The sequence below is a fragment of the Silene latifolia genome, chromosome 6 (assembly GCF_048544455.1).
Source record: "Silene latifolia isolate original U9 population chromosome 6, ASM4854445v1, whole genome shotgun sequence".
NCBI classification, from domain to species: Eukaryota; Viridiplantae; Streptophyta; class Magnoliopsida; order Caryophyllales; family Caryophyllaceae; genus Silene; species Silene latifolia.
The window spans coordinates 128,059,568-128,131,656 of NC_133531.1; the positions used below are offsets into that span (position 1 = coordinate 128,059,568).

Consider the following 72,089-nt stretch of genomic DNA (forward strand, 5'->3'; position numbering starts at 1 on the left):
GTGTTGTTATATTGTTGTTCACATGATAAGCACGATTGTCTAGCATCTATATGCTAAGGCTATGTGTTATTCATATTCATATTCTTATGTTTACATGTTATATTAATTATGACATTTCGTGGCTGGGAGAACTCGGAGTTACTCCCCACTGACTGTGTCTTTCGTATTTGTATAAAATGCGATTGACAGGTAGGTGATGCATATATGAGGTACATGGACGAGCTAGCGAGCAAAGTAACCTTGGGACCTAGATTGGCTTTATTTTATTGTAACCCTTAAACATTTTTTATGTTATATACTTTTAGGTACATATGTCTCCCTTTATCATATTTGGGTTGTATAACTTTGTTTCGCGACTTTAGCGATATTTTATTATGAGATTTATTTTAGACCTTGCATGTTTGACACCTTCCCATTTGGATACTTTTATAACAGGTTCAGGTTTAAAAAAAATTACAGGTTTTTATCCAAATGAACCTATTACAAACATATTCATGCAGTTTTATTCAAGAATTACGTGTTTATTTTTCCGCAATGAATGAGGGTGTCACAATTAAGGTGAACAAAGTGGGTACTGCTGATAACCCAGCTGACATGTTCACGAAGCCAGTGTAACACCCCCATACTCCAAGTGCCTTACCAGGACCACTTAAGGCATGGAAGTGCTACCATCTCGATTACCCGAGGCAATGATAATCATAAGACAATAACGAAACGTACTTTATTAAATAAGTTTAAGTGATTACATAACAAAACCAACTGTAAAGTAAAATTACAACTGTTCTCAAACTATAAACCAACTAAATAAAACTGTCTTAACAACCACAGCGGAAGACTAAAGACTCTGACATGTGATGACTCCATCCCCAGTTAGATCCCCCGCGTATCCAAGATATACCTGTCAAACAACTGCTCACCATCCCCGAATGGATCACCACAGTTTTTAAAACATTTAAACGGGGTCAGTACTAATCACACAATTATATAATCACAATCAGACAGAAATCAACACAGCTCAATTGTCACATCATCCCGAACTCCATCACCAACTCCTCAATACCGACTACACACTAAAGTGTGTAGCCCTGCCAGAGTACCCATCGCAACAGGTTACTCCTCGCCGCCAGTGGGGACCGCAACCGTTCCCACCTAAGCCTCGCTCATCTCCGTCGAGCGATAAACCCAAATTCATTAATGTGCACATCCCTTCTGTGGCGGGTTCCACATAAGGCGAATAATGGGCGTGAAGCCACTCCCGCAAGTGACTCCACTCAGCCAGGGACGCACCCCGAAGAACACAGACAGATACAATCAATCACAATCATCAACAGTAACCAATTCCAACAACCGTCACAATACTCGTATGATAATATTCAACAATACAATATCACAACCATCTGAAACAATCAACAACACAATATCACAACCGTCTGAAACAACCAACAATTACTATCTACATCACAATCACCACACACATCATGTAACTAATACTGAGTAGGGAAACCCTACCTGGAAATCAATACAGTCAGACGATCTCAACAGCTGTTATCAAAAAGCCTCCTCTACGAATCCACCTCCTAACATAACATCACATATATCACTAACCACACAAAATTAACACAAATCCCCAATTCCCAAAATTAGGGTTTAACAAAACTTAATTAAATATAACACATTCGGTACGTAGATCTTACCCTCGACGCAAGGATCACAAAGATGTAAAGAAAGATGAATTCCGACCTTCCAAGCTCCGGGATTTGTCAATAATGCGATGAATGTGAAGTACGTAGGTTGAAATCTCTTTTTCAAAGTAATCAGTTTTGTAAAGCGTATTATGAAAGTGACGGAAGTATTTATATATTAATTCGCATTATTAACAAAACCCGACAAAACATTACCCGTAAACCGGGCTACTCGATTGAGTAACTGACGTACTCGATCGAGTGCCGCATACTCGATCGAGTACCAATGCTACTCGATCGAGTACCCTACAGTTCAGAAACTATTTTAAATCGCAAAACACCCTTACTAGACAGAGTAAGGCCCACTCGATAGAGTACCCAGAGACTCATAAAACCGTAATATTACAGTCTTCCCTCCTTAAAAAGAACTTCGTCCCCGAAGTTCAACACATACTCAAAAACAAACATGCTAACTCGATCAAGACACAACAACGTAACTAAAAACTCAAAACAAAACTCCAACCAAACATGAACTTGTAACGCCAACTCCACTAACTATTCCTACCTCCACAACATGGCTCACGATATCGTATCAACTCCATTATATCTCTCTCAACACTAACTCCATACCCTACCAACTACCGTCCACAAACGCTGCTAGCTCCGTAATATATCATCCACTAGCAATCCAATATCAAGACACCCTTAGACATCAAACGGAATGTTACATTCTACTACCCTTAAAAGGAACTTCGTCCTCGAAGTTTACTCACACTCATAACATCCTCTTCCAACTGTCAAAACTATCGAACGCATAATCATCATCATACAACTGTCAACACTATTGAAATATTCTCTCATTCCTAAACATCGAACTACTACAAGCACGATCATGACCTTTAATAAAATCAAAACAAATATCCGTCCTTTATGCTACACCAACACTCTACTTCCAATTATACTACCAAATGCACAACCATCAAAATCTCTTTTATCGCATCCTACTCCTCTTAAGATAACCATTACGTCCTCGTAACTCACTAACTCTAAATCCTAGCTATATCTTCTCATTATCCTCATCACCACCGCATGTCAAAGATAACCACCTATAATCTTAACACTCGCCATGCATAAATCTAAGGCTCTCTTACTTAAACAATTCTCATACTTCAATTCACTCGTCACGCCACCTAACCTATACCTCAAAATCTTTAGCTTAACCAAAACTTCAATTGTTCCCTATTACTGTCAAAACGAGATAATCCTCTATACCTACACCTATCTCCATACTCATAGTTCACGATCCACAATTATTACATACACTCACACTAGATCCTCAAGTTCTTTTCTTTCATCACCGCAAAACTCATACACAACTTAACATGACACTAATACCCAACACCCTACACTCACTGTCTCAACGAACGATTATGAACCACCTGCAGCTTTCAGATCATTACCACACATGTTCTACGAATCACTTGCCATGACTATGTACACCAATGCGTCATCTACAACAAGATCAAAAATACTGCAACAACTTCTGACAACTGTGTCCCATCAACAGAATATCACTATATCATGACAACAACGAAAACATATACAACTCTCTTTCATAACATAATCTACCCTCATTCCCAAACTTAACTGGTAAGAAGCATCAATAAACAAAACAACTGTCTATCTGTACAAACTGAAACTCACAGGAAGCAACATCAAACAAAACAACAATTTATGTATAACTGGTATGTACTTTTGAAACACGAATCATAATCATCCCGCCTACTCCACCACAACCGATGACGGCATCGCAACACCGCCACCAACAGCCACACCGCAGCATGAAAATACCCGCATCACAACACTAAATACCATGCCCGGATCACCACCCGAGGCACTACAACCACACCGATAGGCATCACAATATACACAATCCCATAAACACTGACGCAGAAATAACTTCCCGGACAAGAAAACTTACTCAAGACTGCTTTACTAGATCACAATACCATATATCATGCGGAATAAACAGACAAGAATCTCATGCATACCATCCACACCTTTTCACGGAATAAACATATATCATGAATACACATGCAAGTATAACCAGTCATGTCAGTCCACCTAAACTATCACTTTTGATCATCATTCCATTAAATTACCGTATCCAACATATATTATAGAACATTCAGATAAAAAAATTATAACTATCACACCACACCGCTTCTCGTGAGGTCACAACCTCACACAAACATTTATATACATCTTTGACCCATAATCACATTCAACTAGTCAATCCTGATCACGTAAGTTACCACTCAACAAAGGTTACCTGTCGCCCGAGCTTAACTCATATGCCCCTCATAACATATTCCCCCATTCGCACAACCATCACCTCTTGCCAAGTATAACCATACCATTACTATTCAACTATTAGCATCCGCCTCATCTAACCACATCTTATACCCTCTCACAATCATACACAACAATCAGGTCCCTACCAAATCAACCTCTTTAGAATTGCTACCTTTCTAATATACCATCACTCTTAACCACTAGTCACAAACCATAACACTACCACGGTCCGGACATGAAACCTCTTACACTCATCTCTAAACATCACGATTTCTTTCCTATCTTTGGTTAACATCCCAAATAACGAACATCAAATTCACCAACAAAATTTACCTCAACATTCTTCCCAACACTATCCTTAACTGTATCGTCATCTACCTCTCCACCAATATCTCATATCGTGCAGATACTCTATCAACCTCTTACTCCCTTAATTCCTCAAAACCCATGAATAATCATGTTGTCCCAAAACTCCTAAGTAACCGTTAACTCAAATCCTCATGATAGTATCATACATCTTGACGATTCCTTACTTTTATATCACATAACTCCGGTCAACATTTTCCTAGGTTTACTCCCCTCATTCTTTTCTTTTACACTCGACAAAATCAATTAACCATAAAAATCCGTATTACTTCTTCCTAACTCTTTAGTGCTCCGATTATCTTTTCATTACTCCAAAACTCAAATCCCATTATTTCTTATCGATATTATCTCGCTCTTTCTTACCATGGATCTTCTCTTATCATGCTATCACTCTCACTTATCACCAATCAATCTACACGGTCAGTCCACTCCACCTCGTTTTTTTTTTTTTCAATCCCAAACTCATTTCATACTGTTAACTGTCCAAGAAAATCACACATTAGTTCCACTTCTTGAAAAACCAAATTCCCAAACTTACTCGCTATCTGCATACCCACATCGCTGCATAACTCAATCTAAGCTCTTTATACCCCATTTCTTTCCATTTACCTATAACGACCTTTCCATTACATATATTCTTAACCAACTGAGTGATAACTACCTCCCTTCATAATCCTTAAACATCCAAAGTTACCACCATATGCGTTTCTCATTTCAATCTTTCATTCCCACGTTCCATAAACTTACATCACCCTTTGCCCACATTCACTTACTTTTACATTACTCAACACACAATCATATCACTCATCCCGTCTCACAAAACATGCTCTATGCCTCAATTAAGCCTTGCCAATCTTCCTTTTCTTTTTCCTCTATCTATCACAACCACATATAACTCATGTCCTCTCCACCGAACTCATACTCACCATAGGTGCCACTCACTACACCATAAGATTGGGTAACTTACGCATCAGGATCAACATACATATAAAACAATGCATAAAGAAGCAAAATAATACCTTTGAATCAAACATAATATGCAACGAAGTCAAAATTTAAGCATATGACCCAAAATAGGGGTCACTAGATCGAGTACAGGCCACTCGATTGAGTAAGTGACTTACTCGATCGAGTAGGTGAAAGTCAGAGACACGTATATAAAAATTACCAGGGCTACCCGATCGAGTAAGGGGTACTCGATCGACTACCAAGGTGCACTCGATCGAGTAAGGGCCACTCGATCGAGTACCCTATGCATTTCTCAGCACTGTCCAGTTTTCGTAAAACGGTCATAACTCACTCATTTCTTGGTCGTTTTGGGCGTGTGACCTATCGTTAGAATTGTAAAAGAACAAGCTATCACCTCCAATTGGAATCACATTAAAATCATTTATGCATATCAAGTTATAACAGTTTAAAGACAACCTCTCTATAATCGAAAACACAACTACTTGATTTTACTTTCAAACAACTTAAACGACAACAAGGTAAACAAAAACAACTCGATGCTCATAATACCAGTATCCCTAACCACATATTACTATCTTCAAAAGCCAGACATTAACATCTATCATGCTCATATAACATTCAACTTATCAATCATGTACTACCCGCATGCTTTAATTTTATAACTTTTCGTAACACAAAACATACTCATACATTACAAATCCTATTTCCATGTTACTAATACAACAATATTACAAATACACTTTGTCACCTAAACATATTCATAATCACAAAATTTATATTCTCATGCAATTGACACTCCATCTTTTCCAATCACTTCATCCATTTCTACCACATTCTTCATACAACATATACATATGAACAATAGTAGGCATGTATATGAAATCATTATATAAAATTACACAAACAAAATTATGTATAATCATATCACATCCCCTAATCACATGTTACTAATATAGTCGCATTGCAGATCATCCATCCTGAAACATCATTATTCATCACATGTTATCACATATGAACTACTTCCTTTTTCCACCACATTACTCATCATTCTCATACACTTTTCTAACAATTCCAACCAACTATCATTCAACATGCTTTCAACCAACAACATACAAAATCACACCGCTTCATGCCACACATCACTATATTGGTACACAAATCACAAAATAAACACATAGCGATCCCGACTCATATCCCATGGTGACCGGTTCAAAATTGTAGGGCGAGTTCACGACTTTAGGACGTATCCCAAGCCTTTGCATTAGCTCCTACAACTTATACCCCGAGTTCATTTTAATTTGACTCCCTATGTTCATTAGGTTCATTGGTTACAGGTTTCAGGATTGTCGCTCTGATACCATTTTGTAACACCCCCATACTCCAAGTGCCTTACCAGGACCACTTAAGGCATGAAAGTGCTACCATCTCGGTTACCCGAAGCAATGATAATCATAAGACAATAAAGAAACGTACTTTATTAAATAAGTTTAAGTGATTACATAACAAAACCAACTGTAAAGTAAAATTACAATTGTTCTCAAACTATAAACCAACTAAATAAAACTGTCTTAACAACCACAGCGGAAGACTAAAGACTCTGACATGTGATGACTCCATCCCCAGCTAGATCCCCCGCGTATCTGATGTGGGTGATGTCGTCGGGTCCCCCAATCAAACACATTTATAATACTCAACAAACTACTAATTAGTGGTAAGTCGAGGTCGATCAATGGGACGGTGTGCTTTGGGTTCTAAGTCTATCTATCTCAATTTATGCTAGTGTCACAATTTGTTTGGGTTTGTAGTTGTGTTTTTAGACTAATAAAAGCAATAATGTATAACAAACAATAAAGGAAGGATGTAAACAAATGGCTAAAAGTGCTAGGATATCATGGGGTCATAGGGGATTCATGGTGTTGATCATACAAACATGTTTACAAAGTTGCAAGCAATTAATGTTGTGGAGGAACCGAGTTGGTTTATGTCTTACGGTTCATAGGAAGAGTTGGGTCCCGGAGCCGAATCGATTAGATTGTACAACACCTACAAGTCGATTACTTTCCTCCTATTCAACTTCTATGCATGGTCTAACAAGACTCGAGTTGGTTTATATCTTACAAGTCAATTTGAGTAGATAAGAGATGGTTGTAAATGCAAGGATTCATAGGCTTAGCATTTCATCAAACATAACATGTGCATAAAGTTGACATCACAACAAGCAAGCAATTTGATTATGAAAACATATTAGATTAAGCATGAATCAATCCCATGTTGGTTTTCCCTAATTACCCATTAATCCTAACTAAAGAAACTACTCACTCATTATCATGGGAAACATGTCATTAATGGTGTCAATCAACACAACAAGTATAAACATGATAATAGAATAAAGAAATGAACAATAAAGATTAAAGAGTAAAGGAATTATACCAAACTTGAGATGATCCAAATGATAAAGCAAAGAATAATAGAAGAAACTTGATTGATTGATGAAGGGTTGTCAATCCTCAAATAATAACCCAATAATCTTCAATTACCCAAAAGTGATGAACTTGAAATAATAAATTTGAACAATAATTAAGGAGAGATTAATGTGAGATTTGTGGAAAGATTGAGATTAATTTATTCTAATCTACTCCTAATCTAATCTAAGAAAGCTTGATTTAATCTAAGGAAACTTGATTCTATTCTAAAAACTTGATGGTTTGATTATTACAAATGGGGTATATATAGTGGGGATTAGGTGTAAGAATTAGGGTTAACTAAGGGTAAATTAGTAATTACACTTTTGAGTTTTAAGCAGGGAAACGCTAGTCTTTTTAGAAGGATGGGCATCTTTCTTGAAGCTTGAAGAAATGAAATTGGTCTGCCTTGGAATCCGGGCGTCTTTAGCACGGGACGGGCGGATTCGGTGGTCTGTGCCCGGGCGTCTTGGGGTGAAGACGGGCGTCTTCTGAGTCTTTGCTCGGGCGTCTTCAGGGGAAGACGAGCGTCTTGTGGTTCACGTAGCAAGGGAAGACTTTCTGTCCAGGAATACGCTCGTCCCGAGCGAAATATGGGCGTCCTGGGCTTCAACCCGAGCGGGTTGAGCTGTATCCTGCTTCACTTGAGCTCGGATTGTAAAACGGACGTCATTTTCTCATCCGGACTCCTATTGGAGTGATTCAAAAGCCTAGATCACTTTATTTTTCGACGCCGTTCCATCTAACATATTTTCAGAGCCAAAGGATCAACTCTTGATTTGGGTTCCGAGCAATTTCTTCTTGTAATGTCTCCCCTCTCGTCATTCTTACTTTTAAACCTTATGACCCTTCTATATACTCTTTATTCCTACATCATTGGTCATCATTCTTGCCTTCTCTTCATACTAATCCATCTAATATCATCAATAAGCTTCCAAATATGCACTAAAGACGGGAATTTCCGCCTAATTACCTTCTTTCCTACAAAACATACGAAATGCACTAGGAAAGCAAAATAGGAAGCATTTGACGGATAAAATGGCTAAGGAATGTTATAATAGTATGCAAAATAGGCTCAATTAGGGGACTAAATGTGCGCAAATAATGATCACATCAAATATCCCCAAACCGAACCTTTACTCGTCCCGAGTAAAGAGGTGACAAAAACTAGACCTTTATTTAAACTATCCTAATAATATAGCCGATATGAGACAATTAGCGGGTCTCACTCCGCCCCTTCAACTCACAACAAGACAACCATGAGGTAGGATACCTTCTTGCAAGGCAAGGTGGGTCTTGCCAAAATGGCGACACATCCAATCATTAAAGCACACAAAATCAAGTAATGGATGCATCTACAAAAGAATAGCCACTTTCCTCATCTAAGTGGCGGAAATTATCTACAAGGGAAGCAATTCAAGGGTACACACTCCTTCATAGATATGGTTTCTTCAAACTACTAGGCCTAGAAGGATACCAATAAATCACCTCCAAGTTGTGTCAAGCTAGGGTACATTTGTCATCAATCGTTAAATGCTTTTGTCAAGAGTAGACTCCCTATGGTGTTAGAAACACTGGAGGATCGCGGAATTCCCCTTATTGCCTAGACAAGAAGAAGGGCCGTCCCCTCTCTACCATACACAAAATGGATACGATGGATAAAGGGATCGATAGAATTTGAGTTTCATTTGGGAGTTTGCTTTTGTTGTTTTTCCCCCCAATTTCTTGTGGCATATAACATTTGAGAACACTTTCTTGCCATTTCTTTTTGATTTTTGGCATTTCAACACTTGACAACTTTCAACTTTTCTTTACATTTCTTTTGAACATTTTCAAAGTCACCCCATATGTAGTGAGGGTGCTTTATATTTGAAGCATTATGAGTCTATTTTTGCTCCTCTTTTCATTTGATGCATTTTGCAAACTTTCTTTCACTTTTCATTTCATTTAACTCAAATCAATTTCTTTTTGTGCCCATTTCCTTTGATGACAAAATGTATGGTAGAACATGGATGAATGATGGTTGCATGGTTTCAAGTGTCACCTTGGAATAAACGGTAGCCAAGGAGTTATCACACCATAAGGTACTCTTGACTAGGCCTTAATCCATGGGTCAAAGGATACTAGCATGACACATCCTAGGGTGTTTTACAAGTATTCTAACAAGCAAAGTCTTAAGAAGAAAAAGCATCTACTAGGGCCTATATACACTTTTCAAGCTTCCCAAGTAGACGGTTTCGCAAAACATTTCTAACATGCAACTACATGCCATGATGCAACTAGCATATATACATCCTAATGCAAATGATTCTACCAACTAATATATCATATAAACTAAATGCAAATCCTAAATTCACATTGTTTATACCGCATCAATCAAAATAAAGCCACATAGTCATTAACATAAAGAGAAAAAAGGAGATTGGAAAGATCATACCATGCGGTCTTCGATATTCTCATGTCTCGGATGTGGCGTAGTCAATCAATGTGAAAAAGGATGGACAAACATAATATATACAAGACAATATATACAAGACTACACTACAAAGGAAATGAACATGTTTTTGATTTTTCAAATTTTCAAATTTTTATGGATTTTGTTTTTATGAAATTAAAAGACATAATTTTGTGATTTTTTGAAATTTTTCAATTTTTATGCATTTTTGGAATATTAATTCCCATCCCCCACTTTATTTTGGACATTATCCTCAATGTACATGTAGGAGTAGGAATAAAAAGAAAAACTTGTTTTTGGATTTTTGATTTTATGGAAATTGAAGTACAAATGCAATGATATGATATGGATGAATGCATGCTCTAACTAAATGCAATTCTATATGACATATATAACAAATGAATGCAATCTAAACTATACTATATGATGTATGTTTTCTATAAGACTTTGATCACCTATGATCAAACCTCCCCAAACCGATTTAAACACTATCTCTAGTGTAGTAAAGAAATAGGATTGGTTGTTAGTGACTATGCATGAATTCTAGTCTATGTGCAACTATCTACATGAATCATGTGAGATATAATACAATGCAAACTATACTATATGAACTAACTAATGTAAATGAAATATGAAATATAATACAAATGCAAGTGGAATGTATATGTATGCAAGTGTAAATGTAATGCAAAGTTAAAGGAAATGATATCTTACAAATGGTGGTCTGAGGTAGAACTCCACCAAACTAGTTCAAATTGTAGAAATTCTTGACCATAGAGCTCAAGGCTCTTAATAGAAGATCAAAAGCTTGTGAATAAGCACAAGTATGGTTTGCTTAACTTCAAGACGAAGTTTGGCCAAAGGAATTTGTCATTCATTGTTGTTTTCTTCCTCTTCTTGGCACTTGGATATTCACGATATTTCAAACCAATTAGTCCATGATTCCTTTCATCACTAGGTATGAAGTATGGTTTATTTTCGTCCGGAGACTTCCACTTACCACCTTCTCTTTCACTTTCGGTGATGATGATAGCATATGAATTTATCAATCCTTCATGAGTAGAAGGAGAATCCTTATGACCTTGATGACCGAGTTCCTTGGAAGTGGACATTGTAGGTGCCAAATTTCCACAAGTAGCTTCACGTGCAAGTTTCTCTTTGAGCTTTGCCACCAAGTAGCTTTTGTATGATGTCTTGACCTTTTGAAGAAGGTCCATCATATCCTCTCCAACAATCATTGGCTCCATGGTAGGGGCCAAGTAGTCTTCATGGGAAATGGTGGAAAGGAATTCATCTTCTTCATGGAAGCATACCTCAAACTTCTCAAGGATGGGCTCCTCAAGTAAGGCAATCTCACAACTCCATTCCTCTTCTTCATTGCAAGACACATATCCCGCATAAGCTTCTTCCATAGGCTTGTCATCATCGCTATCTCCATATGAATCATAGATGGGGGCTTCACTCCTCTTCATTAATTCTTCCTCCACCATCTCAACATTCACATCAAATGATACACCCTCATACTCACAAAGGCTAAGAGTATTTGGCTTACTCAACCTCATGTATTCCTCATAAAATACCACACTTTCATACTCACAAGAGCTTGCGGAGATTGGCTCTTCCCATTCTTCATTTTTCATGTCAAAAGTTACCACTTCAAATTCACATTCATGATCAATGTCCAAGGAGTGGTGGGGAGTAGTTAGTTGGGTTTCTTTTATTTGGGCAATTTGAATTTCCAACTCTTCACCTTTGGTGGCAATGCCTTGAAGAACATTGTCCCTCTTTTGGCTCTCCTCTAGCATTTGTTTGAAGAAGTTTTGTTGGTCTCCCATCATTTGGAGAATCACATTTTGAATGGGTTCATCTTCTTGTTGTGGGTAGGTGTGAAAGTGGTTGTATTGTGGCAATTGAAATTCATTGTGAAGTGGGTATTGGGTGGGTGGTTGTTGTAGATGTTGGATGTGGTGATTTTGGTGGGAAAATTTGGGGTAGTAGTTAGGATTTTCATTGTATGAATAGTAAGGTAGGTTTGTGTTGACTTGCTCCTCAAACTCCCCATACCCATAGTCATACTCAAAAGATCCACCACATACTCCATATGTCAAGTCTTGCATCATCATGGTTAAGATAAAGATACAACTACAAACATGGAAACTACAAGAAAACGGTAAGAACAATCCTTGAGGAACAAGTTCCTCAAGGTGAAAGCACAATTAAAATAGACAAACAAGTAAGAACTTAATCACATAGCACCATCCCCGGCAACGGCGCCATTTTGATGTGGACGCGATGTCGTCGGGTCCCCCAATCAAACACATTTATAATACTCAACAAACTACTAGTTAGTGGTAAGTCGAGGTCGATCCATGGGACGGCGTGCTTTGGGTTCTAAGTCTATTTATCTCAATTTATGCTAGTGTCACAATTTATTTGGGTTTGTAGTTGTGTTTTTAGACTAATAAAAACAATAAAGTATAACAAACAATAAAGGAAGGATGTAAACAAAAGGCTAAAAGTGCTAGGATATCATGGGGTCATAGGGGATTCATGGTGTTGATCATACAAACATGTTTACAAAGTTGCAAACAATTAATGTTGTGGAGGAACCGAGTTGGTTTATGTCTTACAGTTCATAGGAAGAGTTGGGTCCCGGAGCCGAATCGATTAGATTGTACAACACCTACAAGTCGACTTACTTTCCTCCTATTCAACTTCTATGCATGGTCTAACAAGACTCGAGTTGGTTTATATCTTCAAGTCAATTTGAGTAGATAAGAGATGGTTGTAAATGCAAGGATTCATAGGCTTAGCATTTCATCAAACATAACATGTGCATAAAGTTGACATCACAACAAGCAAGTAATTTGATTATGAAAACATATTAGATTAAACATGAATCAATCACATGTTGGTTTTCCCTAATTACCTATTAATCCTAGCTAAAGAAACTACTCACTCATTATCATGGGAAACATGTCATTAATGGTGTCAATCAACACAACAAGTATAAACATGATAATTAAATAAAGAAATGAACAATAAAGATTAAAGAGTAAAGGAATTATACCAAACTTGAGATGATCCAAATGACAAAGCAAAGAATAATAGAAGAAACTTGATTGATTGATGAAGGGTTGTCAATCCTCCAATAATAACCCAATAATCTTCAATTACCCAAAAGTGATGAACTTGAAATAATAAATTTGAACAATAATTAAGGAGAGATTAATGTGAGATTTGTGGAAAGATTGAGATTAATTTATTCTAATCTACTCCTAATCTAATCTAAGAAAGCTTGATTTAATCTAAGGAAACTTGATTCTATTCTAAAAACTTGATGGTTTGATTATTACAAATGGGGTATATATAGTGGGGATTAGGTGTAAGAATTAGGGTTAACTAAGGGTAAATTAGTAATTACACTTTTGAGTTTTAAGCAGGGAAACGCTAGTCTTTTTAGAAGGATGGGCATCTTTCTTGAAGCTTGAAGAAACGAAATTGGTCTGCCTTGAAATCCGGGCGTCTTTAGCACGGGACGGGCGGATTCGGTGGTCTGTGCCCGGGCGTCTTGGGGTGAAGACGGGCGTTTTCTGGAGCTGCTGCCCGGGCGTCTTCAGGGGAAGACGAGCGTCTTGTGGTTCACGTAGCAAGGGAAAACTTTCTGTCCAGGAATACGCTCGTCCCGAGCGAAATATGGGCGTCCTGGGCTTCAACCCGAGCGGGTTGAGCTGTATCCTGCTTCACTTGAGCTCGGATTGTAAAACGGACGTCATTTTCTCATCCAGACTCCTATTGGAGTGATTCAAAAGCCTAGATCACTTTATTTTTCGACGCCGTTCCATCTAACATATTTTCAGAGCGAAAGGAGCAACTCTTGATTTGGGTTCCGAGCAATTTTTTCTTGTAATGCCTCCCCTCTCGTCATTCTTACTTTTAAACCTTATGACCCTTCTATATACTCTTTATTCCTACATCATTGGTCATCATTCTTACCTTCTCTTCATACTAGTCCATCTAATATCATCAATAAGCTTCCAAATATGCACTAAAGACGGGAATTTCCGCCTAATTACCTTCTTTCCTACAAAACATACGAAATGCACTAGGAAAGCAAAATAGGAAGCATTTGACGGATAAAATGGCTAAGGAATGTTATAATAGTATGCAAAATAGGCTCAATTAGGGGACTAAATGTGCACAAATAATGATCACATCAGTATCCAAGATATACCTGTCAAACAACTCCTCACCACCCCCGAATGGATCACCACAGTTTTTAAAATATTTAAACGGGGTCAGTACTAATCACACAATTATATAATCACAATCAGACAGTAAATCAACATGCCTCAATTGTCACATCATCCCGAACTCCATCACCAACTCCTCAATACTGACTACACACTAAAGTGTGTAGCCCTGCCAGAGTACCCATCGCAACAGGTTACTCATCGCCGCCAGTGGTGGACCGCAGTCGTTCCCACCTAAGCCTCGCTCATCTCCGTCGAGCGATAAACCCAAATTCATTAATGTGCACATCCCTTCTGTGGCGGGTTCCACAGAAGGCGAATAATGGGCGTGAAGCCACTCCCGCAAGTGACCCCACTCAGCCAGGGACGCACCCAAGAAACAGATGATACAATCAATCACAATCATCAACAAGTAACCAATTCCAACAACCGTCACAATACTCGTATGATAATATTCAACAATACAATATCACAACCATCCAAACAATCAACAACACAATATCACAACCGTCCGAAACAACCAACAATTACTATCTACAGCACAATCACCACACACATCATGTAACTAATACTGAGTAGGGAAACCCTACCTGGAAAGCAATACAGTCAGACGATCTCAACAGCTGTTATCAAAAAGCCTCCTCTACGAATCCTCCTCCTAACATAATATCACATATATCACTAACCACACAAAACTAACACAAATCTCCAATTCCCAAAATTAGGGTTTAACAAAACTTAATTAAATATAACAAATTCGGTACGTAGATCTTACCCTCGACGCAAGGATCACAAATATGTAAAGAAAGATGAATTCCGACCTTCCAAGCTCCGGGATTTGTCAATAATGCGATGAATGTGAAGTACGTAGGTTGAAATCTCTTTTTCAAAATAATCAGGTTTGTAAAGCGTATTATGAAAGTGACAGAAGTGTTTATATATTAATTCGCATTATTAACAAAACCCGACAAAACATTACCCGTAAACCGGGCTACTCGATTGATTAACTGACGTACTCGATCGAGTGCCGCCTACTCGATCGAGTACCAAGGCTACTCGATCGAGTACCCTACAGGTCAGAAACTATTTTAAATCGCAAAACACCCTTACTCGACAGAGTAAGGCCCACTCGATAGAGTACCCAGAGACTCATAAAACCGTAGTATTACAGCCAGTTCCGCATAGCAAGTTCCAACATTGTTTGGACTTGCTAAATATCCGTAATCTGTAATTGCCCTCTTGGGGCAATATCGAGGAAGGAGAAGAGCTTTTCGGTACATCGACATTTATGGGAATGCATCGGTACATGTCTGTTTGTGAGAGAATTCAAGTCAAGGTGGAGATTTGTTGGGTTTGTGCCTTGATTTCGTTAACCGCCCGTTTCGAACGACTATGCGGGGGTGCGTTATTGGGCCAGGTGCATCTTGGGCCTTTATTAGGTCATTGTGACAGTCTTGAGATTATTATATAAACTCTCTAAGCCTTTACCTAAAGAATGATCATACCGTCCAATCAGAATCAAAACTCCTCACATATCAATAAAACTCTCTCCCTTCTGCCCTGTGGACGTAGCTAACACACGTTAGTGAACCACGTAAATCTGTGCGTTTGTCTCTTTATTGTTCTTTTATTAGTTCTTTCTTGCTTCTGTTATAACATACCCAAACAAATCCAAAACCCAAAATAATCCAACCCGCGGAACTAACCCTTCGAACTGTCCCGACACGAATCGGCCTAACCCGAATCCGGCGATTCAATAAACCGTTTGCATGGTCCTTGACAAATTGACATGCTCCAGTAGTTCACTTTCACAAACCCTCAAACCGTAAACCCAAAAATTAGGGTTTATCAGACAAACATCTCTCCATTCTCCAGTAAAGTAAAGCAACACATCATCCTCTTCCTCCATTCAATCAAAAATGGAACCCCAATCCGAAAACCCTAATCCCCAATCATGTTGGTCCAACATAGTGAAGCAAAACCCATCTAAACCTCCCATAAATCCATCATCAACAACCTCAAAACTCCTCGAATCATGCAATTCTTCAAAGGGTATAGCTGTTGCAATTGTTGATGCAAATGCAATTATTCAAGGAGGAGAAAAACTTCATACTTTTGCTGATAAATTTGTGTCTGTTAATGAAGTTCTTAGTGAAATTCGTGATCCTACTTCTCGCCATCGAATGTCTTTCCTCCCTTTTTCTATTCAAACCATGGAACCTTCACCTGAATCCCTTAAAAAAGGTTTTCATTTCTGCATTTTTGTTGTTTTTTAGGTTAAATTAGGGTTTTTAAGCTAGTATTATCTATTCTGAAGGAGAAATGTGTAATCTTTAGCTGAATCCCTTTAAAAAAAGGCCTGATTGTGTGTATGTTATGTTTGATTTCTGCATTTTTTGTTGTTATGATTGATTTTAAGCTATTATTTATGGTGGGTTTTTGTTATTTTAATGTTTTTGGCCTATTTTGTATGCATTTGATTGATAAATGTGGAGCTTTTTGTTGAATGTTGGTGTTTGGTAGTTTTAATGCCTGTCTAGTGTTTAGTTATATGCTTGAATATGGAAGCATTGAGGTGGAATTGTATGATTTAATGTGGAGGATAAACTCTAGTTCATTTGAGATACGGAACTGTGGGTATGGGTGTGGCTGGAGCTGGCAATAGGTGTTATGCAGCTTTTTTTCAGGTCTGGTTAACCGGGGTCGTTTTCGAGTTGTGTTAGGTGAATATCATCCTGTTGGTCTTTTGGGTTTGGGTGGATCAGAGCATTGGGTCATTATTGGACGACCTATGTATTCATTTGAGATTACTAGTAGACATTTAATTGTGGTTTTTCAAGTTTAGATAGATGATTTCATGTTTATGCTATCTCTCGGAGCATTTATTTTGCTCTTTAGTTAAAAGTCAAGTGGACTTCATTGGATAATTATTAAGCTAATTCATTGCCAGGTCATCTATCAGGCCGGGTTATTATTGAGTCACAATTTGACAGGTGGTCTCCAGTTGATCACTGTTTAAGTTTGGTTGAGACAGATCGGGTTGTATTTGTCATCGATCAGCCTCGCCTCGGTTTAAGTTCACAAGATCTTAGGGTTCTACTAGTCTGGGTTTCACATGGTTTAGGTTGAATAAAGTTTTGTTAGCTCTACGCATGCCATCTTGATAACACTAATGTTGTATATATTTAGTCAGAGTAAGTAGAAGATAACACATTATGATTTGTTAACTGACAGTTTATATAATTTTGGACAGTTATCAGCTTTGCGAGGGCTACTGGTGATTTGCAGACTCTGTCCGATGTTGATCTTAAGCTCATTGCTCTTACATACACATTAGAGGCTCAATTTCATGGTACTACTCATCTTAGAGACAGCCCTCCCCCTGTCCATATGCTGAATGTGAGGAGGTTGCCGGAGAAGGATTTACCAGGCTGGGGTGACAATGTTCCCAACCTTGAGGAGTGGGAGGCTTTGGAAGGTCTTGCAGAGAGCGTCCCTAATTCTAACTCTAGAATTCTTCCTTTGAAGGATCTGAACTTGAATACCCTTGCTGATGACCGTGCTAGTATGCATGATGGTTCTATTGGAAACAATAGCGAGATTTCCGTGGATCATAATGATCTTGATGAGACTAGAAGGCACAAGAGGTATCAATCGAAAAAGAGAGAGGTGAAAATTGATGGTAAAAAGATGGTGGCAGATGGGATTGATGCATCTCAAGGACAATGCGATGATGATGCCGGTGAATTTCGGCCTGCTGTCAGTCGAAGCACCCATAGAAGATTTCTTAGAAGGCAGGCTCGCCGTGAAATTTCTGAGGCATCAATGAAAGACGATGGTGATCAGGATAACAGTGAGATTGCAGAAGGAGAAGTTATCATGGAGGCTGAGTGTATTAATCGTGCCTTGGAGGATATGCATCTTTCTCAGGAGGTGCCTGTTGAGAAGAGCAACACTGTTCAGACAACGGGAAGTGAAGAGATCTCATCAATTTTGGAACAAATGAGACTTGAAGAAGATGCGTTGGTGGCTAATGAAAAACAGGACGAGCTTACTAGTTCTGACACCCAAGGCGTTGAAGTACATTCAGGGATTGATGAAGCTAATAATGAATTGGGGAATGGTACTGAAGAATTAGATCACTTAGAGAATGGAAGTGTTGATACCTCATATGCGGAGGATGATGGAAGTGAACAGAGTTGGATGCTGAGATCATTATCTGATTCAAGCGTTGCTTGTGTCACTGGCGATTTTGCTATGCAAAATGTTATCCTACAGATGGGTCTACGTTTGCTGGCTCCAGGTGGAATGCAGATACGTGAGTTACACAGGTAATACTGCCAAATTCCATTCTACAATGTTGTTTCCCATTGTAAGTTTTCTAAAGTTCGTGATTAGTCTCTTTTTCAAGATAAACAAGTCTTTCTCCTGTTGGCTCTGAAAGTTCCCATGGAACTTGGTAGTTGTTAATTACTATGTTACTCCAACTCTTCAAATTATATCGCGGATGCGCGATACTTAAACACTTAGACATGATTTTTCTTTGGTATAAAATAACCGAGCTAGACATTTGGATATGCACTCGTGTTAGATATTTCTAACCGAGTCTCAGGAACATAAACTTTATTGTATTAGTATCTTTTTATTCTCAAGCTTGTTGTTTGGGTACAAGTTTTCCCTGATTCTGTTTACTTAAATAGGTGGGTACTCAAATGTCATGCTTGCCATCATGTAACTGCTGAAGTTGGTCGGATATTTTGTCCGAGGTGTGGCAATGGTGGTACCTTAAGGAAGGTCTCTGCTACAGTGGGTGAGAATGGGGTCGTACTTGCAGGTCGTAGGCCAAGAATTTCATTAAGAGGCACAAAGGTACATTGAGTTTTGATTGAGCTTTCTCTCAAGTCTCAAAATTTACTTCCGTTGCTGTATTCATTTCTTCTTTAGCTCTCTTTGAAGAATATATTTGTCCCAGTAATAAATTACAATATTACTAACTATTATCTGTAGTCAATCATGCATTCTGAATAAAGACATGTTCAAAGGCCAGGCTAGTCACAACTAGGGATGACCGTGGTTTCAGATTTAAATCCATGAGGTCTAACCTAAATCAATATTCAGCCCAAATCCGTATGGGCCACAATGTTCAGACCCAGATCGGGACCCATTAGTGAAGAGTCCAATGAATTAGACCCAGATCAGTGAAATTTTGCCTATTTTTGTCTGTGGATCTCATCTAGATCCAATTTCCAAAAATATCGCATATTTTATCTTCTATCGGTTCATAATAATAGAGTTCTTTCAAGATATATTTTCTTGACTTTTCAACTTGAAGTACAAGGTGATGTTTTCTGTGCTATTGCCGACAATATGTGAAGCATTAATTAAAAAAAAAAAAAAAAAACACGCTTGTGTTCTTGCTAACACGGCTAATTGTTGAGTACAGTTTTCACTGCCTTTGCCCCAAGGCGGAAGAGATTCTATGTCTAAGAACCCCATTTTACGTGAAGATCAGATACCAAAGAAGTACCTCAATCAGAAGACCAAGAAGAAATCTAATAAGGTGAGTCTTTAATTTAACATCGTTGAATTTTACTGCTTCTGTTGTTTTTTCTGAAGATAATATTAACTGTTTTCTTTGAAAATACTAGGATGATGATGATCATTTCTTCGCAAGCAGCAACATCTTCACTCACCACACCGATAAGAAAAACTCTAACAGGCCACCAGTCAGAGAAGCCCTTGCTGTTTTCAGTGGGAAAAGAAACCCCAATGACAACCATTACTCTCGCTCAAAGCATTGAAGTTGTGTGTTGCCTTGAAATTTTGTCGAATATCTATATTCTTTTCCTTTGTCCATGACGGTGTAATCTATGCACGTTTTTTTTTGTCTAAATTGTTGATTTTATTTTGTGAGACTGACTAAACTTTTATGTAATTTCATATGGAAAGTATTTCCTGGTTTCAATTATAGTGAATCAATCATACAGAAGTTTTGTTCCGTGGATCTAAATGTTATGCAGATTATTCCTTGCAGTTAGTTTTTGGGTATAAAGGCGGGTTAACACATCTTCGCATGCTTAACTACCCGTCTTAGCCAAATTCTGCTTAACGCTTCTCAGTTCACTAGTTTAGACCTAAGCATACAGGTTGGGCATTGGTTGGCTTCAGAATAGGTTATTTTTGTGTATATTTTATGCCTGATAATAACTGTCTTGGTCAAATTCCTTGGACACCTAATTCATGCTAGACCTAGCATATGGGTCAGGCATAGGTTGATCGGGTCAAAATAGGTCATTTAGGGTATCAGTAGGGGCATTTTCGGGGTGTGGTCATTTTCCGAGTCCCCTATTTCAACCTATGCATTTTAAGGTCTATTATTTGTTACATTGATTGACTTCGGTATAGTTTTATTTTCACCATTTCGGATGGAGTTACTATCAGGATGGTTATCAAGTTCTACTCTCTAATTCAACTCCTGGGTCAGGTTATTGTGTTGATCAGTTAAGTCGTATACTCTTATCAGTAATACTACATTATACTATTTCCTCCCATCCAGACCAAAGGTTACAGTTGAATATAGTCATGTGAGATCTTGTTTGATTTATCGTCATGAATGCTATAAGAATATCAAATTTTTATAATTTTTAATAATGTGTAACTAAAGATATGCACGTTACAAAACGTGCCTCGACAAGTGTGATAAAACAATTGTAACCTTTGGTCTGGATGGGAGTATATGTTTAGGTTCAGTAACTATTCATCAAATAGGGATAAAAAAGACGTATTCTCTTGTTGAAAAAAAAAAAAAAGGGAAACTCAAACCAGTAATTACAACGAAAATGTGCACTTGTAAACTGCGCACAAAATTCTTCATTAACTGCAAACAGCGGTAACTCCTATAGTACAATGAGAGAAGCACTCTTTCCATCTGCTGATATTTCTATATTTTGTCCAAAGTGGTAAGTAGAAAACCTTTACATATCTTCACCGACAAGAACACGCCAAAAAAAGAAAAAAAAAAGGGTATCAGAACTATATAAAAGTTGATTTACACTATGTTAGCTTCAAATGTTACGTAGAGAGAGCTAGTTCTGCCCATGCCAAAGAAGACGATCTGAGCTCAGACGACATCGAGAGATCAATGTTAGTTTCTAGCAATGTGCACAATTCAGGCATTGACGGCCTCTTGTGAGGATCAGCAACAAGGCATTGACTTGCTGCCTCGCAAACAACTTTAAGGTCCTCCCGTTCAAAATGCTTCAATTGTGGATCTACTATTCGAGGCATCTCATCTGGTACCTGAATGAATTCCTTAGCCTGAAACCACAAACCATGAAAGTTCAATAGAAGGCAAATGATCCCCTACTTGATACTCCATAAGATACAGGGAGGTCTCCGATGATCTCAGAGACCTAACTTTAATTTACTTATGCTTTCCAGACTTTAATTTTGTCTAAGTAGTCATTTAGTACATCTGATGCAGATTGGTATCTGATAGGATAGCTAGTCTCGAAGAACCAAAATGGTGAAGCGACATACCCACTCGACTAAGCTTCCAGTGTCTTTACAGAAGGGTGGCCTGCCACTGACTATCTCCAGCAGAAGAACTCCAAATGCATAAACATTGCCATTTATGTCAAGATGACGTGCCTCGATCGAATTTGGAAGGACACAAATAGCACCATTGCTATCAATGGCACATGAGTTTTTCTCTGATCTTGCTAGAATCGTCTTCCAGCTTTCGAAATCAATCAACTGAACAAAACTCGGGTAATTAGACCACCAACAAAATCAATCAGAAGAAAAACCTAAATATAATTCAGATTCAATGCATACCTTGGGGGAATAATCTTCATTAAGATATACTGCATTAGAATTGAGCTCGGACATTGTAAACGGAGGGTCAAGCTCTGTCTGAAGATACTTCAATCCACGGGCAATTCCAATTATGATTTTCATACGTCGTCTCCACGATAGCTGGCTTCCTTCTCCATCTGCAAACATGGCTGCAATTTCTTGCACTTGAGTAGTGTGTTTTGCACATTATTTCAATTTGTTTATTCATTTAATTAGATAAGGAGTTTATTAAAGGCTTTGGAAACCGATGTAATTCTAGGGGCACATTATTTTTTTTTTCATCTTGGGTCATTCGGAAACAGCCTCTTTGTGTTTCTAACACAAGGGTAAGGCTGCGTACATCCGACCCCCCCTTACCCCGCAATTTGCGGGAGCCATTGAGGCACTGGGGTAATGTTGTTGTTGTTAAGCGAAGTAGGACTCTTTAGTTGAAATTTGCGACACAATTTTCATCATGGATCATCTTGAAATAGTCTTTTTGTGCTACTAAGAGCGCGACAAGCATGTGTATATCTTACCTGCTTTTTACTAGAGCCCATGAAGCATTGGTACCATTAGTTTAGTTGATAATTACTCTTCATTCATCAAATATTTATGGTTCAGGTATTAAAACTTTGATCGAATAAAGTGAATGAGAAGTTTAAACCAAGCAAGAGGGAGTATAATTTTACTTACAATGCAAATGTTCGTACAATGTTCCGTTAGAAGCATATTCAAAAACTAGCATCCTTGAAAAGGGAGGCGCCTCTCGACAGTAACCCAACAGTTTAGCAGCATTCTCGTGATTTAATCTTGCTAAATCAGCCACCTAAAGCATGAGCCAGACAAACCCAATTACTCAAGTTATTCTTTTACGAGTTCTAACTTAACAAAAGGCACAGGCGCACAGCTATTAGTAAAGAAAAATTAATAATAAAATAAAGCAATACCTCTCTCTGAAAATAGAGCTCATGATAGCCAGTCCATTGCTCTTCTTTGATGCAAAATGATATCACTGCAATCTCAGATCCACCTTTCATGGTGCCTTTGTAAATCATACTATCCGAAGACGTTCCAATGATATTACTAAAATCTTCACATGCCACTTCTAGCTCTTGTCTGCTGAATCTTACTATGTCTCTCAACAACTGAGAATCTGTTTGATAGGGAGTTAACAAGTTTTAGGGACGGTCCATAGTAACATGTGACCCCAAATTAACTAAAGAATCTACCCATATACTCATTGACCCGGAAAAATTAACAAAAGGGAAAATAAATGAATGAATAACAAGTTCATTGTATGGGTCAGGCTCGTGAAAATTTTCCATGAGACAGTCTCATACAAATATTTGTACATCGACAAATGCTTGATCAGCATTAGCCAAAAATAAACAGCAAAAATAGTACCTATATAAACTGCCAAACGATCCTTGTCACTTCCTGATTTCTTCCAAGGAATAATAACAGATGATTTACTGTTGCATCTTTTAAGCGCGGTTACTAGTGCTGTAATAAACAGCACACCGACCATGGTTCCAGTCACGATTTCTACAGCTAAAAGCCAAGCGGGTTTTGATGTACTTGAATGCTTGGCTTCGTTATCTGGAGGCTTATGCTTTGTGTTAGCACTGGGGTTTGGATGAGTTTTGGCAGGTACGGCAGCTCCTGTAATCAGTAACACAAGGAAGTGTCAGAAATAAATGATTCATAGAATAAAAGAAAACAAAGAAAGTAATAGTATAAATAAAAGTTGTATTAGTGGCATACCACACTGCACACCGCTGCGCTGTTTAGGATCCTTGTCTTGAAGGCAGTTCCCTTGAAAACTTGATCTACAAATAACAATACATTAATGAAAAACAGTAATCTTCACAAAGGAGTAACATGACATAAGGTATGACTAAGGATGAGAAAGATATCAATCAATCATTACCTTGGTAGATATTGCAAGCATTTTGGGATGCTACCAATAAAAAAATTGTACGAGAAATCAGCAACTTTCAATTGAGGTGAGCGACAAAAGCCTGTAGCATTCCCGTTGCCTGCAAACCTAAAAAACCCAAACAAAGATAAGCAATCTGACCAAAATCACGCCTGAATATGAGTGCACCTTGCAAAATATTAGCAAAAGAGCGAGGCTAATGCCAAAAGTTGAGCATTGCAATAGCAAGAATCTTGTCAAAAGTAAACTATAATAACTTCACAAAATAAATACTCGTAGGTGTTTTATGGGCTAGGCTAGAGTCTAGTTTTGTTAACATGGCCTCACAGAGTAGCGGTGAATGTCTCATGTTTCAATGTTTGGGTTAGTCAATATTTGGACCATATCATCCGTATCAGGGCAGAGAGCGTACGCAAACTACATTGCCAGATATATCTGAAACTTTCTCTGAACAGAAACAACACTGAACCATACAACACTGACACGGTGTAAACCAATTTGTTTGCCAGGACTGATTTCTAAGATAAATTGGTCACACAACCCAAGCTCAACCAAAAAGGCCTCCACAAGATTGCAAAACTAATTTAAGCGAGGCTTATATGAACATTTGTCCAAATAACTTTAGCACGAACTGTTCTCAGAATCTATGAATTACTTATGCGGTGAACATTGAACAGTACTATCTTGCTTACAATCCCACAACAACCAATCAGCAAGGGCCTTTTCTTCTGTTTCATTAGTCCTTGCCCGCGGGAATCAGTAAATGTGAGATACCAAAAGCTAGACCATTCATCCAAAGTCAACATTGTTTGACCACTAAAGTCAAACGGTAATACTGTAAATGCAATGGAGGGAGTAATCCACTGTAGTTCAGCAACCATAAAGATTTGTCGAGCCAAAATGAGAAACTTTTCAGAACAGCCTTTTAATTTAGTTTTTTTTTTGTAACAGGAGCGCTGAAACACCAGAAGCTAAAACTTCTACAGAAGAGATGCTTACATTCCGTGATTATTCGAAGTAAAGCTTGCATTGGAAGCACCGGGTAAAATTCCTTGGAGTTTATTTCTATCCAAGTGAAGCTCCTGAAGATTCTTCAACTCGCTAAGCTCATGAGGTACAATTCCAGTCAACCCATTGGACTGAAGGTTACTGCAATCGAAAGAGCAACAGTAAAGGACTGACCGCAGACAAACAAACTAAAAGACAGAAATATGAACATTCACAATGACCGCATTATTTTCCGTACATTTTCAAAATGCTAGTCAAATTTCCAATCTCACGAGGAATCGGTCCAGCTAGCTGATTATCTCCAAGATCCAACACTTGAAGGCTTCCCAATAGGCCAATTTCTTTAGGAAGAGTCCCAATCAAATCATTCCCATGAAGAATTCTGTTGAATAACCAAACAATTATATCAACATCAACCCTACTATTACCAATTCACCACACAGTTTCTTGCAAATGACTAAAAAATATGAAGGTACTCCTATAACATACAGTTGTTGCAATTTTGTGAGGAGACCCAATTCAGGAGCAAGAAATCCTTTCAAAGATAACCCGGAAATGTTCCTGAAAACAGAATTAACTTCACTAATTACTTTTTTATGCAAAACATACCTTTAACTGCAAAACTTACATGATTATTACTGATTTGAAGTACAAAACAGGTAAATATGCAGTAAAGATCATTTAACTTACAGTTTAGTAACATGATCCCTAGCAATTGAACAAGAAATCCCAGACCATTCACATGGAGTTGGATCCAAACCATTCCAATCAGCCAAAACTAGATATGGGTCTTCATATATAGCTTCTTTGAATGCAGTAAGAGCCCAAACTAATCACCAAATTTCACATTTTTTGCATCAGGGTAAACTTACAAATTCAAAACATAACCAATATGCAAAAAGATCAAATCTTTCCTATAATAAACTCAAGTGGGCAGTAACAATTTACTCGCTCCGCTCCGTCTCAATCATTTGTTTACCTTTTCCATCCGTAACATAACAATAAAAAAAAGATCCGGTCTTTCCTATTGTAACCTTAATTCAGCACTGACAATTTATATCCAACAACAACGATTACTAAAAATATAATAAAAACAAAGCAAGATCTAACAGAAGTTACATACCTTCAGTTGATACAAAAGAGTCACAAGAGATGGTAAAAAATCCAAAAATGGTAAATTGAAGTAAAACCCAATTTAAAACTCCCATTTTCTTGGCTTTTACATCCATTAATTCCTTCAAAATTTACTTGGTTTCACATGAAATCCACCAATCATACGAACTCATCCACACAAAACAAATTTCAAATACCCAAGAAAACTAAAGAATGTTATAAAAATGACAAATTTCACTAACTTGGAGAAGTGGGATTTTCAAGAAAACAAAAAATGGAGAAGCACTTAGTTCAATGTGCAACAAATTTTTAAAAAAATAAAGAAATAAAGTGAGAAAAAATGTGAAAAAGTCGAAGTAAAGTAGTTATTATTAGGGTAACAATAAAAAGAAAAAGGGTAAACTTAGATTGAAAGGGAGGTTATGGTAATTGCAAGTTCGCTAGTAGTAGTAGTTGTTGTTGAAAAATTATGAGAGAAAATGAGAGGAAGATGAAGAGGAAGGTCACACAATGGTGTGTGTATGTGAGTATGTCTACCAAAAAAGCATGTTTTTTTGAGACAACTTACATTAAATTTAATGTTTTATGTATAATGTATACTCCGTATTAATTAATGTATGTAGTGTACTTTGTAACAAAATATGGATGGATTGACTCATTTGTTTATTTATTAAGATTAATTAAGAATTAAATTGATGAGTTTTTGAGTTAGAAAAAAGAGAGTGGAGAAAAGAAAAAGTAAAGAAGTTAAGTGATGGGCCAAAGATTTCAAAGAATGTTTTGGATGATGATGTTAAAGCAACTTCCGCGTTTGCTTTGCTTTTTTTTTTTTTTCATTTTTTTGGTTATTGGTCAAATACAATTTTAAAATACTCCTCACTTTAATCCTATTTTCTCTAGATTTGTTTTCGAGTTGAAGCTACTAAACTTTGACTGTAAATTTTGACTGTAAATATATTGAAGAATGATAATTTTAGGAAGATTTTACGTCCTTTCAATTTCTAAGTTACATACCTGCCATTTTGAAATTTTATCGCTACTAAAATACATGGAAATTACGACAGCTAAAACCGTCGCATTTTCAACAAAATCCTCGTAAAAAAATTTTTTAACGACGGCTAAAACAGTACCATTTTCAATAAAATCATCGCAAAAATCAACTTGTGATGGCTTTACCGTCATATACTGATATACACACTATCGCAAAAATTAACAAATATATTATACTCCTGAATTCTATACATTAGTCAATAAAATAATCTTAATGATTGCCTTCACTAACTTAGACTGTTAGTTGTGTTAGATTTAATCCGAATTGAGACCATAAACTCCATACTAAATTATTCGGTAAATACTAGATGCGGAAGCGTACCTGATTACATGATGAAAGGTTGGGATGAACCATCTGAAGGGACGGTCTTCGGATTAGGTCTTCTAGTAGACACACATACCAATAGGGATCTCTCTACTGATGGGATGCGGGGAGATTAGGTTATTGTGTGCTACCAGGGACCATAACCCTGGTGACTATTTATAGTCTCCTTAGTCTAATGCGCCCATCATGCATTAGAAACCTAATGGGTATCTACACTTAGATAATAGACTGACCCATACTTTTTAAGACGTAAATAAGCCCATATTTAATATACCGCAGTGGATCACTTTATATTTGGGCTTAACTTAATAGATAGCACATAAATACAATTATTACCGAATTAATAATTTGTCCACATAGATCGTATTTAGGCCCATAATTCTTACAATCTCCCACTTGGGCCAAATAGATCCATATATGTGTGACACCTCATAATTGTATTTACAATAACCATAGTGAGCTCAAAAATGCTATCAAACAATCCAACCGTCTTAAGCAATTCGGTCCATCAATCATACCAACATAGGATCAAAGCGGCCTTTGCTCCAGTTTGTCGTAGCAGGACCCTCAATGGTCACATATGTCAATATAACCAACGACATGAATCGATTATGGGAGTGCAGCATGAAAATAGCATCCGAATGTGATCCCTATATGCATATTTTCAACTGGTCCACCTTAGTGAGATCAACCAAAATAAGACAGAGTGAAACTGTAAACCTAAAACTGAAAACCTTATTTCTGCAGAACTTAATAACCGTAAACTTTAATGTGTCTAACATGACAAACTCTCACTTAAATCGAATTTCCTTAAAATGAAACACCCATTTGAGCAATTAGCTCAAGAAAGACCGTGGGTGGTAATTCCTTAGTAAGCGGATCCGCAAAATGGAGTTTGCATCAACATGTATAATTGACACCTTTTCACTCTGAATTGTTTCTTAAACAATACATCACTTATATTGTTATTAGAAACTTTACAGTTGTACATTTGTCGCAAAATAACTTAAATGGTCTTTCAATACCATCTCGAATTTGCGACCTCATGACAAATGTTCATAACCAACTAGAGTCGAAATACCAAATGATCTCAACTGAATCGATCTCCTATAAATAATGTTTTGTTCCAAATATAAATGACCAACAATATATTTGTCGCCCTTAGTGGATCCAAGATCCAAATCCGTATTGCCTTAATATCTGTCCAACAAACTTTAGAATGTATGCAATATCCGAACGCATACAAGCTAAATATATACCATAATACTTAAACACATTAAATATTTCCTGAGGCACATGAATTTAAGCATTAATGAATTTTTCTGAATATTTTCCTTAGGGCATTTGAGACTAATTTGTCTCCTTTACTGAAAGGGTATTAACTAGAAATATTTACTTACTCCCACTTAATCTTGAGTATCTACTATCATCTACCCATTCATCTAAAACAAATAAGATGACAGCAAGGCAGATTTGTAATCTTTATGACGGAAAACCTTACTTAAGCTTTATTGGATGAATTTCCTTATTGCGGAAAATCTACTTTGACTCTATTGAATCAAAGTTCTAGTTACTGCACTGAATAGTTTCATCAATGTCACCATTGCAAAACAAACCTTTAACATTCATCCAATATAACCAAAAAACCGAATATGCCCAAAAGTCCTTATAGTCAATACCGACACGATGATCCTGATTGTCACATTACCTTTTACACCCTTCTTGGTAACAAATGAATATTTGAAACCAATATATTTCACAACTTTAGGTAATGGAACAAAGTCCAAATATCATCATTCCTAAAATGACTTATTTTCTTTATGGCATTAATCCACTTATATGAGTTAGGACCTTCAATGGTTTGGCAAAAGGAGATTAAATCATCTTTACCATTCCATTATCTAACTCTTATTACAACTAGTTAATCCGTCACTACATTGTTGTCCATTTTTATCCATATAGGAAAACAATGTAATTAATGTAGTTGTATTTACCTTATTATGTGGATCTTCTAATGAATTGGTTATTGAGATATTTGAGTTTGTTTAACTAAATTGATCTTATAATCATGTATAAGGAGACTTAAAACAATGTCAATTACCTTTTCTCCCACTCAAACTCAATATTCTCAATGAACCCCTTAATTTCCATCTTAAATAGCTTTATTGTGGGATCATTACTTTATTACCCTTAAAACTTTAAGTACTATCCAACAAAATAGTCATTGACTATCCTTAAATCCAACTATTAATCTTATGACTTTTAAACCTCAACCTTAATTAGTTGGACATACCGGATGTGTACATTATTTACACTATGATTAAATAGTCAATGGTATTGTTAGAAATTTATCCAGAGATAGCTGCAATCTTAAGAACTTATAACTAGAGTAATATGGAAAAGAGTATGATAATTACACTCCTTACCAAGCCTTAGGATCTTGTTTGTATACATACTACACCATCCATATTAAGAATCCTCATATGGTGTAATATAATATCAAATACAAGATCAAACTCCTCTAGAAATTCTTTAAAATAACCTTGACGTCGTGATCCTTAATAGTCATTTGCCAAAGTATTAACACTTAGATCAAAGATGACATAATTATTCCTTTACTGAGTAAAATAACTTAGTTAAATATGTACTAAAAACATCAAGAAATTAAAACTTCTGACAAATGAGATTTAGATATTCATGCCTAAACTCCGTCTACAAATTAACATAATAATATAAACCATTAATACTTAAGTATAAAATGGTTCACTTATCCATATATGTTAATAGTAAGACATCTGAAATCACTTCATATCTAATCTTCCTTTAGTATGTCTTTATCCCCTTAAATTTGAATATCCGAAGTAAAGGGACTAACAATTTCATTTTGACACAAAACTTTAATTTTCCTCTTAATGTGTCATGCCGTAAAGAATTGTAGTTTCTTTTCTTCTTTATATCCACTGAACTTGAATGCAAGCTTACTTGAAAGAGACTAAAATCTAAACTATATAAAGCTATCAACAATGATGGATTCGTCATTATTTGAATTTGGAAAACACAAAATTAATTATTTCTCAATGGACAAAGAACCAAATTTACCCATATGAAAAATATCCGAATTCCACCTAAGGTGGTACCAAAAAGAATTTTCCAAATTCAAATAAAGCAACAAGTCATTAATGATAACTAAATCAGTTGACTGTCTCAAATAACTTAGATGATGACATGCCCCAAATAGATGAATCTTTCATCATCAATTGGCTTGTAACATCTCAATTATACTTGCATCAATATACTTATGTGGGTGGAAAAACCAAATTCACCCACCAAACATGATTGGATATAAAAATTAACCTTAGACAAACTGAATGAGAAGTTTAACTTTATCGACAAGCCAAGCATTAAAACTGGTACTAGATTTTCCTTATGTGTCCAAACTCTTAACAAACTAACGACTAAAAAGTCTAACCTTATGTTTGTTGTTATTTCTTTGAGTTTGACTTTTGCAGCTTCTTAATTAACTGAATTAACTTAACCGAATTAACTGAAACAATGCCCTTAGATATATCCCTAAATTCGAATAATCACTAAACTCATGCATTTTGAATGTAATAATTCTCAAAGTTACATACCTTAGTCCTTACGATAACTTTTACCTTATGAGAAGCAGAATTATACATTCTTAAAGCAAGGTAAGATCAAAGCAACCAGAGATAAAATTCACATTCTCTTACCATTCATTTAATAAATAGTTTCATCCGAATTGAGAATGTAGCTGAAATGACAGATATAATAACCATAAATGTCCAAAGAATGAACAAAACAACATCCTTATATTTTGAATAAATTCAAATAATTAAAGTGTCTTTCCGAAATTAATATTTAGTTAGTGAACATAAATATTAACTAGTTAAAGACATCACTCTTTAGTAATTGTAATCAAATATTGACGATAAGCTCACGTCGAACACTAAGCCTTCCTTTGGGCCGACTCAATATTCACATGAAAATCCGAATAATCGTCACATATTTATTACCCTACGTGTATATAATTCTGCCAAATAATGGTCTTCCTTTGGGCCGACCATTATTCGCATGAATTACGCACACTAAACTGAAAATTTGAATTTATTCACCCTAACAAACAGTATGGGCATAATCCTTATGAGTGTCATAAACATAACGACACTCCCTTAACTTGATTTTCAGATTCAAATATTGGCATCCCCATCAACACAAGACACCTAACACAACATTAAGTTTAGTCTTTGGACATAAAATTAACTTGTAAGTGGTCATCTTGGTGTAGTGATCAAGTATTAACAATAAATTCCTGTCAAACATTAAGTCTTCCTTTGGGCCGACTTAATATTCATATGGAAACCTTACAATTGTTACATACTTACCACCACAAGCATGATTGAATTTCGGCCAAATAATAGCCTTCCTTTGGGCCGGCCATTATCCGCATGAAACTCAATCACACACTGTAGTCATAATATTCTAAATCATTCAACTTACACAATAAAGGTTACTTTGGCAACTTATTGTGTCGATCAAACAACCTAAAATATTAGACCCGTTATTATAAATCCGATTGGCCAATTATTAAATCTGAAAACACAAGTCCTTAATTGACAAGTGACTTAACCTTTAGTGATAATATACAAAACTATATCAAAATAGTTCCTTAGTCATATAAGTTGGTCAATTTTGACAAACTATACATTTATAACTTTATACTTCACTTGTCATACCTTAAGAAATTTACTTGCAAGACAATAAACAAGTAAATCCAATATTATTGAATTCATGTGTGAGTGTTACTCCAACAATATTGAAAACTGTATAGTCTTAAACCCAAGATCCAAATTCGGAGCAGCAATTCCACTCATACACGATATATGCGAAAAAAAGTAACCCCATGGTTCAAACATAATTTGTCATAATATAGAATAACCAACCGTGGATTTAATTATGCATAACCAAAATGATTTGATGAAGACCATTGAAACAGAAAACATACAATGATGCATGCTTTCACAGTAATCATCCATAAGAAACAAAATCAACATGGCATAAACTTTAAATATAAGTTGGATCGTAATCACATAAAATTAAGCAAGATGATTCATCACCTCATAATTGTCCCGGAGCTAAAACAGCAAAATTGAGGATTTGAGGTATTGCATAAATATCACCTTGTTACCATATTGTGACTCAAGTTTCTAGAATATCACACAATAAAGCAACTAACATAATTGTCCAACCAACACAAGATCGTGCCATATGCTCTAATCTTAGTACGAAATACCTCGCAATAAAGGCTTTTATTACCATGTTAATTAGTTTACTAATCCACAATAGAAATAACATGATCGAGGGAATCTATTGCCCTAATCACATAAGCAGGGACATAAGACTTAAATGTGCTAATTAATGGTGTACCCATCTCAATGCTAAAGCCAAATTACTTAACCCAATGCTTAATCCAAAATATGATGTACCCCATTAATCCATAATGGTGCACCAAAACATTACGTGGGAAACCAAAGAATAGCACACACCATACCAAACAAAAGTTTTAATCGAAGAAGATAAAAAATACAAAACAATGCAACATGTGCCGGTACGGTGATGTTAGAAAACCTACTAAACCCTAATTATCTTAAACCAGATTATGCTCGAACAATTGCCAGAATATCGGTACAACGTATTGAATTCGATAATCATACCATCCCAAATAATTTAATATGAAGGTGGCTCTGATACCACTTGTTAGATTTAATCCGAATTGAGACCATAAACTCCATACTAAATTATTCGGTAAATACTAGATGCGGAAGCGTACCTGATTACATGATGAAAGGTTGGGATGAACCATCTGAAGGGACGGTCTTCGGATTAGGTCTTCTAGTAGACACACATACCAATAGGGATCTCTCTACTGATGGGATGCGGGGAGATTAGGTTATTGTGTGCTACCAGGGACCATAACCCTGGTGACTATTTATAGTCTCCTTAGTCTAATGCGCCCATCATGCATTAGAAACCTAATGGGTATCTACACTTAGATAATAGACTGACCCATACTTTTTAAGACGTAAATAAGCCCATATTTAATATACCGCAGTGGATCACTTTATATTTGGGCTTAACTTAATAGATAGCACATAAATACAATTATTACCGAATTAATAATTTGTCCACATAGATCGTATTTAGGCCCATAATTCTTACAAGTTGATCTATTAAATCGACGCTTAACCATTCCAGTTACCCATTTAACTCACTCATTTAGCCAATAGGCCTGTATTATTTATTAACCAACTCTATAATATATGAACCTACCTAGCAAGTAGCAATTCATGAAATTTTCGTTATGGTTTTATGCTTCATAATAGAGGTTTTTAATAGTAGTTCGTGCTTACTACATGTAATTTTTAATACCACTCATGAAGAATGGTATCACGACGTTAATGAGTAAGAATGAAGGTCAAATAATGATTATTTGAGGAGAAAGAAAGATAAGGAGAGTTGGATAAGGTAGCGATGGAAAACATGTAAAATATTTAGGGGTATAATATATTATATGAAAAAGGCAGGTGTATAACTTAGAAAATCCGAAAATTTAATTTCGCAAATTACTAATATATAAAACTAAAATATTTATATTTATTAACAAATCATCTTTCATAAAATATTATTTTTTAACCAAAAAGTTATATTTACATGTCGCAAAATATGGTTGAGGTTCTGTCTTAAAAGAGTGTGTGAAAGAAAACGGGAAGAAAATAAAATAAATGTAGGGAGTGCATTATTTGTAAACAACTTTTTTAATTCAATTAGGGGTGTTTAGTAAACGATATATTGGGGCCGATTTTTAGGGTTTTAGCATGTTTGACCAATCAATATGCTAATTTTAGGCTTTGGTAAACAACATATTGAAACAACATATTTGGGGTCAATATGTTGTTTTACAGTATGCTGCTTATCCCAGCATATTGGTTAGCATAGTGTAAAATAGGAAATTTTATTCCATTTTACAAAGAAAATTAACAATCTACTAATCCGTAATCTGCCAATTACCAAACACTCAAATTAATTATGCTAATTATAATACGTTAGTCAAACCTTCTGATAAAATCTGCTATTTATAATCTGCTTTTACAACCTGCTTATGCTGAAATTAATCTGTTGTTTACCAAACAGAGCCTAAGAGCAACTTCAATGGTTGCATTTAAGGACCTGCTTGTAAATAATTTTAAAATTATCAAACAATATGCTCATCATTGAAATACAAAAATACGTTTTCGCTTGCAAGCAGATACGAAGTATAAGTCAAGCTATAAAAAATAAAAAAATATTTTATATTACGATATTTATTTGTAATAAGATCATACGATTCTATACCATGAATAAATCATAGGATTATGATAAGTTAAATTTTTTTAATGTAACCGAAGAATCGTAGAATAAAATTGGTATTATGATTTCCCTCAAAAAAAATTGATATTATGATAACTACGAATATTACTTATCATACGAAAACAATATAAATGTTTTCCGTTCAAAGACGAAACCACTACGATGTCACACCTCCCAATTGATCATTATATCGCACGAATTTAAGGCAAATTCTCATTTCATACACAGTGATGTCAGTTTGAAATTACGATGAATAAAATGTAATAATTTTACGATAAAAAATGAAACATTTCCTTATAAAAAGTTACTATTAGTTAGTTTATTGTCATAAAGTAACAATTTTAATTATAATTTTTTATCATTAAAAGGTCACTTTTACTAAAAAAACAGTAACATTTTCTCATTCTAAATTAAAACCATCTTAAAGAAAACTTGCTATAAATTTAATGTCCATCATAATTGCACATAATGCCTTTTTACCTCCAAAAGAAAATATTGGAGTACAAGTTTCTTCAGACAAACAAATTCATAAGTCAATTTTTTCATTTATTAAGAAAAAATAATGAGGTTATCAAAATATAAATACAGAAAGATGAAGAGGACCTCAGAGCAAGTAGAAGTGTAGAACCAACGAAATGTTAAATGTAGTTCGAAACGGAACCGAAATTCGCGCCAGCAATCATGTGCCGCGTTCTTTGTTGTGTCTGTTGCCTCGCCTCCTACAATCATCACTATGCCCACTCTTGAGAATTATTAGCAACAGTTGTGATATTAGGTGCTGTTTGGCCAAGTTTTATAAGTGTATTTATAACTAAAAAAATAGAAATTAGGTCAACACTAGGGGGTGTTTGGTTCACCCAATATAGGTATGAGGTATGGGTTTGGAATGAACCAAACCCATACCATGTGTTTGGTTGACAAAATTGAAGGTTTGATACTCATACCTCAAACCCATGAGGTATGGGTTTCTCATACCCAGGGTGGGGGTGGGTATGAGATTGATACCCATGGTATCAAATTACAAATATTAAAAAGTGATAAAAAAAATTGTAAAAAAATCATTTTATATATTTATTTGATTAAATTTTCTCTACATGATTTAATAGTATAAAAATTATTATTAAAAATATTGTATTTTGAAGAGTTTTTAGCTTTGATTAATTTCTAACCCCATACCCCCAAAATTGAACCAAACACAAGGTATGAGGTATCAAGTTCCAACCCGATACCACCCAGGTATGATTCCCGATTCCAAACTCATACCCACGCGTGAACCAAACACCCCTTAAATTAGATGGATGTAAAACTACTTTTGAAAAGTTAAAACTTTAAAAAAAAGCCACTTAAAGCAGAAGCTGCAAATACCTACTTCTACTTCTACTTCTCACAATCTCTACTAGATGGGCAATTATTTTGGTTTTTTATTGTTTGTACTCTATAATTATAATATTTTTCACTCTATTATTGCCTATTTTTTGTTAATCGGCTGCTTCTAATTGTACGTTCTTTAAGTCATGTGGCATTGATTATTGGTCGCATTACCGAAGATGTCCTAGTCTAGTGGTTAAGACGGAGGTATTGTGGACAATAGATCACAGGTTCGATTCCCCTCCCCTCTATTGTAATGCGACCAAGTGCGCGCTTCATTCGACCAAAAAAAAAAAAATATTGCTTATGATTTGTCTTATGATATTTTTTAAATATAGGCTCAATATTAATTATATAAAAAGGAAAAATAATTTACGGTTTGAGATGAAAAGAGTATGAGACGATCCTTTCAATAATGTATAAGACCGTCTTTCAGTGTGAGACGATCCTTTATATGTAAAAATTGAATGTTTGGCTTATAAAAGTAATAATTGTTTTATAATTATTTTTTCGTTGGCTAAGTACGTAGTAATTGTTTTGTAGTTCAAGTACCCACCAATATAAATGCTTAATTTATTTTGTTTATAGTTTGACTAATTGATTATATTTGTAGGTGAGTTTCATAATCTTGCAAAGTTGATATTGCAACTTTCTAATCGAGGAGATAACATCGGCTATGAATATCATGATTATGATTTATGAGTATTACACAGTATAAAAATTGCGGTTGTAACTATGACATTACATAATTTTTATTAGAAAAAACGCGCTTAAAGGTGAAAAGTTTGACAAGTGTGGCGCAGACCTAAATTATATAGTAAACAAAAAAAAAATCAAAAAAGTCAAATAAAAGCAATTAGGCCAAACACATCAAATTGAGAAAAAACTATTTTTACAAAAGTTAGGCCAAACAATCACAACTTTTTCAAGAAGTAGTTTGTGAAAAAACTCATTTTAAAAAGTAAAAACTCTTTTAGGTAAACTTGGCCAAACAACACCTTAAATTCCCCTCTCAATTTATGGTAAGCTACTATAGAACCATTTTACAAAAGGTAGAGAAACACTTTTAACAATATTAGTATTAGGCTCTCTTGTTGCCCGACTCTCTACCTCATGCTACCCGAATAGCTGAGTCCCACGTTCGCATAATTGGCTAAAAGTTAATGTTGATTAAGCTTTCTCCCCCTCCTTCTCCTTTAGTAGTATTGGATGGATCTGATGTGCGAAATAGTGGTGGGCCTGGTGGCTCTTGGGTTTGGCCGGGATGGTCTACTCGTTTGTTTGTCCCTAACCCATTCATTTGTGAGGTTCTCGCTATTAGAGAAGGGTTGAGTACTTGTGTGTCACTAGTTTGTCCACGGATAATGTCTTGATTGCTTCGGATTGTCTTAATGTTGTCAATGCTCTTCTAAGGAAGGATCCCCCGGAAGGATCCCCCTTGTGCTCCTTGTGCTAATATTATTCTTGAGTGTATTAAGGGAACAATTAAAGGACTTGTAAGATAGTATAATGACATGATTATTATTGATGAATCGGTTACATTATATAGTAGACCGTCTTGAAGGATACCCCAAGAATATTTCTAAAATATTCTATAGCATAGTATGATATCCATAATATACTCTTATCTAATATAATACTCTTACATTAGATAATATACTCTTATCTAATATATTGATGAATGATAAAGAATAAAAAGGTTACGGCCTCTAGGGTTTCCTGTAAGGATTTTCGTCTAATTCTCGTCTTTAGTTTCTCCTCTCAATCGAGGCCTCCTCGACGTGTTCTCTATCGTAGGCGACGGTTTTCGTTTCCTTTTTCTATTTTTTCCTTTCGTTTCTGCCTCGTTTTGGTTCGTTTGGTTTTTTCTTTTTGCCCTAATGGCGAGTTTGAGCTATATAGGGCGTCGTGAAGGAAAACAACCTTTCTTTGATAATGATGAAGATGGGGCAGCAGGCTTTGTATGGGATGTGGGTGACGATGTCTAGGAGAAACAACGATCTGATTTGATGTTGGCAGGTCGATTGTGGACATCGAAATCGATCAACGTGCGTGCGGCCATTGACACAATGGTCAAACTCTGGAACCCTAAAGGCTCAATCCCAGGTAATATTATCGATACAAAAGATAAAATTTTTGCTTTTCGATTCTCTGATGAATGGGATAAGAATAGGGTGGTCGAAGGACAGCCTTGGCATTTCGACAGATTTATGTGGTGTTTTGGGGAACCGTGTATCACGGGTAAATTAACTTACACGCCCCTTTTCCTTGTTCCCCTTTGGGTGCGCATTTACGATTTACCTATTAGAGGGAGGTCAAATGAAGCCAATATCAGGAATTTGGGGCAACAACTGGGAAAATTCGTTTGTTTGGATGTTATCCCAAATCCAGAGTTGGAAAGAGCGGTGCGTATCAGGGTTATACATGATGTGCGAAAGCCCATGAAAATATGTGTTAAGGTGCGGATGTCAGGTGGAAGTGCGGCTGCAACAGAGTTCAAAGTTAAGTTTGAAAGGTTACCCACCTTTTGTTATGGGTGTGAGGTCCTTATGAGGATGGGGAGCTTAAGTATGGGGAATAGTTGAGGGCATCTCCGTGGAAGGTATCAAAAACAGTTATCGATCCACCGAGGAAGGCAGCTAGATCTTTAATAGTTGAGTTCGATGAAGAACAGCGCAAGAGGGAGGAGGAGGTTTTAGAGCAGATGATAGAAAAGCTCCAGAAGATTGCGGTTACACATGCTTTGAAGCGTGTTGATACTACTTCAGTTGTTCTGGGGGAAGGGGGAGGAGTCATGGAGGAGTCTATTCAGGAGCAGGGGAAGACAAGAGGGGTGGTGGAAGGGATAGGTGCAGTGATGGAGCTAAGGAGCAGCGGGGGCTAATGGGCGAATGATGGGGGAGGGGTGGAGCACATGGTAAGCGAAGAGGGGGAGTCTGTTCACATTGATAGGGGTGGTGGACTGGAGGAGAATGGGGGAATATCGGTGTATGAGGGCAGAAAGTGGATAAAGATTGATGGGGACAAGGCGGGCGTGAGCGGTGAAGGGGCAGTTATTGCTAAAGTCGATATGAAGGGGTCGAAGAGGGCTAGGGAGGGAGCTGAGAGGGCGATGGGTAACATAGCAAAGAAATCTCTTATTAATATGGGTGTGTTTTCACCTGAGGCGGAGGTTGAGGGAGCTCAACCCCGCGGGGCCCAATGAGTCTTTTAAGCCTTAACTGCAGGGGGCTGGGTAACCCCCGATGCAGTAGGCGCGCTTCATAATCTTATACGGAGAGAGGCCCATTCGTTGGTCTTCCTTTGTGAGACCAAACTCAGTAGTGTAGAGATGAGACGGGTTAGAGCTAGTTTAGTTGATTATGATGGTATGGAGGTCGATTGTATATGTAGGACTGGAGGCTTAGCTTTTTTATGGAGAGAGGATGTACAATGCGTGTTTCGTTCTGCTTCCACTCACTATATGGACTTTGATGTGATCATTAATGGGATAGGCTCGAGAATTACGGGATCTTATGGTTCGTCAGCACTGTAACACCCCCATACTCCAAGTGCCTTACCAGGACCACTCAGGTATGAGGACATTACCATCTCGGTTACCCGAGGCAATGATAATAAAAAAACAATGAAGAAACAACGTTTAAGTATAAATACTTAGTGAAGAGTTACAATTCTCAAAACCAAACCAAAATGCAATACATGTTCTCAACTGACTGTTCTAACTGAAATGTAAATAACTAATAAGCTACAGCGGAAGACTCCTATCATCATGTCGTGGCCATCCCAGCTATCCCAATACTCATCTCAATACCTGCTCAATATCTGCTCACCATCCCCGAATGGATCACCGCAGGTTTACAAAACAACACCGGGGTCAGTACTAATCACACAATTCAATATATACCAACAATAAGATAAACAGACAGCTTAACTATCACACACACACAATCACGCCAAATCCAATCATCTCAATAACTGACTGTCCACTGGACCAGCCCTGCCAGTGAGGGACCGCAGCCGTACCCACCAAATCCCCGCTCCACATAGTGAGCGATAACCCTGTCCATTAATGTGTACATCCCTTCTGTGGCGGGTTCCACAGAAGGCGAAACTAGGGCGTGAAGCCACTCCCGCAAGTGACCCCACTCAGCCGAGGCCACGCCTCGCGAACCATAAACAACGATCACAACCACAATCACAACCACAATTACTATATCAAACAACCAAACACAACACATCAACCAATATCCCATTATGGGACTAATACTGAGTAGGAAATCCTACCTGGTAAGCACACAATCAGACGGTCTCTACTGCTGAATCAAAAAGCTTCCTCTATGAACCCTCCTCCTATCATACAACACATAAAGGCTACCAAATCACATACTACACATAAACCCCCAAATCTCTAAATTAGGGTTTAACCAAATCAAAGGAAAGACAATAAAAAGGGTACATAGATCTTACCCTCGACGCAAGGAACTCAACGGTATAATCAACGCTAAGAACTGACCTTCCAAACTCCGGGTATTGCTAATAATGCGATTAGGATGAAGAACTTGCTTGCTTTCTCTCTTAAACAGTAATTTAGGTTTTGCAAAAGTGATTTAGAATAATGACGACAAAGCTTATATACCTTAATCGCATAATTAACAAAACCCGAGAAAACTCCCCGTAAAACCGGCTACTCGATCGAGTACCCGAGGTACTCGATCGAGTACCCCCTTACTCGATCGAGTGCCCCAGCTACTCGATCGAGTACCCAACAGGTCAGAAACTTTTCTAAAACGCAACTTACCCTTACTCGACAGAGTAAGGCCTACTCGATAGAGTACCCCAAGACTTATAAATACGGAGTATTACAGTCTTCCCTCCTTAAAAGGAACTTCGTCCCCGAAGTTCAAACCACTACTAAACAAAGGTACTCCCATGACATCCCCGACTCAACAACCATACAAAATTCAACATAAAACATGTTACTAACCCAACTCATCCCGACAAACATACCGACACAACATATAAAAGGGGTATAAAACTCTTAAAAACTGTTCGCGATCATCTCCTACCCCCCTAAAAGAAACAAGGTTACGTCCCCGTAACCATACATACCTGATCAAAAAGGAAAGGGTAACGCTCTTTCATAGCCTCCTCTGGCTCCCATGTAGCTTCCTCGGTCTCGTGGTTAGACCAAAGGATCTTGAGCAGAACTGTCTCACCACTCCTAGTCTTTCTAACCTTTCGGTCTAGAATCTGTTTAGGCACCTCAAGATATGATAAGGACTCATCTAGCTCTAAGTTCTCGGCCTCTAACACATGTGACGGGTCACTCACATACTTCCGCAGCTGCGATACATGAAACACATTATGCACTCTCTCTAATGCAGCTGGTAAAGCCAGACGATATGCAACTTCCCCAACTCGCTCTAAGATCTCATACGGCCCTATAAACTTCTGACTTAGCTTGCCTTTCTTCCCAAATCTCATAACCCCACGCATAGGAGACACTTTCAAAAGAACCTTGTCCCCAACTTGAAACTCTATGTCCCTGCGATGTAGATCTGCATAACTCTTTTGTCGATCCTGAGCTGCTCTCATCCGTTCCCTGATAATCTTAATCTGTTCCACCATCTCATGCACCATCTCTGGTCCTAAAACCGCTGCCTCAGCACTATCGTCCCAACAGATTGGACTCCTACATCTCCTCCCATATAAAGCCTCAAATGGTGCCATACCAATACTAGTGTGATAGCTGTTGTTGTAAGAAAATTCTATCAAGTCCAACCTCTGCTCCCAGCTACCACCAAAATCCATCACACAAGCTTGCAACATATCCTCAAGAGTCTTGATTGTTCTCTCAGTCTGCCCGTCTGTCGCAGGATGAAATGCTGTACTCATCTTCAAAGTTATTCCCAACGATTCCTGCAACTCCTTCCAAAACCTCGATATAAACCTCGCATCTCTGTCAGACACTATGTCCTTAGGGACTCCATGTAACTTAAGCACGTTCTTTCGATAGGCCATAGCCAATTGTGCCTTAGTCCATGTATCTTTCATTGGAATAAAGTGAGCTGACTTGGTCAGTCGATCCACTATTACCCAAATCATGTTGTTACCTTGTTGACTCTTTGGCAAACTTACAATGAAGTCCATGGAAATGGATTCCCACTTCCACTCAGGTACCTCTAAAGACTGAATCTTACCTTGTGGTCGTCGCTGTTCCCCTTTAACTCTCTGGCATGTCAAACAACGGGACACAAACTCAGCTGTCTCTTTCTTCATCCCAGGCCACCAAAACGTTTTCTTCAAATCCTTATATAGCTTGTCACCACCGGATGTCTTGAATATGGTGTGCAATGTGCCTCTGTCATGATAGTCTTTTTCAACTCCTCATCATTAGGAACACACCACCTACCATCAAACCTCAAACTACCATCTGTATGAATAGAAAACCGGGACACTGTCCCTTTCTCTACTCCAGCTCTCCACTCAACTATCTTAGGGTCCAACGCCTGCTTACCTCGAATATCATCATAAAACTCAAGTCAGATCTTTGTCATATCACCCATGGCATCTCCTTTCTCGCATCATATGTATCCCAAAGCTCGCTACCTCATCTCTCGGCCTCATCAAAGATAGAGTGTACACAGTGGAATGTACACTCTTCCTTCTCAAAGCATCAGCTACAACATTGGCCTTCCCTTCATGGTAGATGATTTCCATGTCATAATCGCCAATCAGCTCCATCCACCTCCTCTGTCTCATGTTCAACTCCTTTTGAGTGAAGATGTACTTGAGACTCTTGTGATCAGAAAATACCTTAAAGATTGCTCCATAAAGGTAATGTCTCCAAATCTTGAGAGCAAACACCACAGCCCCCAACTCCAGATCATGAGTAGGGTAGTTCTCCTCATAAGGCTTCAATTGCCTAGAAGCATAGGCAATCACTTTACCATTCTGCATCAACACACATCCCAACCCATTCTTCGAGGCATCTGTATAAACCTCAAAGTTCTCGGTCCCTTCAGCAATGCTAAGACAGAGCGTGGTCAAACGCTCCTTTAATGTTTGGAACGCCGTCTCACAACTCTCATCCCAACGAAACCTGTTCTCCTTCCTCATCAACGCTGTCATAGGTCTAGCTATCTTGGAGAAATCCTTCACGAACCGTCTGTAGTATCCAGCTAAACCCAAGAAACTCCTAACCTCGGTAACATTCTTTGGTGCTTCCCACTTTGTCACTGCTTCTATCTTCGCCGGATCCACAGCTACCCCATCTTTAGAGATCACATGCCCCAGAAAAGCAACTTTCTCTAACCAGAACTCACACTTGGATAGCTTAGCATACAACTCATGATCCCTCAAAGTTTGCAACACGATCCTCAGATGCTCCTCATACTCCTCCTTAGTCTTAGAGTAGACTAAGATGTCATCGATAAATACCACTACAAACTGGTCCAAGAACTGTCTGAAGATCCTATTCATCAAATCCATAAACACTACCGGTGCATTAGACAACCCAAACGGCATCACCACATACTCATAATGGCCATACCTCGACGTGAAAGCTGTCTTTGGTATGTCCACCTCTCTAATCTTCACCTGATGGTACCCCGACCTCAAATCAATCTTAGAAAAGACTGATGCACCACTCAACTGATCAAACAGGTCATCTATCCTTGGCAAAGGATACTTGTTCTTTATCGTCACTCGGTTCGACTCCCCGTAATCTATGCATAACCTCAAACTCCCATCTTTCTTCTTCACGAAAAAAAACTGGTGCTCCCCACGGCGATACACTTGGTCTAATGTATCCCTTCTCTATCAAATCATCCAACTGCTTCCTAAGCTCCTCCATCTCCTTAGGACCCATACGGTACGGTGCCTTAGAGATTGGCCCCGTCCCTGGTTTCAACTCAACGGTGAAATCTATCTCCCTCTTTGGTGGCAACCCCGGAATCTCCTCTGGAAAAACATCTGCAAACTCTCCCACCACTGGTATCTCATCAACTGTCGGACTCTCTATCCGGTCATCTCTCACATGGCACAAGATCAAAGGACATCCCTTCCTCAGATAAGACTTCAAGGTGACAGCTGCAATCAACTTAACTTTGGGTTTGACTAGAAACCCACGATAAGACACACTAACACCCTTAGGACCTCTTAAAGACACTTTCTTTTGATGACAGTCTATCTTAGCTTTATACTTTCCTAACCAATCCATCCCGACTATCATCTTAAAACCGTCAAAAGGAAACTCTAGCAAGTCTACAGGTAGATCAACTTGCCCAACTATCATAGATACATCTCTAAACAATCTCCCACATGATACAGACTCACCCGAAGGTATAAGAACTCGCTCACTAACATACTCATATACCCTCAAACCCAACTGTTTGACGTGACTCGAAGACACAAACGACTGAGAAGCCCCCGAATCAAACAAAACAAAGGTAGGAATACCATTTACAAGAAAAGTACCGGTGATAACGTGCGCATCTTCCTCAGCTGCTTTCTGCTCCATCATGAATAACTTGCCACTGGTCTTCTGCCCACCTCCCTGGACAGTACTGGCTGATGTGGTCGGCTTAGCACCCGACCCTTGATTGTTGTTGTTGTTCGTTGGTGGTCTCTGATAAGAATTACCGCCGTTGCGGTTGCCTCCACTGGTAACTCGACTTCCCCGGTTTGGCCATGATCCGGCCGGTCGTTGCTCGCGAAGCTCACGCAGTCTCTGGAAAGATCCTGGTGCACTTGTGCACTCATGTCTCTTGTGGCCTACACCACCACAGCTATAACAGGTCACACCCCAACTACCACTAACGCTTCCCCGGCCACGCCCAAAGGAAGCCCCAGCACTGAACCCTGACCCAGAAGAAAACCCCTTAAACTGATTGTGGTTGCCTTTCTTGTGATTAGACTGGCCACCACCCTCGCTCTCAGACTTCCTTTTCTCACCACCTAACCTCTCCTGAGCCATCTCCACCAACCTCTCAGCTCTCCCAGCCCTCTCATAAGCTTCCTTAACATCAGTAAGGATCCCCACGGGTAACTTATCCATAATCTTAGGGGTCAACCCCCTCTCAAACCTCAATGCCAGATTCTCCTCACTCAAACCCATGTCCTCAAAAAAAGATACCTAGACTTCTCATTGAACTGCCTGTAGTACTCGGCCACAGACATCTCAGCGGTCATCTTAAAGCTGTCAAACTCTTCCCTCAACTTACTCCTCACATGTTCCGGTACAAACTCCTTCCTCACAGCCCTACGAAACTCCTCCCAAGGTATAGCAGGTAACCCTTGGTTTGTATATATCTCCTTAGCACTCACTTTCACTGTATCCCACCACTTGCCACCGCCTCCCTCGGATAGAACGCAGCCTGTTCCACTCTCATCTCATCAGGACAGTGAACCAAATCTAATATGTTCTCCATCTCTCTCAGCCAACTATCAAGAAGGTTAGGCTCCCCAACTCCCTTGTACTCTTTCGGGTTAAACCTTGCGATATAGAGGCTGATTTTAGAATGATCAACCTCCTTCTCCTTATCCTTATCCTTATCTTTCCCCACAGTCTTTAAAGCCTCAGTGAGAGCATCCTGATGCTCCAACATCTTAACGATGTCATCTATGTTCATAAGCTCAGCTCTCGCGTACAAAGCAGTCTTCTTGGGCGGCATCTTGAAACTATATATAAGAAAGGGTAGACATAAACACACGTACTAAACCTCAAAACATGAAAACACGCTGCCCAGAACCTACTCGATCGAGTTCCCAAACATACTCGATCGAGTAACGAGCTACTCGATCGAGTGCCCAACATACTCGATCGAGTACCCAAACATCGACCGAACAGACCTTCGATCTCTAACATACTCGACCGAGTAGCTAGGCTACTCGATCGAGTGACCCCTACTCGATCGAGTACCCCTAGTTACTCGATCGAGTACCCAAAAACACGACTCTGGACTCAAAATCGTCAAAAACCCACCCGATCGAGTCAGTCCCACTCGATCAAGTCATGCCAATTCAGAAACGCTACCCGCATGCTATATCATATGCTAACATGCTAAACTTTATAAAACCACATTATATCATAACTAAACATGCTACGCATCTTTTCGTACGAACTACGAGATCACTATATCATGTGATTAAATGCCACCTTATAAACATCCAACATGTTATCACCCCAACAACAAGCCTACATATTTCATTAACCTTTCTTTCACATTCTCAACCTTCTACTTCAAACATCCAACAATTAACACATTTCATCACATTCTTACACAAGTTAACCAAACACACATACGACTCGACAAACACTCTCCCCATGTGACCGGTTCAAAATTGTAGGGCGACTTCGCGACTTTAGGACGTCTCCCAAGCCTTTGCATTAGCTCCTACAACTTTTACCCCGGGTTCATTTTAGTTGACTCCCTATGTTCATTAGGTTCATTGGTTACAGGTTTCAGGATCGTCGCTCTGATACCATTTGTAACACTGCCATACTCCAAGTGCCTTACCAGGACCACTCAGGTATGAGGACATTACCATCTCGGTTACCCGAGGCAATGATAATCAAACAAACAATGAAGAAACAACGTTTAAATATAAATACTTAGTGAAGAGTTACAATTCTCAAAACCAAACCAAAATGCAATACATGTTCTCAACTGACTGTTCTAACTGAAATGTAAATAACTAATAAGCTACAGCGGAAGACTCCTATCATCATGTCGTGGCCATCCCAGCTATCCCAATACTCATCTCAATACCTGCTCAATATCTGCTCACCATCCCCGAATGGATCACCGCAGGTTTACAAAACAACACCGGGGTCAGTACTAATCACACAATTCAATATATACCAACAATAAGATAAACAGACAGCTTAACTATCACACACACACACACAATCACGCCAAATCCAATCATCTCAATAACTGACTGTCCACTGGACCAACCCTGCCAGTGGGGGACCGCAGCCGTACCCACCAAATCCCCGCTCCACATAGTGAGCGATAACCCTGTCCATTAATGTGCACATCCCTTCTGTGGCGGGTTCCACAGAGGGCGAAACTAGGGCGTGAAGCCACTCCCGCAAGTGACCCCACTCAGCCGAGGCCACGCCTCGCAAACCATAAACAACGATCACAACCACAATCACAATACAATTACTATATCAAATAACCAAACACAACACATCAACCAATATCCCATTATGGGACTAATACTGAGTAGGAAATCCTACCTGGTAAGCACACAATCAGACGGTCTCTCATCTTTGAATCAAAAGCTTCCTCTATGAACCCTCCTCCTATCATACAACACATAAAGGCTACCAAATCACATACTACACATAAACCCCCAAATCTCTAAATTAGCGTTTAACCAAATCAAAGGAAAGACAATAAAAAGGGTACATAGATCTTACCCTCGACGCAAGGAACTCAACGGTATAATCAACGCTAAGAACTGACCTTCCAAACTCCGGGTATTGCTAATAATGCGATTAGGATGAAGAACTTGCTTGCTTTCTCTCTTAAACAGTAATTTAGGTTTTGCAAAAGTGATTTAGAATAATGACGACAAAGCTTATATACCTTAATCGCATAATTAACAAAACCCGAGAAAACTCCCCGTAAAACCGGCTACTCGATCGAGTACCCGAGGTACTCGATCGAGTACCCCCTTACTCGATCGAGTGCCCCAGCTACTCGATCGAGTACCCAACAGGTCAGAAACTTTTCTAAAACGCAACTTACCCTTACTCGACAGAGTAAGGCCTACTCGATAGAGTACCCCAAGACTTATAAATACGGAGTATTACAAGCAGTGTCAGATCGTCATCTTTCCTGGCAACTTTTAAGGATTTTAACGGAGCAATCACAGTCATCGTGGCTATGCTTGGGGGACTTCAATGAGATTTTATTTTCATCTGAAATGAAAAGTGGGTCGAGAGCGCAATGGTAAATGAATAACTTCAGAGATGCGGTAGATGACTGTGGCCTGCGAGACCTTGTGTTTGACGGATACATGTTCACTTATGACATTGGGCAGCATGTGATGATAATAGACAAAGTAGGATAGATAGAGCGATGGCCACTGATGGATGGCTCGATATTTATCACCGGGCTAAGCTTCTCCATTTGGATCGTGAATGGTCTGATCATGCGCCGATTCATGTTATTCTGGATTCTAGAGCTGAGACTGATTATGGGAGGAAGAAACTATTTAGATTTGAACAAATATGGGTAGGAGAAGATGGATGTGAAGAGGCTATATCTAGGGTATGAGACGTGGGAGATGATGATTTATTGAGGAGTTTAGACCGTTGTGCTAGTGAACTGACGGAGTGGAATGGTATGAGCATGGGGAAAATCCTACGAGAGCTGTACAAGAAGAGGAAAAAATTGAAAAAGTTGAATGAAGGTGTGAGAACCCACGAAGCCGTGAGAGAGAGGAAGGCTTTGGTGAGTGAGATTTCACAACTACTGCGCAAAGAGGAGATGTTCTGGCGCCAAAGGTCGAGAGCGTTATGGTTGAAGGATGGGGACCGGAACACTAAATTTTTCCATAGAAAGGTGGGCCAAAGAAAACAGCGGAATTTTATCGCTAAACTTGTCGATGATCGGGGTGTCACGAGAGAAGGGAATGAGGCGGTTTCAGCCGTGACAAACAATTATTTCTCACAACTTTTTGCCGCGGGTTCCACAACCTATGATGATCATATCTTCGATGGTGTTCAAGGAAGGGTTACAGCGCAAATGAATGAGATTCTTGGAGCCGAATACAGGGAAGACGAGGTGTTGGAAGCTTTGAATCAGATGCATCCTTTGAAAGCTCCGAGTCCTGACGGTATGAATGCTCTCTTTTATCAAACGTATTGGCATATTGTTGGGCCTTTTGTTACTAGAACGGTGTTGCGAATACTAAGAGGAGGCCAATTTCCCGATCGAATGAACCATACCCATATTGTCCTAATCCCGAAAAAGAAAGCACCTGATAAAATGGTAGATTATAGGCCGATAAGCCTATGTAATGTTGCCTATAAACTTGTGTCTAAGGTGCTCGCTTATAGGTTGAAGATGTTTTTGGGGGACATTGTATCAGAGAATCAAAGCGCTTTCACTCCCGGATGATTGATCACGGATAACATCCTTGTTGCGTTTGGAAAAACCATAGAGGGAACGAGGGTTATATGGCTCTAAAACTTGACATGTCTAAAGCGTATGATATAGTAGAATGAGTGTTTTTGGAGAGGGTGTTGCGTAGTATGGGGTTGGATAGTAGATGGGTTGGTCGTGTTATGCATTGCATTACTACCGTGTCCTTTGCGGTTATGATCAATGGAAACCCAGCCAACGTGTTCACATCGAGTAGAGGATTGAGGCAAGGGGACCAGATTTCGCCATACCTTTTTATCTTATGCGCTGAGGTGTTATCGAGCTTAATGAGGACGACAGCTGAAAAGATGACTATTCGGGGGATACGTGTGGCTCCGAAGGCACCCATGGTAACCCATTTATTTTTTGCAGATGACAGTATTTTCTTTATGCGGGCAAAAATGAAGGAGGTTCGAGAGGTACGTGACCTTATTACGAGATATGAGCGCGCTTCAAGCCAATTAGTGAACTTTGACAAAACTACGACATCCTTTAGTCGGGGCACAAGGAGTGATATAAAGGAGTCTGTTGCCGGGTGTCTTGGAGTGTGAGTAGTGCAAGAACATGAGAAATATCTTGGGCTTCCAACGGTGGTGGGTCAGTCTAAGAAGGTGATCACAAATTTAATTCGGGACAAGCTTAGCAAAAAGCTTCAGGGGTGGCGTGGATGTCTCCTATCCAAAGTCGGGAGGGAAATATTGATAAAGGCGGTAGCCCAATCAATCTCAACCTATGTCATGAGTGTTTTCAAATTACCGAGTAATTTTTGTGATGAGCTTCGGTCCATTGTTTCTCGCTTGGATAGCTTGGAGCAAGCTATGTAAGCCCAAATGCTTTGGGGTCTCGGATTTAGGGAGTATAATAATTTCAACAAAGCTTTGCTAGGCAAACAAGCATGGCGACTATTGACGGAGCATCAAAGCCTTATGTCACGTATCTTGAAAGGTAAGTACCTCCCTAACACATCCTTTATGTCGGCTGCATTGGGGCATAATCCAACTTACACTTGGAGGAGTATTTGGGAAGTTAGGGTTGTTTTGAAGCTAGGCGTGAGGAGACGGATTGGCAACGACCTCAGTACTAGAATATGGAAGGACCCTTGGGTTCCGGGCAATAGCTCAAGATACATTTCTTCACCGAGAAGGGAGGCAGATGAAGATATGATTGTAGCAGACATCATGACAGCAATGGTACAAAATGGGATACACACAAAGTACGACGTCTTTTTTTGCAGTTCGAACAGGATAAAATTATGAGTATCCGTCTATGCAGCGTTGCAACGGAGGATATATGGTGTTGGGAAGGAGAAAAATACGGGGTTTATTCGGTGTGCTCTGCTTATCACTATCTAAGCACGGAGGATTATAGAGAGGTAGGGGCCTCGGATTATGGGGAAGAGAAGAAGCTGTGGAATAGCATCTGGCAGACACTGGTTCTTTCGAGGGTCAAAATCTTCTTCTGGCAGCTTTGCTGCGATGCTCTAGCAACTCGTTTTAATATATGAAGACGAGTGAAAATCGATGATGTTGTGTGCCCAATTTGTCGTGGGGCGGCAAAGATTTCCTTCCATTTATTTTATGGGTGTGGGTTGGGGGGTGGGACATGGGATATGTTGGGGCTGGATGTGTGTGACTCGACGGGGTTTGTGTGGGTGAGGGAGTGGGTGAAAAGTGTTTAGAGGGAGTTGGGAATGCGAGATAGAGTAGATTTCATGCTAGGTTGTTGGGCGATTTTGGAGGCCCGGAATAAGTGGGTTTTTGAGAATGTGCAGGCCAGGGAGGAGACCGTAGTTCGTAGAGTAAGGGAGTTGGGCGCGGAGATGCGTGATATGCGAGATCATAATGAGTATTTGCGAGGTGAAGGGTGACATAACTACTGCGAGGGGAAGAAGGAGCGAGGTAAGGAAAAGGAGGTTGAGGAGCAAATTGGTGGTGGGGATGAAAATATACAAAAGGGGTGGGTGAGACCTACGGAAGGGATGGCCAAAATTAATGTTGACGCGGAAGTGAAAGAGGGAATGAGGACGGGGTTAGGAGCCGTGAGTCGTGATGAGAATGGCGAGGTGCTTTGGTGTGTGGCTTGGCAGTACAGAGAGGTTCTAGACCCAAGCTCGGCGGAGGCTATGGCTATCTTGTTAAGATTGGATGAGGTGAGGAGAATGGACCGCGATCGCGTCATTGTGGAAAGTGATTGTTTTACCGTCATTGAAGCTTTGAAGCAACGCAAGAAGAGTTGCAGTGATTTATTTCTTATTTTTGACGATATTTTACATTTATGTTCTTTGTTTCGATGTGTAGTATGGTCTTTTGTTAGTAGAGACTTTAACCGTGTAGCACACGAGCTCGCTCATGTAAGTGCTTGGTGTCTTAGTAGGAGGTTTTGGTCTGATAGTTTTCCTATAAACGTTGCCTGTTGTGCTTTGACTGATCGATCATTAATATATTAGTACCCTTTTGGGGTTTTTTCAAAGAAAAAAAATATATAATTATTTTCCTAATAGTTCTATCCTCAGATAACAATATTCTCTAATACACCCCTAGTCAAAACGGTAGTTAACAGACGCTTTAACTGGAAGAAAAAATAGTTGATGATGCCGTTGGAGATGAACGAAGTTTATCTTTGTTGACGCTTTAACCGGATGTGGTGCCTTGCACTTAGACCTGGCAAACGGGTCAATTGGGCCAGTTCAGATCGGGTCAGTTCGGGTCTCTCATTGACTTGGGGTTAATTCGGGTCGAGTCATTTCGGGATTCAGATCTATTTCGGGTTTGTTGGCGGGGTCTATTTCGTGTCAAGCAAGTCGGGTTATTTCGAGTCAGGTCATTTTCGGGTCGATGAATACGAGAGAAAAAGGTATTTCAAGTCTTTTCGGTTCAATTAGAGTTATGTTTTGTCGGGTCATTTTCGGGTTTGGTGATTTCTAATCGCGCCGGGTCAGTTATGGGTCAAGAAAGATCAGGTCATGTTTGGGTTGGGTCGGGTCAATTCAAGTTTCTAGTCACATTCGGGTGATGTAGTTCGGGTCAATTTCGGGTCTCGGCTCAGCCTTTTCGGGTGAGTCGATCGGGTGGGATTGCTTTTACAAGGACTGCTTGCGCTTGCCTTGATCATGCCATTAACAAAGCCACATAATAAAACAAATGATGCACTAAGGCCGAAGCAACTCGTCAGACACTAGCAACTAACCTAAACTTTCATCAAGTCACAAGTGGTGTACCACAAGAGACCAAACAAGTACGGTGCACGAGGGTCGTAGCCTCGTCAGACACCAACCAAACATAACAGAAAAAAAAAACAACGCGCACGAGGGCCGTAGCTACTCTCGTAAGACATCAAACACGAGTGGCGAACAGCAAGTCCACAAGAGACCAAATAAAAATGGTGCACGAGGGTCATAACAACTCGTGAAACACCGATAAAATAAAAAGGATAAAAGAAAAGCAAAGCTAAATTGAAATCCAAGAAATAGGCATTCGAATCTCGGTGTGACGGGTGTTTTAACAGAGCAATATGTGAACCGTGGCTGACAGTCAGTCAGACCCTTTTGATGTATCAAGGGTGGTGTTAGTGGCACAACGACGCGGTCAGCAAACAGAGGACATTGGTGATGCATCAGTGGGTAAGCTTAGACGACCATCGTAGCAGAATGCTAGGACAGTGGCAATTGCCGTAGCAACAATGTAATACCCGTTATTTTGATAAGTTAGTCTATAGACTAAAGGTTTTAGCGATTGTGTGCGTATGGTAAACGACGATTTTAGTCTATAGACCTGTTGTAGATACCTCATTTCTGCACTTCCCGTAAATCACCCGGTGATGATTGGGCTGCATGTTTGGTACACGGAGTGATTTATGACAATTCGTAAGTTTATAATCAAGTGATAGCTCAAATACTTGTGTCTACCTCGTGGTCGTCATCTAGGTGTCATTACGGTTGTTTTGACAGTAATGAGAGTACATTTGGAGTCCGGGTCAAAAATCGTCTTCATTTTCTAATAACAGTTTAAAATGCCGAGTCAGAATGTTCTGGAATGTTTCGGATATTTCTATTCCATATTTTCCAATCTTTTGATCTTTGGTAAAATATATCCTGAAATTATCATATAAAATATTAAGGATATAAGATTAATCCGCTATTCCATAATAGAAACACGGAAATCTTTCTTCCGCAGAAGGAAACCACTGAGGAAAAGATGCAGCAGGTGCTGCGCCTCTTCCAAGAGACGCAGTGCCTGCTGCGCCTCTTCCTCAGTCCTTTTCTGCGTATTTTTCGTATCTTTTCGAGATTCACTTCCAAAGTTTCTCCGAAACCCTAATTTCCTCCGTGTGATTAGTATAAATAAAGACCTTCGGTCTCACATATTTCTCACGCGAGCGTCCGTCCTTCTCTTCTCCCTTTGAATTCTAGACCACGTTCTAACTTTTTGGCGTCTACGTGCTTAAACTATCGACCACGTAAGCTCGGATCCTTCTGAGTACCAGCCTCGTTTTGCATGACCGACCAATTTGACCAACTCCACATCAATCAACTTTAATCAATCTGTTTAAATTCTCTTAGAGGGCACTTTCGTCGTACATTCGAGTCGAGCATCACTAAACGTTAACTTAGTCAATCTCGTTTCGTCAAACATATAAGTCTGAGGGTGTAAATCCTATTTTATTATTGTACTTTATTTATTGTAATCACAATTGTAAAATTTACGTCGAAAATACTCTTAAAACCGATTTATAAAACCTTGTTCTCAAACCCTTTTCACGGATTATCAGGAGACAAATGTCGAGAGAGGACGCAGCAACTGCTGCGCCTCTTCGAAGGGACGCAGCACCTGCTGCGCCTCTTCCTGGGGCTGCCGCAGTTCCTGCTTCCTTTCTTCTTCCTTCGTCTTTTGTTTGTCTGTTTGTTTTGTTTCGTCTTTGATTGTTCATACTTCTTATAACACAATAACCTGAATATGATATTTTTAACATGTAAACCACTAATATTTAATTCATCTTTCAAAATCCCGACTTAAATCCCTTATAATTCATATTTGTGGGTTTTCGTCATTAAAATCAATTCGGGTTTTTAGAGGTTCGATTCATTAATATTGAGTCTCTGAAATTCATCATTGATTTATTTTCATCTGTTATTTATCGTTGCCACCATTAGTTCATCATTAATAACCTGTATAATCTAATTAATTTGATTAGTTTGTTAATTTGCATTATTGATCTCATAATTAATCTTGTAAATAATTCGTTCTAATTAGTTTTGTTCGTGTTTTATTGTTTTTATGACCCAATCACATGTAAATAACATATTAAATCACTTCCATCCGAGTCAAATAATATTAATCGAGCATTTAAATCACCAATGAACATTAACGATTTGCAATTCCGACTTCACAGCCAGAACTGAACTCAGGAACAGACGCATCGACTGCTGCGCCTCTTCCAAGGGACGCGGCTCTGCTGCGCCTGTTCCGGGTTGAGTTCTGTCTCTGAACTCCCGTTTCTGCCTTAACCTAGTTTATTAATTACGTATTTAATTAACTATTATTCGTATTATCACCTAATAATCTGTTCGTTTATTCATTTATTCTTTCTTTTCTAAAATCATCCGTTTTAAATGTATTTTCGACATAAATCAATTAAATCCGATGTAATTATTGTAATTTTCTTCATTGTATTTTTATTGTATTTCTTTTATTATATTGCTTGTATGCCTTCACATGTAATCAACCTAAATTTCTACTTCGACATTGTATGCTAAATTACGTGTTTACCGACTTAGTTAATTCTCACATGCTAGGATTAAAACAATGGATGTCGCATTGCATGCATATAACCTTCAACATATCTAGTATAGATTATTTCCCTAATCATTAGTAGAGGCCGCTATCGAGGTGGGCGGGATTAGGTGTTCGATCAAAAGAGCTTCCTAATACGTACCCTCACCCCTTACTCCGGATCTCTGTGAACATCCGTGTTCATTGACATCCATGAGAGTCATTCTAGACATAGAATGCTAAGGGTAACTAATTCTTGGTGTTCATGTCACTACTTTATGTCTTGACATGGCACGAGTGTTCGAACGGTTTCCAATTTTCCATAATAAATTGGTGGCGACTCCACAAATGCACAGAAAAGCTTGCTCGCTTTTCGCTCCCGTGGGCCCGCGTCCACAGTTTGGCGACTCCGCTGGGGATAATACACTTACGTGTAGCCAAGGGTGAAACTTGAACAAGGTTAGGGAATAGTTTGTACAAGACAGTTGTTGGTTTTCATAACTCGGTCTTCCTAGATCGTTTATTCGGCCTTTTTAGGCCCAACCCAACCCATTCGACCAATCATCCCGTCTAAACGGTCCAAATTCTTATTTGGGCCTAAGGATGGATAGCGATTGATGTCAACCATACCATGATGCTTACTCCTGTTTGTATCAAGGGCTTTCACTACTCGAGGGAATGGACTAGGAATCAGCCTTACTCCTGTTTGGTACGAGCCTCTCCACAGACCCCGAGTTTGATTATTCGGTATGACAACCTACCCTTTAAACCAAAACCCTTTTAAAATGCACTTAGCATCACGTTATAATGCCTGTATAAATGCTTGTATCATTTGTGATCACCTTTTTGTAAATAAAACCATGACGAATTTTGTAAAATCAAAAATCCTTTTCAAAATGTAAACATTTTCAAAATAGCGCAAAATAAGCCGAAACTCTATTCAAATGTCGAGTCAAACTTCGGGCCTAAAACCCATTTCAAAACCAAATACAAAAAAACAAAAAAAAAACGTGAAAAAAAAGAGTCCAAAAAAAAAAGAAACTTTTTAATCAAAATATTTTCAAGTCATGTAAATGTGAATATATAAATTCATTTGGGCTAAGTTAGAGTCAAAATTCAAACCGATTATGTCCTAGTCGGAACTCTGTCGGGTCATAAACTTGTCTTCCTTTACATTTTGGGTCTTTTCAATTTCGAGTTAAGTCCTAAGGCGTCACGCCGTCATTTTGGAACCCCTACCCCAATTCAGTTAGGATCTAAACATTTCCACACCTCGACTCACACACTCGAGGCTAACACATCGAGTCATTCCAAAATCCGTCTCTTGAATTCTCCTAATGACACATTCGGGACACACATACCCGAACTTCGAGTCAAGTCCGTCTTAAAACATACAAATTAGAATTAACACGTGTCATCAATTCCATCAATAAAGTCAATCATATGAGGGTCACTCCGTCAAGGTCAACATTCTAGTCTAAGGTCAAGGTCAAACACCGTGAGTCCAAACACGAGAAGTCACGACATTTCCTGGATTCACAAGTCAAGAGTCTAGTCATCTCGTCTCGTCATATATCCTTTATTTGTTGCTCTAGTATGCGTGATCCCATGTCAAATCAAGTTGTAATGCGTATCATTTTCTTCTCGGTAGGAATTCTGCAATTTCCAATGAAAGTGTTCAAGAACGTTTATCTGTCGACGTCGAGGGACTAAGTGCTGCAGTCATTAAACTTCAGGCCGCCATCGAAGACTTGAGAGCTCGTGTTATCAATGAGGAAAACAAGATAGATATGATGAAACCTTTACCATCTTCTCATACCCCAAGGCTAGGGCATAACCTCTTGCAAACTCCACCCAAGAGGCCGGGACGAGCTCATAGGGAATTCTTTGACCTCGGAACCACATATGAAGTAGCTCTACAAAGACTAGTTTCCCAAGGAAAACTTCATCTAATTGGTCCAACCCCAGACCCTGAAAAGATACTACCTAGATGGAAGGGTAATTCATATTGTCAGTACCATCGAGGTAGGGGACACGATACGGAGGAATGCTTTTGTCTAAAGCATATTATTCAGGATATGATCAAGGATCGCAAGCTTCCTGTGCCACCTTCCGCCAAGAAATCCAATAAGACCGACCCTCTTGGGTCCAATATCATTAAACATGATGAAGAATCATTCCTGGATTGTTCTCATCTCCTCGATCGTCATGATGACAAAGAAATCAATGTCCTCGAAGATGAAGATATCCAAAAGGGAATGCTCATGCTTTCCATGGCCTTTAACAATAAATTTTCCAAAATAGAAGGAGCCATTGATAATCTAAACTTTCGACTTTCCAACATGGAGAAACAGTTTGCTGAAATGGGTAAGAAGCTTGATGCCCAACCTCTCAAGATGAAAAGTTTCCAAACAAACCATCAATCTGATAGTCCTAAGGAGAAAGCAAAAAGTGGGCAATCTATTCTTAGTTCTTCTCATCCGGGAATAAAAATCAACAAAGGCAACCTCATGGACTCTTCGTAAAAGAAACCTAACGAATCACCAAGGTCACTTACAAAGGCTTCCGAAAATAAGGGCATACCTCCTAGTAAATTTACCAACATTAGTATTAGATACGCCGATGCCCTTCAGAGACTCATGGAACAACGAATGTTGAAGCCTATAGGACCTACGCCTAACCCAGAGAAGAAATCCAAGTTATGGTGTTGGGTTCCTTATGTTGATGATAACATGCCCATTTGATTTGTGTTATCTTAGTTTACCTTTTCAGGATTAATGATGTAATCAAGCTTGGATTAAGAAGTGTTGAAGTTGTTATTAATCCCATTGTATTTAGTCAAGTGTCATCTAATGTACAAGTGAGAAAGTAGAGTATATTAGAGTAATAGAAACGGTCCAGACGACTGTTGCTTTAACAAGTAAACAGCTGAGTGGATTGTTGCCACAACTCGTAAAAACTTGAAGCTCTCTTTTTATCTTTCAAATGCTTTCACGTGACTCATATTTTTCAAAGATAAAAATCAGATTTTTATTAAGGAGGTGGTCTTCAATAAAGAGTGGTTTGAATTATTATTTTCAAAATGTTTCCTCTTTATGCAAATTCAATCCTTTGGCTCTTTAAGAAAACAAAGAATGCTTTTTGCCATTTTAGTGTTAACTTGTCATCATGTGACTTGTCTTTTCTCCCTTTGTTTTCTGAATTTGCATGAGCTTTTAAGGATATCTTTCAAACCTTCTTTCTCTATTCTTGCCTTTGCAAAAGAGCCCTCTTTGGTGCAAGTTTTGGGTGGTTGCTATTGCCCTTCACATGTGAGGTCTTTGACCCTTCAAAACCCTAGCAACCCCTTCACTCACCTCCTCTATATAAACCGTGTCCCTCCTCTTAAATTCCTAAGACTTTTCTGAAATAATTCTTTCATGTTTGAAAATTGTTTTTAAAAGCTTAAAATCGTGTTTTATTTGCAAAAATCTTTAAAAGTCTTCAAGTGTCTTCAAGTTGTTACAGTCGTGGCTACTGTTGCTTTTCTATACTAAACTCTCTTGCTTAAGAATTGTTGATCTTGTAAAAGTTGTCCATCTCTATTCTTTGTTAAGAATGTGTTAGTGGAAACTTGATCCTATAACATTCTAAGTGTGTTAGTAGAGTTTAGGACGGAGTAGTCTTTAACTCTTGACAACCGGAGTAGGTTGTGAGTTGGCAACCGGAGTAGGTTGCGAGTTAGCTTGTCATAAGAACGGAGTAGTTCTTGTACTAGCTTTACAACCGGAGTAGGTTGGTGTCTTTTATTGTAAGGGTCTTTTAGTTGTCGGAGTAGATCACTAAAAGAAAAGCAATAAAAAGGTAGATTGGACGTAGGCACTTGAGTATTTACCGAACCAATTCAAAAATCTCGTGTTCATTGTTTTTACTTTATTTCCGCTGCAATTTACTTTGTTTGTTTTGCTTTGCTTTGCTTAACCTTAGAAGTGATTCATCATCTTTGTCGCATTTGGTCTGCAGTAATATTCCACAAACTGAGACAAATAGATACAGTCAGAACGATTGTTGCTTTCATACTTCAGCAAACATTCATCGTGATACTTGTTCAATCTTTCAATATTATTCAAAGTATCTTCTCATCTCTTTTGTTCTCGTAACTCACTTTAATTCAATAAAGTTGAAGTTATAAATTTTTAAAATAGTACCTAATTCACCCCCTCCCCCTCTTAGGTACTTGAATCCATAAACTCAACAATTGGTATCAGAGCCTCGTGCTCTTGATCGAGGCTAACCGCCTTAGAGTTTGATTCGTGGGTAATGGATTCAGAGAAACACTCCAAGATCCCGGTCTTTACCGGTTCGAATTTTGGATGGTGGAAACTCAAAATGGAACATTACATCAAAAGTATCGATTATCAATGTTGGAACATCATCCAAAATGGACCTCTTGCCATTGAGGAAACCGATATTCTTAACGGTTTCACCAAGACAAAAGAGGAAAGAAATTACAATGAGAACGACTTCAAGCTTGCCGAAAAGAATTCCAAAGCAATGTCGATTCTTCAACGTTGTGTTGGTGAGGGGAAAGTTAGTCGAATCTCGGGGTGTCCCTCGGCAAAGTCTATTTGGGATTCCCTTGTACTTGCATATGAAGGGACGTCCCAAGTAAGAAAACACCGTATTGACCTTCTCATGCAACAATATGAAATGTTTAGAATGTCAAAGGACGAGTCTTTAAATAGTTTCTCTTCACGTTTTTCTTGTATTATTAATGAGCTTCAAAGTCTAGGAAGGAATTTCGAGTCCGAGGACATCATTCGAAAAATCCTTCGTAGTCTAACCCCTAAATGGCAACCTAAAGTCACCGCCATAGAGGAAGCTAAAGACTTGTCAACCCTATCTCTTCATGAACTAATGGGATCACTAATGGCTCACGAGTTTAACCTCGATAAGCATTCTAGTGAGTCATCAAAGGGAAAGAGTCTCGCCCTCACATCTTCTTCAAGTGATGAAGAAGATGAGGAGGAAGACGAGTTTGCTATGTTCACAAGGAACTTAGCCGGGTTGGTCAATGGACAAGGTAACAAAAGGTTCACTAATAATTACTCGAAAAAACGCTTTCCTAAGAAACGACCTACCTCCACCGTGGGATGCTTTAAATGTGGTGATAAAACTCATCAAATTAAAGAATGTCCCAAGTGGGAAGAAATCAAATCTAAGGAAAGAAGAGAAAAGGTTAAAAAGGACTACAAACATAGAGTCATGAGTGCTATATGGGGAATGTCCGACTCCGAGGAAGATGAGGAACTCATCGAGGAGGAACTTGAGGCTAAAATGTGTCTTGCAAATCATGGTAAAGAAAAAGTCTTAAAAACCTCAAAACTTGAACACTTAAGATGTCTCATGGCTAACCCCGACGATTCCGACTCCGATTCCGACAACGAGGTAAATCATCTAAAGGCCAAGGCTAGAACTTACTCCAAAGAGAAAGTATGTAAGCTTCTTGACCAACTTTTTGATAAGTGTCGGTCTCAAACTAATAAGCTTGATATAATGCCAAATGAGATTGAGGAAATTGCTCAAGAGAACTTTAATCTGAAAAATGAACTAAAAGCAACAGATCACATTCATTGTCACTTCGAGGCATATAATGAAGTCAAAAGAGTCAACAAGTTAAACAAACATTTGACTAAAGAACTAGAGCGTCTTAGGTTGACCCCCACGGACGTCTCTGACCTTGAAAATGTCAACACAACTTTGGTGATGCAAGTTTCCCAACTAACCAAGGAACGTGATGACATTTTGAAGGACAAAGATGCTCTTGAAAATGAGATGTATGACCTTGTAGTTGAAGTTGTAGACTTGAGAGAAACAGTTTCTAAGACTGTTGCTTCTAACCACGATTTAGACAAGTTTAAAAGAAAAAGTGAATGGTTGGAAAATGAAAATGAGTGTCTTAAAAGTGAGGTTGTTTGTCTCAAGAATGAAATAGAAGATCTCCATGATAGGCTTACTTTCTTTCAAAAAGGTATGCCCGAATGTAGCACTTCTAGGTCTTCTCCTCACCATAGATCCGATGAAGTCGTTGATCTAAGCAAGAGACTTGACGAGATGACATCTAAATATGAAGAGTCCAAAGAAAGAATCATTTATCTCGTGTCTAAACTCAACAATCACACCCATGACTTCATTGTTGAGAAAAGATTGTCCATAGAAAGTACTAACAATGATGAACTTAAAAGAGAAAAGGAAAAGAATTTGCATCTTCTCTCACGTGTCAACGACTTGACCAATGAACTTGTTAATGCTAAGAACATCACTGAAAAATGGGAAGGAAGTCAAACCGTGTTAAACTTCCTCACGAATCAAACCGAGAAATGTGAGAAATCTACTGGTTTGGGGTTCAAATGGAACAGTCGATATTTGTTGCATCCAAGCCTAAAAATGATTTTAGAGGAAGGAAGTATGTAGGTCTTCCCGAATACATCGTTTGCAATTATTATGGTGACAATGGTCATGTTTTTAATGGATGTACAAAACGATTTGATGACATTGATAAGAACACCAAAACATTAAAAGAAATGAACATTAAGAAAGACACCACAAGTTATGTTGATCACAAAAAGGGACCCAAATTCATTTGGGTTCCTAAACTCAAAAACTAATCTTGTGTAGGGCTTGGTGAGAGGCGGCCGCAATTGGTACTTGGATAGTGGATGCTCTCGTCACATGACGGATGATAGAAGCCAATTCCTCTCACTTAAAGCGTATGATGGTGGCACGGTAAGGTTTGGTGACAACAAGAAAGGTGAAGTAATTGGTATTGGAAAAGTTGGTAAGTCATCCTTACTTTGTGTCGACAATGTGCGGCTTGTCAAAGGTTTGAAACATAATCTCCTTACACTACAAAAAAAACGCGGAAAACTGACGGTAGATGTGACGGATTTTGAAGTCCGTCAGATATTTTAAATAACTGACGGCCTTGTGACGGAATATCCGTCAGGAGTCTATTAGTGACGGAATATCCGTCACATGACGTCAGATAATACCAGCGCGTAAAAAAAATAAAGGCGCCATTTCTCTCTGACGGAAAAGCCGTCAATAATTAAGCCCATACTGACGGATAATCCGTCAGAATTGAGCATTAGTGACGGTAATTCCGTCAGTTGATTTCCCTCAATTATTACCCAGTGTAACAATAATTGAGAGGAAACCACTGACGGATATTCCGTCAGGACTCCGCTTTTTTGGAGACATCTGACGGAATTTCCGTCAGATAAGTCAATAAATTTGACTTAACCGACGGAAATTCCGTCGATATTTCCAAAAAAGCGGAGTCCCGACGGAATTTCCGTCAGGAGTCTTATAAATACCGCATCGCCCATCCTCGTTCTCATCGTTATTATTTTCCCCAAATCAATTTTTACTCCTCTATTCTCCCCAAATCCGCCAACCACCACCACACCACCACCACACTCTCGTGCCGCCGACCACCACCACCCCAGGTTTGTCATTTATATCTTGTTTTTCCTTTTCCTTTTCCTTTTCCTTTTTCCTTTTCTTGTCTTTATTTTTATTATTTGTATAGGTTAACACCGCCGCCGCCACCGACGCCGCCACCGCCGCCGATTTTGTCCACCACTGCCGGTCACCCTTCCTTTTTACTTATTAGTAAAATTAATTAGGTATTTTTAATCTCTTTTTAATTAATTTTTTTGTTTAATTAGTTTAATTATCTTAATTAGTATTAGTTAGTGTTGATGCATGTTGAATTAGGATAGAAGCCATTTTGTTGTAGTTTTTTGTGAATTGTTAAATTTTGTGTAGTAGTTAGTAGTAGCTTAATTAGCTTAATTAGTAATAGTTAGTAGTAGTTTTGTGAATTGTTAAATTTTGTGTAATGTTAATGTTTTTAAAATGATAATTTTAATTAATGTTAATTAGATTAGATATTTAAAATGAAAAATTAGTCATGTTACTTAGTTTTTGTTAATTGACATTATTAAGAAAGTAGTCATTGTAGTATGTTTTGTTTTTAATATTATTGAAATTAATGTTCATATTGACTTAGTACCCGTTCAAAAATTACTCATTAGGAGTAATTTTTGAATAGTCCCGTTTTGGGATTTGTCTTTATACGTTTCAAGTCACTTAGGTAGCAAACATGTATTTGTGATTTGTTAATGAGGAAAGAGCTCGGTGACAATTCCTTTAATGTTCTCTGAATGCATATGTGGAGTAATTATTTATTCTACATTGTGTATTTGGAGAACTAAGGGGAATTGCTGCCGAATTTTTTGCTCATTAATAAATTACAAGTGTGTGTTTGCTAGTGACTTGAAACGTACATTGATGGGTTTAGGTTGGAGTGATAAGGACCCAATTAAAAAAAAAACTACTTGTTGACAATAGTTATTTGTTAGTGATAATGTTTATTGAGTATTATTTTTGGTTGTTATTGTGTTTTTATGACATATATACAAACAAATTGAATTGTAGATATATATAAACATGAAAAGATTAGAACGACAATGGATGTATGAAAGATTAGACGAAAAAAGAAACCGAAGCGTGAATTTGCAAAGGGGGTGAAAGAGTTTATTAACTTCGTGGGACAAAGTAGTATGTATAAGAATTTTGGTGAAATAAGATGTCCGTGTAAGAAATGCGAGAATGAGCTTTTAAAGGGAAAAAAGTAGTTGAAGATCATCTTTGGTCGAATGGTTTTGTCGATAATTACTATGTTTGGACGTATCACGGTGAGGAAATGCCTACCGAAGGAAGTTCAAGTAGTATCGTAGTTAGTGAAAATCCTTACCGTGAGCTCGTGGAAAATGCATTACGTGATAATGTTGAACAAATATTGGAGGAGCAATTGAATCCTGACGACCTTAGCGATGAAGAAGTGCGTTATGAAACCCCAAACCCCCAAGTTACTTCCTTCTATAAAATGTTAGAAAAAGCCGAACAACCAGTGTATGAGGGAAGTAATATGAGTTTGTTGCAAGCGGCAGCTAGGTTGGTAACACTAAAATGTGAGAATAACATATCTCTTAGATGCGCGAATGGGTTTGTGTCGTTCGTAGGTGACATTATTCCAAAGAATAATGACATGGCGCGCAATTTTAATGAGATTAAGAAAGTCCTTAAGGGACTCCAACTACCACACCAGAAGATTGATGCATGTCCTCTTTGGATGCATGCTTTTTGGGAGGAAAATGCTAATCTTGAGGAATGTACAAAGTGTCATGCATCTCGGTATAAAAGTACAAAAATTCAAGTGGGAGGCGAATTCCTTGTACACCGTTAACTTATTTCCCGATTGCGCCAAGGTTACAACGATTATATGCAACCAAGCAGATAGCAGGTGAGATGAGTTGGCATCATAGAAACTCTCGATTAAGAGAAAGGGGGACAATGGCACACCCAAGTGATGGAGAAGCGTGGAAACATTTTGATAGAGAGCATCCAGAATTTGCAAGTGAGCCTCGTAATGTTCGACTTGGTTTGTGTACAGATGGATTTAATCCTTATGGGCAATTTGGGAGGAATTACTCATGTTGGCCTGTGATTGTCACTCCATACAACTTACCTCCTTGGTTATGTATGAAGCGACAATTTATGTTCTTATCTCTGCTCATTCCAGGTCCTAAGAATCCTAAGACAAATTTGGATGTGTACCTACAACCGTTGATTAAAGAGTTGAAAGAACTTTGGGAAACCGGCGTGTACACTTACGATGTTTCTAAGAAACAAAATTTCCAATTAAAGGCTGCATTAATGTGGACGATCAATGATTTCCCGGCATATGGCATGCTTTCCGGTTGGTCCACAAGTGGGTACCGTGCTTGTCCTTATTGTCAAGAAAAAGAACATAGATCTTTTTGGCTTAAAAATAGCAAAAAGGTTTGTTGGTTCGATTGTCACCGTGAGTTCTTAAGACCTGATCATCCTTTCCGCAACAATTGTAAGCATTTTCTAAAGAACAGAAAAACTGAGAATCGCATAGCCGCGTTGAAATTAACAGGTGATGAAGTGTGGGATTCCGTTAAGGATTTGCCAAAAATAGTTGATGCTTCTGATCAAGAATTGAAAAGATTGAAAGACAAGAATGAAGGTTGGTGGAAACAAAGCATACTTTGGGAACTTCCTTCGGAAAAACGTTGTTAATTCGACACAACCTGGACGTTATGCACATTGAGAAAAACTTCTTCGAACAACTTATCAACACGATGATGGATGTACCAGGTAAAACTAAATTTGGCCCTAAGGAAAAACTAGACTTTAATGAACTTTGTTATAAACGGCCAATATCATCTAGGTTTGTTTTAGAAATTGCGGAGAAAAAGGCTCTGTGTGAATGGGTTGCTAAATTGAAATTTCCGGATGGTTATGCTTCAGATTTGAGTCGGTGTGTTGACCATAAAAATAAGGTGTTGCATTCCATGAAAAGTCATGACTGTCATGTCTTTATGGAACGGCTACTCCTTGTTGCCTTGAGAGAGTTGCTCCCAACTAATTCTTGGAATGCAATAACCGAGATCACCCAATTTTTAGAGACCTGTGTAGTTCTACGATTAGAGTTGATTCTATGGAACGTCTAGAGAATAACATTCCGGAAATAATATGCAAGTTAGAGAAGATATTTCCCCCATCTTTCTTCAATTCCATGGAGCATTTGCCAATTCACTTACCTTATGAAGCGAAGGTTGGAGGACCTGTTCAATATCGATGGATGTATCCATTTGAGAGATTTCTTAATCATATAAAAGGAAAGATTGGCAACAAAGCTCGGGTGGAGGGTTCCATATGCAATTCTTTTTTGTTAGAGGAAATTGCAAATTTTTGTTCCCTATATTTTGAAAGTCACATTGACACAAAAGCGAAAGATTTAGATGTTGGTGTGAATTCCGATGACGACATAGATTCAATGAAATTACCCGAGTTATTCAATGCTGACATGGGTACTACAACTGGGAAATGTATTCAGAGGCACTTGAGTCAGAAAGAGTATGAAGATTCTCATTTTTATGTGCTACGGAATTGTGGGAAATTGTTAGAGCCTTATGAAAAGTAAGTTATTTTTTCGTCATTACTCAATACATTTTTAATTATCAAATAAGATCAAAATTATAGGTAATATATAATTAAAACATTTTCCCCCTATATATAGGGAATTTGAGACACATATCAAACTCACATTTCCTGATGTCATGTCTCTGATGATGTTTGGAACAAACATGACAAAAGTTATCCGAAATGGTTCCGAAATGACGTAAGTAATACGTTTCATACTATCATATACCAATCCATTTATTTTGTTTGTCCATATCATTAGTTATGGAGATTATTAATATATATAACACATTAATTAACATATTGTTTTATTGATAGTCTTATAGATTAAAGGATCCTTTAATAGTAGCTCTAGCATTAGGTCCTAGTAGCAAGGTGAAGACATGGAGACGATATTCTATCAATGGCTATAAATTTCGAGCTTATAAGGAGGGAGTTGATCTTTCAAAAGCTACCTCAAGTAATGGGGTTTGTGTGAATTCTACAGAAGGTTTGGACTACTATGGAACCCTAAATGAAGTAATTGAACTTGGTTATTATACCGAGAAAAGGGTTTATAGGGTGATATTGTTTAAATGTGATTGGTTTGATAATTCTCAAGTAGGACTTAATATCCATAAGGCATACGGACTTGTAGATGTAAATGAGAAAAAGAAGTTTCGTGGACATAACCCATTCGTGGCAGCTTTTCAAGTCGATCAAGTTTGTTATGCTCCTTATCCAACCACTAAGAAAGGTAATCAGCAATGGTCCGCGGTTTTTAAAATCAAGGCAAGATCACATGTTGATGCTCCTGTTGACGAAATTGTCTTCCAAGAGGATGTGGTTGTCAATGATCACGCATCTTCACCAATTTTGGTGGAAGAGTCAGAAACTGAAGATGAATATGAAGTGGTTGTGGAAATGGGTGAAAGGGAATATGACGGGGATGTCGGAGAAGAAGAGGATAATGAAGTTGAAGTTGAAGAAAATAGAATAGAGGAAAATGGGGAAGAAGATGAAGAAGTCGGAATGCTTTTTTCAGATGATGATGAACCTCTTTTGATTCATAGTGATAGTGATAGTGATGAGTGATGGGAGTTGTTGTAATTCTACTATATTAATGTATGAATTTTAATGAAATCATTTTTATGTATGAATTTTAATCGTTGAATCAAATTGAAGCATTTTAATCATGACACTTCATTTTTGTTTTCATTTTTGTTGGACTACCAATTTGCGGTGTTAATTATTTATTTATTATATTGTTCATGACACTCCAATTTGTACTAACGGTTTTTATTCAACTGACAATTTCTGTTGTTTAGAATTAGTATATGGCAGGTTTCATTCGAAAGATAATAGGGAGCAGTAGTGGGGGAAGTCGCCGTAACCAGGAGAACGATGTGATTGATAATGATGATGATGACGATGTTCAGACATTTAATCCGGAAACGGATAATATGCAGATAATTCTATCACAAAACAAACCAGGTGGTCAATGGTAAGTGTTCTAAAACTTATTTTTAGCTTTATGAAATATATATCATTTAAATCATTTTATTTAAATTTTCAATATATGTTTGTTTTAATTTTCAGGTGGAATGATAAGTCCATAAAAAAATATGTCAGTTGGTCATTCACAAATAACATTACAGATGAAGAGTACTTCACCAAATGGAGTGAGGCGAGCCAAGCGCAGCGTTTGAAGATGTGGAATTGGTTTAGGGTAATTTAAAAGTTACCTATTATTTACTTAACGTTAATAATTTTTATTTTATTTTTATTAATTAAAGTCATCTTCTATTACTAATTAAATACTTGTTTTTGAAATAGAAACATGTGAAGTCCGTCGATAAAGAGTATAACCCTTATCCTGATTGGCAAAAGGCGATCACGAGGAGGATTACCAAGCTTATTAATGGACTCAAGTATCTAAAGAACAAACCCGAGTGGGTACCGTCCACTTGGTGGGTGAATCTGAAGGAAAGAGAAGAAAAAGACCCTGAATTTGCCAAAAGTTCTAAGACAAATAAGGCAAATAGAATGTCGGGTGCTAAGGACGGGAAAGCACTAGGCACTCATACTCTAGGCCGTAAGAGTTGCTCCGATGCTTTCAAGGAATTGGTAAGTATTACACTCCCTCCAAATTTATTATTTTTCACAAATTGGTTACAAGTATTATTGATTGCCGAATATAATCAATTTACGTTTTTATGCTACTTTCAGGGTGAGTCGGCCACACCATACAAGTTGTTTACAAAGACCAAGAAAAACAAGAAGGGGAGGGGTTAATCCTCGAGCTGCTAAGACCGACGTAAGTTAATATTTATTTTATATCTCTAATTCAAAATGTTAATAGTTATTATATTTTCCTCATTTTTAAATATAACATCATTTTTTCCTTATTTGTTTTTCTTTTAGGCCGTTTATCAAGAAGAGATGAGTCAACCAACGCCCCCCGGAGAGGCTCCAGACGAGTTCCGTTCGTTCTACAAAGCGGTCGATGGTTTTGACAATCGTGGAAGATTTTTCGGGAGCGGTGATGTAGCGGCCGAAAAATGGTTTGAACGTCCGTGTAACAAAGGTACTCGTCAATCATTCTCTTACACTCCTACCCAGTATACTCAATTTGCCACCCAACTAAACAATGAGCGAACCGCACGACAAAGTCTTGAGGAAACAAATTCCGTCTCAAGCTCAAGAAATGGCGAAATAAAAGAAGCAATGGCTCGATGCGCGCATCTCAAGTCCCTCCCACGTGCTCCAGTTTCCCCGGCCCTTTCCGTAGAGAAGACAATGAGGATGGCGGACATGGCTTTGGTAATGACTTTATTGAGCCTCTAGGTAATTATTAGTACCGTCGTCTATGTTCTTATGTTGGTAGTTTAGTTAAGGCTACCTTAGGACACTTATGATTATGGATTTTAGTAGTTTAGTTAGTATGTATAAGACATGTAAAAATTTGACCTTTAACTTTTATGTAATAACTTTGGTCTTCCAATCGTGTTTGGTTTTCTTTCGTTGCTTTCGTTGTCTACTCTTGATTCCCGCTCATGCGGTCGACATGATAATGGATTCCCGCTTGGCGGTCGACGGTCGTATTTGGTTTTTGCAGGTTTGGTGCGTAAAAACAATGCAAAATCCGCATTGTGGCTAGGCGAGTTGCCTTTTTCACTCTCGCCCAAATATGTTCGACGGAAATACCGTCACATAATCGATTTAATATCGACGGAATAACCGTCTAATTGGGTACTCTGACGGAAATACCGTCACATAAGTCAACTAAATGTTGACTATAATCGACGGTTATTAAAGTGAATTGCCACTCCTCGACGGAATTTCCGTCACAATAGTCAAAAAGTTGTTTGACATATGTGACGATTATTCCGTCGAAGTGAGGCGATTCGACGTTATTCCGTCAGTTATGGTCAACATTTCGTTGACTTGCCCAGTCACCCTAAAAGTGAGATTATGACGGAATAACCGTCAGTTATGGTGATCCTGACGGAAATACCGTCAGAAACATTTTTCTGTGACCATTTGTAGTGACGGTCTAATCCTGACGGAAAAACCGTCAGGAATGGCCATTCCTGACGGGAAACAGGCCGTAGTGACGGTTTTTTTCCGTCAGTTTTCCGCTTTTATTTTGTAGTGTTAGTATTTCTCAACTTTGTGATAAGGGTAATGTTGTTGAATTTCGTGCCAATATGTGTCGAATTTTTGATGCCACCACTAATGAACTAATACTCGAAGGAAGACGTGTCAAAGATGTTTACTTAACTAATTTGAACTCTCTATCCGGTCACACCATGTCTTGCATGAGTGTAATGAACAATGATCCTTGGTTATGGCATAAAAGGTTTGGTCATGTTAGTACAAAAACTCTTAATACCCTTAAAAGACTTGACTTAGTTGAAGGCATTCCTAATATAAAATTTGACTTTGATAAAGTATGTGATGAATGTGCTAGAGGTAAACATGTTAAAAGTTCCTTCAAATCCAAAAGAATTATGAGTACATCTCAACCTTTGCAACTTTTACATATCGACTTGTGTGGACCAATGAGAACTAGAAGTAGAGGTGGTAGTCGTTATGTGTATGTCATTGTTGATGATTACTCTAGGTTTGTTTGGGCACTCTTCCTAAGCTCTAAGGATGAGACATTTGATGAGTTTCTAATTTGGTTAAGAAAGATTCAAAATAAACTTGGTTTAAAACTTGTTTCAATGAGAACCGATCATGGAACCGAATTCGAAAACTCATCATTTGGTGCTTATTGTGATGACAATGGTGTAGACCATAACTTCTCGGCTCCTAGAACCCCACAACAAAATGGTGTGGTTGAAAGGATGAATAGAACCCTTGAAGGAATGGCTAGAACAATGTTATTAACTAGTAAGTTGCCTAAGAACTTTTTAATGGCGGTAAATACCGCTTGCTACATTCATAATCGTGTCATGATAAGGAGTATTTTAAATAAAACTCCCTATGAATCATTACGTGGAAGAAAACCCAACATTTCATATTTTAGATGTTTTGGAAGCAAATGTTTTGTTCACAACAATGGTAAAAACAACTTGGGTAAGTTCGATCCACGTAGTGATGAAGGAGTATTTATTGGGTACTCCGATCATAGCAAGGCCTATAAAGTTTACAATAAACGAACCTTGCTAATTGAAGAAAGCATCCATGTCATTTTTGATGAATCTAGTGTGCTTGGACAGGTACAAAACATGGATGATGATGATGAGGACGAGGATGATGAGTTTGAGATTGGTCTTGTTCGAAAAGACTTCGTGTTCACGGATGAAGAAGCTCCCAAAGATCGAATTGCAAAGACATACGTAGACTGTCACCTTCAAAGGAGATCAACAACTCAGGGGGAACACGTAGCACCTCTGATTCTTCTCTGGAAGCAATGACCCAACGATCGTTGCATCCACCTCCGTAATCAAGTAACCCAAAAAAAGTGAGGATGAAGAACCCTCCAGGCCAATTGAAAAACATCTGGATGATGCTGTTGAGGGGGAACAAGAAACCATTGTTCCAAAGAAGTGGAAACATCAAAGCTCTCATCCACTCACTAATCTCACAAGTGATCTCAACTCGGGAATTCGAACAAGATCATCCGTCAACAATCTCGCTCACCTCAATGAGTATTGTGCCCACAATGCCTTCCTATCTCAAATTGAACCTTCAAATGTAACGATCGCCTTGATCGATGCAGATTGGTTGCTTTGCTATGCAAGAAGAGCTCAATCAATTCAAAAGAAACGAGGTATGGCACTTAGTCCCTAGACCGCCTAATCGCACCGTCATTGGTACTAGGTGGGTCTTTCGCAACAAGCTTGATGACTCGGGAGAAATTGTAAGGAACAAGGCTAGACTAGTGGTGCAAGGTTATAACCAACAAGAGGGTATTGATTACGATGAAACCTATGCACCGGTAGCTAGACTTGAGGCCATACGATTGCTTATAGCTTTTGCGGCTCACAAAGGCATTAAA

General features: G+C 38.3%; 3 protein-coding genes across 3 annotated transcripts; 2 read left to right on the top strand and 1 right to left on the bottom strand.

Annotated features, from left to right (window-relative positions):
- Positions 1-16,351: 16,351 nt before the first annotated feature.
- On the top strand, positions 16,352-20,507 carry LOC141587266 (RNA-binding NOB1-like protein). Its single transcript, XM_074408716.1, has 5 exons — positions 16,352-16,786; positions 17,796-18,873; positions 19,243-19,411; positions 19,986-20,102; positions 20,191-20,507. Exons 1-5 carry the CDS (start codon positions 16,462-16,464, stop codon positions 20,341-20,343), a joined length of 1,842 nt encoding a protein of 613 aa, XP_074264817.1. The 5' UTR covers positions 16,352-16,461; the 3' UTR covers positions 20,344-20,507.
- Positions 20,508-21,370: 863 nt separating this feature from the next.
- On the bottom strand, positions 21,371-27,211 carry LOC141587267 (putative LRR receptor-like serine/threonine-protein kinase At1g63430). The gene is made up of 13 exons (XM_074408717.1): positions 26,452-27,211; positions 26,019-26,157; positions 25,818-25,889; positions 25,567-25,710; positions 25,320-25,469; positions 24,312-24,428; positions 24,146-24,210; positions 23,786-24,043; positions 23,329-23,534; positions 23,075-23,207; positions 22,379-22,548; positions 22,082-22,297; positions 21,371-21,859 (listed from the first exon to the last, which is right to left on the bottom strand). The coding sequence occupies exons 1-13, from the start codon at positions 26,555-26,557 to the stop codon at positions 21,614-21,616; spliced, it is 2,022 nt and encodes a 673-aa protein (XP_074264818.1). The 5' UTR covers positions 26,558-27,211; the 3' UTR covers positions 21,371-21,613.
- A 24,542-nt stretch (positions 27,212-51,753) lies between these two features.
- On the top strand, positions 51,754-52,221 carry LOC141588655 (uncharacterized). The gene has a single exon (XM_074410087.1). It carries the CDS (start codon positions 51,754-51,756, stop codon positions 52,219-52,221), a length of 468 nt encoding a protein of 155 aa, XP_074266188.1.
- Positions 52,222-72,089: the final 19,868 nt, after the last annotated feature.

What these genes read in the sequence shown, in the direction of transcription:
- LOC141588655 (XM_074410087.1), top strand. Translation starts at nt 51,754, where the DNA reads ATGGCCAAAATTAATGTTGACGCGGAAGTGAAAGAGGGAATGAGGACG.
- LOC141587267 (XM_074408717.1), bottom strand. Translation starts at nt 26,557, where the DNA reads ATGGATGTAAAAGCCAAGAAAATGGGAGTTTTAAATTGGGTTTTACTT. An exon ending in TTGACTAGCATTTTGAAAAT is followed by an intron (nt 25,470 to 25,566) that starts GTACGGAAAATA and finishes TTTCGATTGCAG; the next exon opens with TAACCTTCAGTCCAATGGGT. An exon ending in ATTGTACGAACATTTGCATT is followed by an intron (nt 22,549 to 23,074) that starts GTAAGTAAAATT and finishes AAGAAATTGCAG; the next exon opens with CCATGTTTGCAGATGGAGAA.
- LOC141587266 (XM_074408716.1), top strand. Translation starts at nt 16,462, where the DNA reads ATGGAACCCCAATCCGAAAACCCTAATCCCCAATCATGTTGGTCCAAC. An exon ending in ACCTGAATCCCTTAAAAAAG is followed by an intron (nt 16,787 to 17,795) that starts GTTTTCATTTCT and finishes AATTTTGGACAG; the next exon opens with TTATCAGCTTTGCGAGGGCT. An exon ending in CCAAGAAGAAATCTAATAAG is followed by an intron (nt 20,103 to 20,190) that starts GTGAGTCTTTAA and finishes TGAAAATACTAG; the next exon opens with GATGATGATGATCATTTCTT.